This window comes from Amborella trichopoda, chromosome 1 (genome assembly GCF_054954075.1).
Source record: "Amborella trichopoda isolate Santa Cruz 75 chromosome 1, AtrichopodaSantaCruz75HAP2 v2.0, whole genome shotgun sequence".
Taxonomy (NCBI): Eukaryota; Viridiplantae; Streptophyta; class Magnoliopsida; order Amborellales; family Amborellaceae; genus Amborella; species Amborella trichopoda.
In genome coordinates, this window is record NC_142336.1 from 30,689,413 (window position 1) to 30,761,501 (window position 72,089).

The 72,089-nt window shown below is 38.6% G+C and overlaps 1 protein-coding gene across 15 annotated transcripts; it reads left to right on the forward strand.

Annotated features, from left to right (window-relative positions):
• The first annotated feature begins 277 nt into the window (after positions 1–277).
• On the forward strand, positions 278–22,815 carry LOC18437087 (protein MOR1). Of its 15 annotated transcripts, none has more exons than XR_016052229.1 (7): positions 278–296; positions 19,620–19,703; positions 19,806–20,332; positions 20,406–20,493; positions 20,647–20,980; positions 21,102–21,561; positions 21,727–21,793. XR_016052229.1 is itself a non-coding variant. In XM_088862169.1 (7 exons), exons 2-6 carry the CDS (start codon positions 19,893–19,895, stop codon positions 20,667–20,669), a joined length of 363 nt encoding a protein of 120 aa, XP_088718295.1. In that variant the 5' UTR covers positions 307–19,703; positions 19,806–19,892; the 3' UTR covers positions 20,670–20,980; positions 21,102–21,528. The 15 variants fall into 15 exon arrangements, 10 of the variants coding, with proteins under 10 accessions (XP_088718295.1, XP_020524620.1, XP_088718318.1 ...); XR_002281423.2 differs by lacking the exon at positions 278–296 and adding an exon at positions 22,438–22,815 and having other exon boundaries at positions 307–19,703; positions 21,727–21,794; XR_002281429.2 differs by lacking the exon at positions 278–296 and adding an exon at positions 22,438–22,815 and having other exon boundaries at positions 307–19,703; positions 21,102–21,217; positions 21,727–21,794.
• Positions 22,816–72,089: the final 49,274 nt, after the last annotated feature.

A 72,089-nucleotide genomic window follows, 5' to 3' on the forward strand; every position in this document is an offset into this window, starting at 1 on the left:
TATATATATATATATAGAGAGAGAGAGAAAGAGAGAAAGAAAGAGGCTAGAAGGTTGTTCGACCAGTTGTATGCGTTGTTTCTATTTCATTATAGCATTTGTGTAATATTGTGTAACATAATGGTAACCTATGGTAAATAACTAAATATGTTGTACTACTGTATTTAAAGATGTAATGCAGAAACAACCCTAATTTTGGGTCATCCTTTACTCGTTCCCTCACCATCCACAAAATTTCTTTCTCTAAGTTCTAACATGGTATTAAAGAGATCGATCAAGATTGCTCGCCTCGAGAGGTATCATCTATTCATGGCATTATTTCTTTTTCCCTTGAGGTATCATTTGTTTCAAATATCTTGGCACTCCCTAAAACCCTATTTACTGTCATTGCTCGTTTCTTTAATTATTACTTCTCTTAAATGAAAAACGTCTCTCAAAAAGCAAAGATCTTCATGTTTCTTCTTTCGTATCTTGAACCAAAGATCGTTCGCTCTCTCCATCTAAAACCTAACCAACAATCTCTTTTTTCCTTAAAACCCGAACCAAGGGCTCTCCCAAAATCATGAAGTGCTCTCCCAAAAAACTGAAGCCAAAGCCAAATCTCTCTCTCTCTGTCAAGACCTGCCCCAATTATTGATCAGTCTTTCACCTCGAAACCCTAATACCATTTTCTTTTGAAAAACAATTCGGCCAAAGTCCTTTACTCTGAAAAATGATTCTTAAAATAGAACCTCATTTCCCTTTTTATTTTCTTCTAAATCCCTTCTCATCTCTAATGGAGTTTCATCTTCCTCACATCAAACTCCACCCTTTAATGCACATTTCTCTCCTTCAATGCAGCCACATATGGTAAGCATTATTAGATCCTTTAAATTTTCTTCTCTGGAAGGATCAATTTACTGCTATCATAAATTGCTAACAAATGGTGGGACATCTAAATGGGTATGAACTTGCATCTCCATGATTTCTTGAGCAAATGATTGATAATAAGGAGGGAACAAAAGAGATAATGCAAGTCACTAACCCAATACATCATGAGTGTTTCACCACCGATCAGTAACTTATTAGACGGCTAAGTGCTACCCTTGTTCCTGAAGCAATTACCTCAAGTTTTGGGCGCTAAAAATACAAAGGAGCATTGGGACACTCTTCAAAGCCTACAATCAGATGTCCAGAAATCGAAACCCACACACCTTGGGCAAGAACATGCGAAATACAAAAGAGGGAACTCTAATATCCGAGAGGAAACCATGGAAGAGGAGAGATTTTGAACGCCGCGGCAACTCCCAAGGGCAGAAATATGGACATTTTCAGAGGCAGCAACAAATAAGTTCATTTGGAATATTAGGTGGCTCACCAAATCAAATACATGAGAATCAGTACCGATTCACTCTTTTGACAACATGAACATATCCAAGCCACCTGCCCTTAATCATTCAATCGGAAATTTAGAAGGATCGCAATATGTCTTGGGACCTTCAAATTTATCGTGGATATCTTAGGAAAATTGTGTTTCCCAATATTTACAAAATCAGAGCCCAAAAAATTTTGATTTATTTATTTTTTTTACTACCCCACTTAAAACATTTTTTTAGATAAGTTAGTATTTTGTGTAGAGAGAGAAAGAAAGACTTATGTGAAGAGAGGGACAAGTGTCCATTAAGAGGCAGCACTTGTCATTTCTCTCTCTACATGTGTCTATCAATTTCTCTATTTTGTAGCTATATTTATAGAAAGGGTTTTGGGAGGCTGAGGCACCATACACGAGCTCTCCTTCCCTCCCTAAAATCTCTCTCTCTCTTTTGCGTCCCGGTGAGCTGAGTGCAGGGACGTGCGTCCCATCTCTGTGAGAACCCTTTAGAATTACAAGATCAATCCAAGCACCATGTTGCATCTCGAAGGAGCTCTCTCTCTCTATATATATATATATTGTTGCTAACAACTGTTTGCAGAAAAGTTGTGTTTTATCTTGGGTTATATCTTGCAAGAAAACTCATTTTCAGCCACTTTCTCTCTCTAAAAGGCTATCAAATTGTACCTGCAAATTCATAGGAATTGGTGAGTTTGTTCCAACTTTCTTTTTTATCTTATGCATCTAAAAATACTACAAGAAGGTTGGGAAGTATTCTATGAGTAAGGAAAATAGTTATTGGGTATTTTCTTATATCGTTGGAATGATTTTTAATGTGTGCATGCTTGCTGGAAATTTCTTTTGGATTGCTTAGAAGAGTTTATCAATAGCTGCAATTGATTTTTGGTTGAAGATTCTTTAGTGGATTACAAGCTTATGGATATTTGTACAATTTACAGCAACTTCTTGTGGGTATTTTGATAAGAATAGCATGCCATATGTTTGTGGATATTTCTGATTGAGTTCAAAACCCATCTTGCATGTTGATATAGCTCTATTTACTTCTAAAAATCTTAAAGATCCATTGTATTTGGGCCAGCAATTGGTATCAAAGCGGGTTTTCAATTTGTATCGAAATTGGCTAATCCTAGAGCTGTATTGACTGATAAGTTTGATGGCTATAATTTCTCACTTTGAAAAAGTAAAGTGTCTTATTTGTTGCATACTATGGGTTTGTTGTATGTACTTGACGAAGAAATCATAACTGAACCTGATGATGACTCCACACTTAGAGAGAGACAAAGATACTTGAAATGGAAAAATGATAATTTTACATGTAAAGGTGCCATTTTGAATTGCCTTAGTGATAGATTGCATAATGTCTTTGAACCCTACACTAATGCTAAAGACTTATGGGAGGCTATTGAGAAAAGGCACACTGAGGACAATTATATGGCAAAACACGAACTTTATGAAAGATATAACCAACATAAAATGAGAGAGAACCAATTGGTGCTGGAATTTTTTGATGACAAGATTGTTATGGTTAACTAACTTGCTGGATATGGAGAACCCATATCTGAGTGTCATCAAATCATGAAGATAATTGAAAATCTCTCTTTTTCATGGAAAGACCTTAAGAAAAACTTGCGTCACAATGGTACCATCCATACCCTTGATGATTTAAGAAGACATCTTAGGATGGAAGAGAATGATAGAGCTAAAGAGAAAAACGAAAGAGCCCATCAACAGGCTTATTTGGCTACTCAAAAAAGGTATGCTAGACCCAATCTCTCTCTCTTCATACCTGGTCCCTTGATCCCAATACTTACCCCGATAAAATAAATTTAAGCAAACCCTTCCTCTCACTTGTTGGCCTCTAAAAATCTCACCCAAGAGGCTCAAAAACATGATCAATCAACAACAAAATGTGGACTTAGCCTTACAATTTTTCGACTATGCTGGGAACTATCACCCCAATTTCTCGTATAATTCTGACACTTATCACACAATCATTGAAAAATTAGCCATGGTTAGGGATTTCAATTCCATGGAAATTATCTTAAATGGTTTGAAGGATTTGAGAATTCAATGCAGGGAGAAAACATTCATAGTTTTCCTTCGAAGCTATGGCTTTGCAAACAAGCCTAAAATGGCCTTCGATCCATTTTCTGGATGAATAAGTTTGGGATAAACAAGTCATATAGGTCTTTTAATACTTTTTTCAATGCAATGATTTAGACCAAAAGATTTGATTTGGTTGACAAATTGTATGAGTTGCTGGAAATTTGGGATATTTCCTAATGGTTTTACCTGCAATATTTTAATCAAGGCTTTGTTTCTAATGAATGATTTGGAATCGGCTTTTAGTGTTTTGGAGGAGATACCAAGCCAGAGTTTTGTTCAAAACCCTATAATTTACCCTACAATCTTGAGTGGGTTTTGTGCTCGTGGTAATTTGATCAGAGCAAAATGATTTTTGATGAGATTATAAGCAAAGTTTGGGTCCCTGACCCTGTTACTAGCACAATTATGATTGATGAGTTCTGTAAAAAAAGAGATTGATGGAGGCTGTTAAACTCATGGATGATGTGGACGAAAATGAGGTTCTTCCAAATGATGTCATGTATGGTGTAGTCATTGAATCTTATTGTAAAGAGGGGCGATCAGGTGAGGCTTTAAGCATTTTGAATGAAATTCTCAGGAAGAAGTTTATACCATGCCCAACCCTTTGTTGCTCAAATATTGACCCTCTATGTCAAGAAGGCAAGGTTGATGAGGCTTGTGTGCTATGGAAGAAGGTCTTGAAGAGGAATTGGACCCCGGATAATGTTATATATAGTATGCTATAAGGGTGGAAAACTTAAAGAGGTGAGGAAAGCTTTTGATGAGTGTGAATAAGGGTTTTTGTTAAGTATTTTCATGGCAAGTGAAATAGGGCCTATAGGAATCCTATGTAGCATGCAGTTGGGCTTAGTACATGCTTCTCTTACCTCTCACCCCCCCCCTCCAGGGTCCTTTTGCATTCTTTAAGGTTTTCTCTCTCTCTCTCTCTCTCTCTCTCTCTCTCTCTCTCTCTTTCTCTCTCTGATTTTGAATAATGATAAGCGGGTTGGATTGTTACCTCTCCATCTCTTTGCAGTAGAGCCACGTCTCTGAAAAGTTTTCCAATACTCATTAAAGTTACAAATTTTATTGTATTAGTTCAAAAAAATTTTAAAGTTACAAATTTTAATTGAAAAGTACTAGGAAAAATTCTTTGATTTGTAACTTTTAATATTCATGGATTTTTAGTTTGTATTGTCTTGTATTACAAATCGAAGAACTTCAACAAAAAAAATTTCTGGCTAAAATTTTTTTTTGATTCAATCGTTCCAATAAAAGCAATGGATGTGGCTGAAAAATGTTGTTTGGGTGGTTTAGTACCTCGCCAAACCCTTTCCCCCCATTTTCAAAAGACAAAATGACCTTCTTGCCCCTGTGTAAGGGTTACAATTTTTTAAAAAATGGTGGAGAAATTATGTGGCCTGATGTTGCGAGAGGCGGATCTGATGTGGGCGTATCTCAAAACTGTATATGCAGGAAAGTGTGATGCACTGGGTGGCACATAGAGCTTGATGCAGCCGGATTTTAAAACACTGTACCAGACATGGGTTGCAGTTATGTTTTACAGTGAAGTGTTAATACATGCATAAAAGGAATCCCATATTGCATGTAGTTTCCTTCTAGGAATTTTTTTTATAGAAATTAATACCATTGAGCAAATACCCATCTCCGAGCACATCCACAAAATCAGTGGGGTGTTGACAATGATCCAAGAGTCCATGTGAAGAAACACTGATACTACAAGGTTTAATATTCAAACAGGAAAGAACATATTTCATGACTAAATATACAAAAGCACCATAAATCTATTCTTTGAGTATCAGATAATAAAATCTATTACATGAATAATACAAATTGAACTAAAAGACGTTCTATTGCTCAAGACAATGCATAAAGTTATCTCTGGAAAGAATACTCATTCAAAATAAAAATGATAACAGAATTGACCAAAAAATTTGATACACAATATTGCTTGAGAACTTGAAAAAAATCTATTATTTCCATTGACTGAGATCTCACTAATCACCTTCAATGATCAGCCGAATCAGAAGAACCAACAGGCTTTAGAGATTTAGTATGTATGCGACATCCACTTTCACCTCATTGATGTAGCTTCAAGATTCAAACCTGTGATAGTTATAAGTGCATTTGTGTCAATGGAGAATTACAGCCTCTTATGGGTAAAGAAGTGTAAGAGCATCTCAATTGTAGGCCAAACAACTAATCAGCACACTCCAAAATTCTTCCAAGTGAATATTTCCCCCTTTCTCTATCACTGATAACTTTGTCCACAAAGTAACCCTATGAATCCAAATCAAGAAGAAAACCACGACTAGTCATTGCTACAAGTAACTTCATAATTTGATCTCTTGACCCATGAAACTTATCCATTAAAATGGCATAATCCATCACTTCTTTGGAGGAGAATGGCTATTAAAACTCTTTTGACTTGTGCGGTTTAGATGGAAAAAAATGAAAAGGTGGTTCATGTTTTTGGGGAAGGAAATAAAGTGTGCTTTTGGTTTATATATTATATTGTACCTTTTGAAATGTCATTGTATAATATTTTCCATTAAATAAAAATTTTGGGTAGGAGACTCCTCACCTACTGATTTTAGTAAAAAGTAAAACATAAATCTTATGCGGTAGACTCTCTAACAACTTATACTTACCTCAACTCTAGATGAGGTGGTAGGCATTTCTTCTTATTGCTGGTTCCTAACAATTAATGGCTTTTCCTTAGGGTGTTCCACAATTGGGGTTATCTAATAACACTCATATTGTATCCTCCTGTTTTACATATCCAGGACAAATAGTCACCTAGGTGGAGCAACACTTGCTATTTTACATATAGCAACTGTTTCACCCTCCTCACATTGCTAAATTGTTTTTTCCCAAAAATCTAGATTTGTGTGTTTGATATGCATGCATATATTTTTTTGGGTAGGTGTGCCTAAAACCTATGTGTGACCATATATCTTTGGAATTAAACAAATGCATGCATATATACATACTTATCTATCTATAAAGGAAGAAACTAATCTCCTTTTCTTCTTTCATGCAAAGTAACGTTTTAAAAAAAATGTCCCATCATGGGATACATTCCATTGTACCAATCACAGAAAAGGGACTAGAAAGAATACTTGAAAGATTTGCTTCCACATGATGGGCATTGGCTAGATATACAGTAGATATTTTAGTCCAAAGATTTCAATAAAATTTTCTAGCATGGATAAACATAAAAATAGAAAAAAAAATTCCAAAACACAATCTATATAGGAACTACAAGGTTTAATAGTCAAACTGGAAATATCATAGTTCATGAGTCAATATACAAAAGCACCATAAGTCCATTCTTTGAAGTTAGATAAGAAAAACTATTACATAAAAACAATACAAATTGAACTAAACTATGTTCTATTGCTTGAAACAGTGCATAAAGTTACTTATAGAAAAAATACTAAAACAAACAAAGCATGATAACAGAATTGAAAGTAGAAGATCGCGAACAAGTAGAAGGAGAAGCAAGGTACGAAGCTACAACTACTTCTAGACCTTAGCTTTTTAAGCTATGATAGAAAGTTTATAATCTTGCTTGGTATACTTAGGAGTTCTTTTTTGCTTTGGCTTTGCTTGGTACGCTTACGAGTGCTTTTACTCGCTAGAGGGCTTTGACGCTCGTTACGTTGTTGCTTAGCTTCAACGGTTTCCAGCTTTGCCCTTCGCTCACTTACGTTAGGGCAAGACACATTCTTTGCTTTGTTTACGCCTTTCACTGACTAGTGGAGCTGCTGGTTTATAGTAAAATAGGAGGTTAAGACAGAGTGGAGAAGAAGAGGTTACTAGGTAGCTTATGCCTTTAGGCTAAGGAGCGAAGTGGCTTAGCTGACTAAGCTCGAAAAGACAAGAACATGTGTAGAAACAAAAGGCAAAGACAAGAAAAGTGTAGAAGTGGCTTAGCTGACTAAGCTATGGAAAGACAAGAACAGGTGTAGAGCTCAAGAGGCAAAGACAAGAAAGCTGTAAGTATTGGCTTACACTGACCAAGCTAAGCCAAAGAAAAGTTGATCTAAGGTGTAGAAGTCTCTTAGCTCGATAGAGCTAAGGGAAAGATTGACTGCTTCCACTATAGCTTCACTTCGCTCACTTAATGTTAGTTTAGGGCATCAACACCCTAACTCCTCCCTTCCTACGCTTTGTGCCTTCTATGTCGCTTTGTTCCTTCTACCTGAGCGAAGAAAGACGCTTGCGCTTCGCTCACTTACATTAGGGCAACCTCTATACCTTCACTACGTTTTGCTTATGCCTCTCACTCTTTTACTAGCACAGCTTTTTCGTATAATATTTGCAAGGTACGAAGGAGAGGAGAAGCAAGGACAAGCAAAAAAGCAAGGTTCACATAAGTAAGGGAAGGAGTGGTTGGTTACCTGGTCAGTGGTAGCATGAAGACCAAGTCGAATGAGCCCTAAGCAGCCTTAATAAGCAATGGAATCCCGCGTTACTACAAAGAATTCGCAGCTTGTGGAGGCGGAGGAAATAGCACCAGCGGTAGAGTTAGAGTAGAAGCCTAAGTTGCTCATGTGGCTGACCCTACTTAGTCTTCACCATCAGTGATGGAGGCTCTTGTGTTTTACCTCGACCCAGTACCCGAGGTTTAATAGTCAAATAGGAAATATCATATTTCAAGACTCAATATACAAAAGCACCATAAGTCCATTCTTTATAAACTATGTTCTATTGCTTGAGGCAATGCATAAAGTTACTTCTTGAAAGAATACTAAAACAAACTAAGCATGACAACACAATTGACCAAAACATTGTTTGAAAGCTTGACAAAAAAATTTATTTTCATCAACTGAGACCTCACTAGTCCCCTTTAATGATCAACTAAATCGGAAGAACCAGCAGGCTTCAGAGATCTAGTACATATGATAGTTAGAAGAGCAGTTGTGTTAATGGAGAATTGAAGCCTCATATGGGCAAAGAAGTGTAAGAGCATCTCTATTGTAGGCCAAACACCTAAGCAGCACACTCAAAAATTCTTCAAAGTGAACATTTCCACCCTTCCTTGCCACAGATAACTTCGTCCACAAACACCCCATAAATCCAAATCAAGAAGAAAACCCCGACTAGTCGTTGTCACAAGTAATTTCATAATATCATCCTTTGACCCATGAAATCCATCCATTAAAATGGCATAAGTGGACTTACTTGCTCCACACCTTTTTTCTAGCATTTCCTCCAAAACCCTAAAACCTTCACTTATGGTTCCAGTGATAGAAAACCCTTTGATCAACATACTATAAGTGAAAATACTATCAACACACCCTCTCTCAGGCATATCGTCCCATAATCGCTTTGCCTCTTGCAACTCCCCATTCTTCACGCATTGTTGATATAAGTGTATTATTTGTCAAAAAACTAAGCAAAAACCCTTTCTCAAACTCATCGAAAAGCTTCCTCGCCTCTTTAAATTTCCCGCCCTTACAAAGCCAAGATATGAGCATACTATATATAGCATTATCCGGGGTGAAATTCCTCTTCAAGAGCTTCTTCCATAGCACACAAGCTACATCGACCTTGCCTTCTTGACATAGAAGTTCAACAATTTTGCAACATAGGTGACATCGCCCCTCTTTATAGCAAGATTCAATGTCCACACCATAAGTGACATAATTTGGAAGAACCCCATTTTCCTCCATATCCTTCATGAGTTTAATAGCCTCATCAATCTCCCTTTTTTATAGAACCGATCAATCATAACTGTGTAAGTAACTCGGTCAGGGACCCAACCTTGGATTATGATCTCATCAAAAATCCTTTTTGATCTGATCAAATGACCACGAGCACAAATCCACTTAAAATTAGAGTGTAAGTTACAAGATTTGGAACAAAACCCTGGCTTGGCATCTCCTCCAAAACCCTAAAAGTTGATTCCACATCATTCGTTTGACTGATAGTCCTGATTAAAATATTGTAGGTAAAAACATTAGGAAATATCTCAAATTTCTGGCAATTCTTATACAATGTGTGAACCAAATCAAACCTGTTGGTGTGAATCATTGCATTCAAAAGAGTATTAAAAGATTTAACTGACTTGTTTATCCCAATCTCACTCATCATGAAAAAGAATTGAAGGGCCATTTTGGGCTTGTTTGCAAAGCCGTAGTTTCGAATAACAACGATGATTTTTTTTTTCACTGCACTGATTTCTCGAATCGTTCAACCCGTTTAGTATAATTTCCGTGGAATTGAAATCCCTACCCCTGGCTAATTTCTCAATGATTGTGTGATAAGTGTCAGAATTATGCGAGAAATTGGGGTGTTATTTCCCAGCATAGTAGAAGAATTGTAAGGCTTGGTCCACATTTTTTTGTTGATTGATCATGTTTATGAGTCTCTTGAGTGAGAGTTGTAGAGGCTAGCGAGTGAGTGGAGGGGTCACCCTGTGTTTGTTTAGGTCTATTTTATCAGGATAAGCATTGGGATCAAGGGACTAGGTATGAAGAGAGAGACTGTTGAATGTTTATGAAGAGTGAACATCGAGAGAGAAAGGGGTTTAAACAGAAGCATTTCTTTGATGGGCGTCGAAGCCCGTGCATCATCATTGATGTCATAGTAGTTTTGGGTTTCAATGGAGGATTTTGAGAGGGAAGATAGAATGGAAGAATTTTTTGGGTTGGTTTGCATTGCATAAATGGGAAGAGTGCGTAGGTAGGATAAGAATTTGACGAGTGCTTATGAAAAGTGGTTGTGGAGAGAGAGGGAGTTACCTCGAAAGATTTCCTCTCATCCGTCACCCTTCTTTTCTGGTACTGGTATGTTTGTTTTTTAGGACGGTCATGGGAAATCCCGTCAATGCTGTGGGCTGTTTTTCTTATAAGAAATATTGGCTCAAAGCTCGTTGTAGAAAGAAAGAATATAAGAGATTGAAGTGCTTGTGTGAGAGAGAGAGAGATATTGTGAGGTAGAAATTGGGGATTTTGAGCAAAAATCCTAGCTACAATTGAGCCCTATTTTGTGCGATTATACTGGTAATTTCTTTTGTTGGCAGATCCATGGAATTTTAAAAATATCGTTTGCTTGCCGGTTGCATGTGAATGGAGCATGATTTTGGGTGAACCACATATATTTGTGTTGATAGTACTTGGATTGTACTTTGTAGTATGTTGTTCTGATTCTAGGTTGGAACAATATCTATAAGATTGAGGCCTTACATAATCAAACTAACGCACTCATTAAAACTTCACTAGAAGTGGTGTTTCGATGCCAAAAAAACCCTCAAATCCAATAATCTTGACCTTGAGATACATCGACTCAAAGAAAGAATCTAGTAAGTCTTGGAAGTAGTGCATCTTGTAATGCATTGTCTAGACCATCAATTTTTAATATTTTCAAATGTTCATAGTGTTGACTATATGGCCTTTTGAAAGAGTAAACCTCTATGGGGTATTAGTCTAATTGAGTTGATTTTATGAAATTTGTCACATGCGTATATCTCTCACATGTGACCCCCTTTGGCATGTGTGATGCGAAGGATTTTTGAGAAATAATTTGAATTAAAAACCTTATCCATATAGGATATTTTTGCATGTGGATTTCTCGTGTGGCTTTGTCCCATATATTTATGCCATGTGAATGATGTTGGTTGTTGAAATTCCATTGCCATGTGAAGAATATTGGTGGTTGGAATTCCATTGGAATCTCTACAATGGACTGAAGTGAAATTTTTTTATGGGACAAGGGTGATAATGATGTCAAATCTCATCCATTGATCTAGGTGGTCTAATGGGGATATGTGACTAGGATCATGGCCTCTCATGTGCAATAGATGAGGAGCACCAATGGCTAAGATCGCTTCACAACTTACCACTTAATGAGTCTAGATTTCAAAAAATGAAATCTTAATGTACTTAAACAACTGAAATCTTAATATACTTAATGAGTCTAGCTTTCAAAAAAACCAAGTCTCATGATAAAATTTTCTATATTTTGAAAGTTATGGTTATTTTGTTAGAGGTATGTCAACCTATATTTTATGCTACATAATCTAGAAATTGCCCTCTGAATGACAGGATACTTATGACCCATTTGATTAAATGTTTTTGTGCTTTGCCCTAATGTTTCTTGATTCATTTTAAATCTACTCTAAGTATGAAAATCCATCATAAGCAAATGATATGTATTTTTGAAGTTATGACCCAAGAATCAAATGATGTTCAACTTGAAAAACCAGAAAACTGTGTATATGACATCCTAGAGTAGGCTAGATAAAGGTATATTACACTTTAGTGCGATTCCATTGAGGCACATGGATTGATATGTCTTTTCAGACATCATGGAATGCATTAGGTCAGTGGGAATAATGGGTAAAGCTCCTCTAAACCTTGATCACTTAGCTTGATACCCGAGATCCTATATTTGATCAAGTTCTGGGATACACTAGAAAAATGTTCGGAGGTATTCCCAAACAAGACTAAAGGTTCATTAGGATAGATTGGGCCATGAGTATGTTCATAATTAGAGACAAAATGGAGAAAGGACAACATGGATCGATGATGAAAGGGTATGACTGTGAGTCGGTCACTAAAAGACTGCAAGGTATGACTTTTTCCTACCTTTGTGCATGATTTAAGTATATTAAGATTTCATTTGTTTAAGAGCAATCATCTTAACTTCATGTTGTCTTAGGATTAATGATTAATAGAATAACTTTTGGCATGTTAAATTTTTATTATGATTAAAAAGCAAGGACTACTCACATAATCTATAAACTTCAAATATGTCAATACTACCATTTTGTCATTCTAGGTTATGCTATCCATAGGATTTAGGGGAAATGTGTATTTAAAGATTGGAGCTTGCCTTAGAGTAGCTGTTATTTTTACCAAAATTGTTGACCTTCTATGTCATGAAGGCAAGGTTGATGAGGCTTGTGTGTTATGGAAGAAGCTCTTGAAGAGGAATTGCACCGTAGATAATGCTATATATAGTACACTCATATATTGGCTTTGTAAGGGTGAGAAATATAGAGAGGCGAGGAAGCTTTTCAATGAGTTTGAGAAAGGGTTTTTGCCAAGTATTTTGACATATAATACACTTATATCAGCAATGTGTGAGAAAGGGGAGTTGCAAGAGGTAGGGAGATTATGGGATAATAAGCTTGAGAAAGGGTGCGCTCCTAATGTTTTCACTTACAATATATTGATCAAAGGGTTTTCTATCACTGGAAGGGGAAGTGAAGGTTTTAGGGTTTTGGGGGAAATGCTAGAAAAAAGGTGTGAAGCAAATAAGTCCACTTCTCCATTTTAATGGATGGATTTCATAGGTCAAGGGATGATGTTATGAAATTACTTGTGGCAACGACTAGTCGGGGTTTGTTTCGGGACAAAGTTATCTGTGACAAGGAAGGGTGGAAATGTTTACTTGGAAGAATTTTGGAGTGTGCTGCTTAGGTGTTTGGCCTACAATAGAGATGCTCTTACACTTCTTTGCCCATATGAGGCTGCAATTCTCCATTGATACAAATGCACTTATAGCTCTTATGGGTTTGAATTTTGAAGGTATATCTAGAGGTTAAACTGGATGTCGCATACGTTCTAAATCTTTGAAGCCTGCTGGTTCTTCAAGGTGACTAGTGAGCTCTTAGTTGATGAAAATAAATTTTTTTGTCAAGTTCTCAAGTAATGTTATGTATCAAATGTTTTGGTCAATTCTGTTATCATGTTTAGATTGTTTTCGTATTCTTTCTAGAATCAACTTTACGCACTGTCTCAAGTAATAGAACATAGTTTAGTTCAAATTGTATTCTTTTTATGTAATAGTTTTTCTTATCTAACTTCAAAGAATGGACTTAATGGTGCTTTTGTATATTGAGTCATGAAATATGATATTTCTTGTTTTAATATTAAACCTTGTATTTCCTAAATAGATTGTATTCTTGAATTGTTTTTTTCTCTTTTTATTTTTTTCCATGCTAGATAATTTTATTGAAATCATTGAACTGAAATATCTATTGTATGTATAGCCAAGGACCATTATGTGGATTGCAAATTTTTCAAGTGTTCTTTTTTGTTCCTTTTTTGTGATTGGTATAATGGGATGTAACCCATGATGGGGCTTTTTTTTAAAATGTTACTTTGTATAAAAGAGAAAAAGTAGATATTAGTTTCTTCCTGTATAGATAGATAAGTATGTATGTATGCATGCATTCGTTTAACTTCAAAGATATATGGTCACACGCAGGTTTTAGGCACATCTGCCCAAAAAACTGTATGCATTTATATCAAACACACAAATTTAGATTTATGAGGAAAAACAATTTAGCGATGTGAGGACGATGAAACACTTGCTATAGTGTTTCTCCTCGTAGGTGACCATTTATCGTAGATATGTAAACTCAGAGGATACACTATGAGTATTATTAGATAACTCCAATTGGAGACAACCCTAGGGAAAAGTCATTATTAGGAATCATCAGTATAAAGGAATGTCTACCACACTCATCTAGAGTTGACGTGAGTATAAGCTGTTAGAGAGTCTACCACATAACATTTATGTTTTGTTTTTTACTAAAATCAGTGGGTAAGGAGTACCCTACCTAAAATTTTTATTTAATGGAAAATCTTACACAATTGCACTTCGAAGGGTACAACTTAATATATAAAGCAAAAGCATACTTTATTTCCTTCACAAAAAACATGAACCACCTTTACATTTTTTCCAGCTGAGCCAAACAAGTCAAAAGAGTTTTAATGGCTATCTTCCTCCAAAGAAGGATGGGTTATGCCATTTTAATGGATGAGTTTCATTGGTCAAGGGATCGGATTATGAAGTTACTTGTGGCAATGACTAGTCGTGGTTTTCTTCTTGATTTGGATTCATGGGGTTAGTTTGTGGACAAAGTTATCAGTGAAAGAGAAAGGTGGAAATGTTCACTTGGAAGAATTTTGGAGTGTGCTTCTTAATTGTTTGCCTACAATTGAGATGCTCTTACACTTATTTGCCCATATAAGGCTGCAATTCTCCATTGACACAAATGCACTTATAACTATCACGGGTTTGAATTTTGATGCTATATCAATGAGGTGAAACTGGATGTCGCATATATACTAAATCTCTAAAGCCTATTGGTTCTTCTGATTCAGCTGATCATTGAAGGTGATTAGTGAGCTCTCAGTCAATGGAAATAATTGATTTTTGTCAAGTTCTTAAGCAATGTTGTGTATCAAATTTTTTGGTTTCTGTTATAATGTTTATTTTGTATATATTCTTTCCAAAAGTAATTTTATACATTGTCTTGAGCAATAGAGTGTCTTTTAGTTCAGTTTGTATTATTTTCATGTGATATTTTTTCCTTATCTGACTTCAAAGAATGGATTTATGGTGCTTTTGTATATGGAGTCATGAAATATGTTCTTTCCTGTTTAAATATTAAACCTTGTGTAGTATCAGTGTTTCTTCACATGGACTTCTGGAAGCCATGTGGAAGGTTCTTATTTTCAGCACCCCACTGATGTTTTGGATGTGCTCAGAGATGGGTGTTTGCTCATTGGTATTAATTTCTATAAAAGATTTTCCTATAAGGAAATTAGATGCAATATGGGATTCCTTTTATTCAGGTATTAACACTTCACTGTAAAACATAATTGCATCGTTTTAAATTTGCATGTTTGTTATTTTAAAATGCGGTCGCATCAGGAGCTATGACCCACGTAGTGCATCACATTTTCTCGCCGTATCAAAGCCGCATCCCGCATCAACTACATCATGCCGCATAATCTGTTCACCATTTTTTCAAAACTGTACCCCTTAGGCAGGGACAATAAGGTCATTTTGACCTTTGAAAATGGGGGAAAGGGTTTGGGGGTATTAAACCACCCAAACAACATTTTTCAGTCACATCCGTAGTTTTTATTGAATGGATTTAATAAAAAAAATCCTTTGGGCAAAAATTTTAGTTGTTGAAGTTCTTAGATTTGTAATACAAGATTCTACAAACTAAAATTACATGAAGATTAAAAGTTACAAATTAAAGAACTTTTCCTAGTACTTTCAAATAACATTTGTAACTTTAAAGAGTTTCATGGACTAATACAATAAAATTTGTAACTTCAATGAGTTTTGGAAAACTTTTCAGAGACTTGACTGCATTGCGAAGAGATGGAGAGATAACAATCCAACGTGCTTATCATTATTCAAAATCAAAGAGAGAGAGAGAAACCTTAAAGAATGCAAGGGGGGGGAGAGGAGAGAGATAATGGAAGCATGTACTAAGCCAAACTGCATGCTACACAAGATTCCTATAGGCCCTATTTCAGTTGCCATGAAAATACTTGGCAAAAACCCTTTCTCAAACTTATCAAAAAGGTTCCTCACCTCTTTAAGTTTCCCACCCTTACAAAGTCTATATATGAGTGTACTATATATAGCATTATCTGGGGTGTAATTCCTCTTCAAGAGCTTCTTCTATACCGCACAAGCCTCATCAACGTTGCCTTCTTGACATAGAAGGTCAACAATTTTGCAACACAAGGTTGGGCATGGTATAAATTTCTTCTCGAGCATTTCATTACAAAGGCTTAAAGCCTCGCCTGATCGCCCCTCTTTACAATAAGATTCAATGACCTCACCATAAGTGATATCATTTGGAAGAACCCCAATTTTCTCTATATCATCCATGAGTTTAACATCCTCCATCAATCTCCCTTTCCTACAGAACCCATCAATCATAACTATGTAAGTAACAGGGTCAGGGACCCAACCATTGCTTATAATCTCATCAAAAATCATTTTTGCTTGGATCAAATTACCACGAGCACTAAAGCCACTCAATATTGTAGTGTAAGTTACAGGATTTGGAACAAAATCCTGGCTTGGCATCTCCTTCAAAACCTTAAAAGCCAATTCCAAGTCACTCAGTTGACACAAAGCCTTGATTAAGATCTTGTGGATAAAAACATTAGGAAATATCCCAAATTTCCTGCAGTTCTTATACACTGTGTGATCTAAATCAAACCTTTTGATCTGAATCATTGCATTCAAAAGAGAGTTAAAAGACCTAACTGACTTGTATATCCCAAACTCATTCATCCTGAAAAAGGATCGAAGGGCCATTTTGGGCTTGTTTGCAAAGCCATAGTTCGAAATGATAACTATGAATGTTTTTTCACTGCATTGAATCTCAAATCCTTCAACCCTTTTAGAATAATTTCCATGGAATTGAGATCCCTAGGCTTGGCTAATTTCTCAATGATTGTGTGATAAGAGTCAGCATTATGCGAGAAATTGGGGTAATATTTCCCAGCATAGTCGAAGAATTGTAAGGCTAGGTCCACATTTTGTTGTTGACTCATCATGTTTATGAGCCTCTTGGATGAGAGTTTTAGAGGCCAGCGAGTGAGAGGAGGGGTCATCTTGTATTAATTTAGGTCTATTTTATCGGTGTGAACATTGGGATTAAGGGACCAGGTATGAAGAGAGAGAGACTGTTGAATGTCTGTGAAAAGTGAACGTCGAGAGAGAAAGGGGTTTAAACAAAAGCATTTCTTTGCTGGGGGTCGAAGCCCATGCATCATCATTGGTGTCATAGTAGTTTTGAGTTTCAATGGAGGATTTAGAGAGGGAAGATAGAATGGAAGAATTCCTTGGGTTGGGTTGTATTGCAAAAATGGGAAGAGGGCATAGGTAGGATAAGAATTTGGCGAGTGCTGATGAAAAGTGGTTGTGGAGAGAGAGAGAGAGAGAGAGAGAGAGAGAGAGAGAGGGAATTACCTCGAAAAATTTCCTCTCAGCCGTCTCCCTTCTTTTTTGATACTGGTACGTTTGTTTTTTGGGACGGTCATGGAAAATCCCCTCATTACCGAGGGCTGTTTTCATTACAAAAATATTACTTATACATCGGCTCAAAGCTCATTGTAGAAAGAAATAATAGCAAAAATTGAAGAGCCTGTTAGAGAGAGATCTTGTGAGGTAGAGATTAGGGTTTTTTGGAAAATCTTAGCTACAATTGAGCCCTATTTTGCACGTTTGTACTCGTAATTTCTAGTTTTGGCAGATCGATGGAATTTTAATTATATAGTTTCCTTGCCGGTTGCATGTGAATGGAGCCAGATTTTGGGTAAACCACGTATATTTGTGTTGATAGTGCTTGGATTGTAGTTTGTAGTATGTTGTTTTGATTCTAGTTTGGAAAGCATTTATATAAGATTGAGGCCTTAAATAATCAAACTAATGCACACCTTAAAACTTCACTAGAAGTAGTATTTCGATGCAAAAAAAACCCTCAAATTCAATCATCTCAACCTTGAGATACATGGACCTAAGAAAAAAAAAAAAAAATCTATTTTAAGTCTTGGAAATAATGCATCTTGTAATGCATTATCTAGACCAACAATTTTTAAGATTTTCAAATGTTCATAGTGTTCGCTCTATGGCCTTTCAACGCGTTAAAGCCAATAATCGTTCTCTTCGTGGGAGTAATAGAGAGAGAGATTGAATCTGGGTGCTAGGCGCACTAGGCCCCAGATTCATATATCACGAGTACATGAGGTAATGAGTGATTACATTTTGATAGAGTAAACCTTTATGGGGTATTACGATAATTGAGTTGATTTTGTAAAGTATTTAATTAAAATTTTCACATGCTTATATCTCTCACATGTGACCCGCTTTAGCATGTGTGATGCCAAGGATATTTTTTGAAATAATTTGAATTAAAAACGTTATCCATATGGGATATTTTGGCATGTGTGGATTCTTATGTGGCTTTGTCCCATAAGTTTATGCCATGTGAATTGGTTGTTGAAATTCCATTGCCATGTGAAGAATATTGGTTGTTTAAATTCCATTGGATGTGTCGTGTGATATTGTGTTTTCACACATGGGTTTTTCTAATTATTACAAATGACATGCCCTTGTACATATAGTACTCTAGTGATTTTATTAAAACCTAAAGTTTTTTATGGAATCTCTACAATGGACTTAAGTGAAATTTTTTAACGGGACAAGAGTGATAATGGTGTCAAATCTTATCCATTGATCTAGGTAGTTGAATGGGGATGAGTGGCTAGGATCATGGCCCCTCATGTGCAATAGATGAGCACCAATGTCTAAGATCACTTCACCTCTTACCACTTAATGAGTCTAGCTTTCAAAAAATAAAATCATAATATACTTAAACAAATGAAATCTTAATATATTTAATGAGTTTAGCTTTCAAAAAACCAGGTCTCATGATAAAATTCCATATATTTTGAAAGTTATAGTTATTTTATCAGAGATATGTCAACCTGTAGTTTCTGCTACATAATCTAGGAATTGCCCTCAACTTGAGAAACCGGAAAACTGTATATGACATCCTAGAGTAAGCTAGATCAATGTATCTTACACTTTGGTGCAATTCCATTGAGGCACATTGATTGATAAGTCTTTTGAGACATCATGAAATGTAATAGGTCAGTGAGAATAATGGGTAAAGCCCCACTGAATCTTGATCACAAGATATCCTATATTTGATCAAGTTCTGGGGTACACTTGAAAAGTGTTTGGGGGTATTCCCAAACAAGACTAAAGGTACATTAGGATGAATTGGGCCATGAGTACATTCATAATTAGAGACAAATGGGTGAAAGGACAACATGGATCGATGATGAAAGGGTTGACACATTGCAAGGTATGACTTCTTCATACGTTTATGCATGATTTAAATATATTAAGATTTCATTTTGTTTAAGGGCAACCATCTTGACTTTATGCTATCTTATGATTAATGATTAATAGAATAACTTGGCATATTATATGATTATTATGATTGGAAAGCAATGAGTACTCACATAATCTACAAACTTGAAAAATGCCGATACTTCCATTTTGTCATTCTAGGTTATTCATAGGATTTAGGGGAAGGTATCTTATATTTTGGAAACATTAAGACTGTAGCTTGTTTTAGAGTAGCTATTATTTTTAACAAAATATATCTTATTATTGGAATTTTGCCATTTCTAACTTCTCAATGCAATTATTTAATGAGGATTACTTCAAAACACATAGCAGGCCTAATTCATTGTTCAATATGTTGAAGCGACGGATGATGTATATATTTTGTTTGCCTTTATGGTTGGTCAAATGTACTACTCCTGAGGAAGGTGCACTTCCTGTGCAGGGCTAATGGGTGCTAAATGAAAATTATAGGTGTTCCCTTTCCACAAAAGGAGTGTGTCTCAAAAGAAATCCATGAACATTGAATGTGAGCATTGCCAAGTTGGAGTTACATCTGGCCATAGTTTTTCCTCTTGTTTTTGCACTTTTCTGGACTTTCTGGACTACATAGTTATATGCTTTGTTGCAGGTAGTTGAAGGTGTAAAGTCATCTGTCATGAGCTTACACAAGCCACAAACGAGTCAGAAAGTATCATGATGAAGGATCTAGTCAAGGATGTGGATAGACTTGTTTCATGCCTCGCAACAAAGGTTTATCGTCATATTCCAGGATATGTTCAGTTGGAGTTAGTTTTCCTTGTAAGCTTATTTGACTACTTTTGATAGGTACCCAAGACTTTTTACTTCAGTCTTGCTAGCGCATCTTCAAGGTCATGTAAATATGTCCTAAACACCCTTATGCTGGCATGTTTATTTGTACCACTTTTATGTGATTATGCTGGCCTGATATTGTGTTGCTTTGGGAAGAAAATTCAGTAAACCATATGATTTGTGCAGACATTTCAAATTAAAAGGCTAGCTCACGCTGTAATGGAAAGTATCCTCAACATCCTTATTACTGAGCTTCTTGTATGGCTTTTGGATGAAAGAGTTCCTTTAATGGATGATGGAAGCCAACTTTTGAAGGCTTTAAATGTTTTGATGCTAAAGATTCTGGTAAGTTTTTCTTGAAGTCGATTGCTTGCGTTTTCATTGTCCTTATCCTGATTAGTTTCTTACATTATTTCAGGATAATGCTGAACGCACTTTATCCTTAGTCATGCTGATCAATCTCTTGCGGCCTTTAGATCCCTCAAAATGGCCATTGCTTGTATCTGGTGAGACATTTTCAACCCGGAGTCCAAAGTTCTGTGATCTTCTTGTCAAATGTCTCATAAAATTGACAAACGTAATCGGATGCCAACATAATTATTACACTTTGTCCCTTGGTATGTTTGTGCACACTGCTAACGTAATATTAGTTTCTTCAGGTTCTCCACAGTACAATATTTGAGGTGGATCTTGATCGTATTCTTCAAATTATACATCAATATTTACAAGAACTAGGAATGGAGGAAATACGAAAAAGGCTTATTATCAGGCCAATAGTTTTCCACTTCTTACATTATTAATTAGGACATTGAACCTGACCAATTGATAATTGTCAGAGCTGGGGCTGATGACAAGCCACTGCGTATGGTTAAAACTGTTCGACATGAGCTTGTTAAGCTTCGGGAAACTGCAATAAAGGGTCACCTCTCCATGGTTCCTATAGACTTGGAGCGTCAGCCAATTATACTGGCATATATCGACCTTAATCTCCAGGTAAAGATTTTGCATATATTAATGAACTTTATTGCCGCCACCATCCATATCTTGCCTCTTCGGCTATAATATTATGATGTGAATTCAGGATCTTTCTGCCGATTTTCTTTTCTTTGTACAGACTCTTACAGCTGCTAGAATGCTGACACCATCAGAGCCTATTGGCCAAACACACTAGGGTGACTCTGTTTACAATGGACCATCACCCCTACACATTCGGCATATGCACAATTGAAGGTGCCATTTCAACTTTGGAACTTATACTGGAAATAAAAGTCATTTGTTTCCTACATTCTTTATCCAGCATCTTTTTGTTCTTTTCATGAGTACAAGAAGAGCTTGCTGCGGTCTTCAAGAAAATCAGTGACAAGCAAAATGCACCATTGGTTTGTATGAGCTTTAACGGATCACACAGTTATACCCCAAGGTATATCATTTTGTACTTGCATCATGGCCTTAGTGACTGATTCAAGAGGAACAAAAAGAAGAATAAATGTATTTATCAGATGAGGGCTTTTGTCTTCTGTAATGGAACTTTGTTTCTTCTCTATGCATACGGGGGTGGGGGAAGGTGGCTTAAGGTTAGTTTAAATTGCACAGGACAAACCTTTAAGAATTGGTACCCCCTTGCTCTCTGCCGTGCAAACAAGGTATTGGTCCAGTAGAACAAAGGTTTGGGGACAATTTCAGTGGGCAGGGAGGCAGGGATATTATTGAGTATTGACATTTAACATTGGGTCTTTCAGGTTCATATATTTTCGCAACTACAGAATGAGTGAGGCATTTCGGACATATAATAGATGGATTAGCATAGGTTGGTTGGTACCCATCTAAATAATTTGTTTTGGGCAAGCTTTCTATACTTCTCCTACATCATAGAAGTTCTATCCTCCCCCTTATCCAACCGTCTATTTTGAATGGAGGGTTAGGATTGCCTCAATCACAATGTTACGTCTCTACACTATTTTATTTTTAATTTTTTTCTATAAACTATTTTGACACCAAATTTTAGACGTCAATTCTTCTATTAAACTCGCACTAGCGAAATTTATAAAAAAAAATATTTTCAATAAAATAAAATGACCAAAATACCTTTGAAAGTTTCAAGGGGTATTTTGGTCATTATATTTTATCGAAAAATTATTTTTAATATTTTTTATAGGTGCGTCCCAATGAGAAGATAGCACATACCAAATTACATATTCATATAATTTGTATAAAAAAAACTAAAAATAAAATACTTTGAGACATCAGATCTAAGATCTAATGGTGAGTGGTTTTCTTGATCACAATTGGACTGCTGGATGGTAAGGGGAGGATAGAACTTCTACGCTGTAGAGGAGACATAGAAACCTTTCCCATTTGTTTTTGTGTAATGCCTATTATAATAAACAAAGTGTTGGCTTATGAACTACTTGTATTGTTATGATTGCAATGGAATGCCATGCAAATGGAAGAGAAATACAGCAGTTGGAAGGACACCTTAGAGCGTGCCAATGTCGACTCATCCTGTTGCCATAAATCTCTCCTCACCAATTCTTGCACCTATGTCCCCTGTAGCAGCAGGACAATGTGATGAAGCCTCCTGAACTTACAACCAACTCTTTGGTTGTTGAAGTTGATGATGCCGCTACCATGTTCAGTCGTGATGTCTCATAAAAAAGGCCGATGAACAGATTATCTGAATTGAGTAAGCAGCGTCCTGTTCCGAAAGTGGACCATGATGAGAAATATGCATTTGCAGGTAAAGGGATCATGACACGTCCCTCCCCTTCCGGGAGATTGAAAACTATGTAATTTGTTGTGCTTTTAGATTGGGCTTCCCTCTCGCTTTTGAATTGGTGGACAACTGCATGCACTAGTGGGACATTGGATGCTATCCGAGAGAGAATGAAGAGCATGCAGGCAACTGCATCTTCTAGGAATATAGACGGGGGTGGGGGTGGCAATGTGGAAGTTGTGATGATGCCAACAAATGTTCTTCCTCTGGATGAGAAGGCATTGTGGGGTCTCCAGGCTCGCATGGAAAGGCTCAAAAGCAGTGCAAGTGGAGCCCATGTGGATCGGAGTGAGCTTCTTCCTTGTTTCAATATTGAGAGTTGGAGAGAGAGAGAGAGAGAGAGAGAGAGAGAGAGAGCATTTAGGCAAGTACAACTGCTGGGAATATAGATGGGGTGGGGGTGGCAATGTGGAAGTTATGATGATGCCAACAAATGTTCTTCCTCTGGATGAGAAGGCATTGTCGGGTCTCCAGGCTCGCATGGAAAGGCTAAAAGGCAGTGCAGGTGGTGCCCATGTGGATGGGAGTGAGCTTCTTCCTTGTTTCAAATTTGAGTGTTGGAGAGAGAGAGAGAGAAGAAAAAAATGATTGAGTTTGTAAAAGTTAAAATCTTGAAATTCACCAAATGAATAGTCTAGATTCATTGTTAGAGGGGACTCATTTTGACTATATCTAAAGTTCAAATTGAACTTTTTTCTTTTTTGGGAATGATTATTGAGATGAAGAGAGTGTGAGTGCAAAATTTTGAGCCATACAAATACCACAAGCATGGTGGTTTCATTATATTATGATACAACTGTTGCATTAGATCATTGATATATATATATATATATATATATATATATATATATATATATATATATTACAATTCAAGGGTATTTTAGTGTCAAAAAATATTGAGCACTTTAAGGGTTTACACCTCCAAGTAATGTAGGTTAACAAAACCCATATATATAGAATGGTTGTTGAACTTGGTTTTGATATATAGGTATCCTAATTCAAAAGATTCTGGAGTGTCTACTCTGTAGACTGGTTGTTGAATTTGGTTTTGATATATGTGTGGTACAGAAGGAAGAAGAATTCAAAATTGATAAAGAATGGATCAAAAAGGATTTCTTCTCTGAAGAAAATAGAAAAATAAGCGAATGGTTCTTCAAAGAGTTTAAAGAACCTCTTTGGGATGCCTTCCATTTAAAATTTAACAGGTTAATGATAAAATATAAGGCAAATTTCAAATTCTTTAAATGGTTAAAATACATACCTTAAGACTATGGAATAAAAATTCCAAAATTTGAAATAAATACGGTTGAAAAATCTTTTCAGACTTTTTAAACCACGAAAGGAGAGACAATTGAGTTTATTCATCCCCTTGAGACTAGCTTACAAGTTCGGGGAGAAAATTGAAGTTAAAGCCTCACCCTTTAAAATAGGACCTAAAGAAGCTGACCATAATATGGCCAAGCTTGAAGGAATACCACATATTATTGAACAAAATAGTTATACAAATGTTTTCCTCCAAACAATAGGAAAGCAAGCTACAAGAATAGAAAATGCAGTTAATAATTTAGAACCAACTGCAGAAGATAAAAAAATTGGTAAACAAAAAGAGGTTGTTCTGTTTAAACCTCCTCCAACTATTGAGACAGGAAAGTTTAGCTTATAAGGAATAAAGAAAAAAGAAGACAATAGGGAATTAGTTGATGAATTGGTTAAAAGATTGGAAAAATTGAAACTCAATGAAAGAGAGAAATGTCAGTCTTCTAAAGCCAAGGAAGAAGATATTCAAGTATTACAAAAGGAACCTGAACAAGAAATTTTTGATATAGAAAAATCTTTTAAAATAGAAAGCTTAGAAGTTAATAGAATTGATTATGGGAGAAAAATTAGACCAGTATCCCAAACCATAATGTACTATCTTAGACCAACCGCAGTAGATCTTCAAATAGAAGAAGATCTAATTTCTACCTCGGTCTCCTATTCAGGGAAATCCATAGTAAATCGGAATATAGACGGCATGGTTGAAAATCAAATATTTGATCTTATGAAACACATGACTATGTATGCCACTGCTTGCAAGGCGAGTGAAAATCAAGACCACGAGATAGCCAAGGCCATAATATGTGGATTTACAGGATGGTTAAGAGGTTGGTGGGAGTTTCATATGGATGAAAAATCTAAAAATCAAATAGTGAATGCCTCAAAACAATGACTAGTCAAGAATGAAACTGGCCAAGACAATATAATCCAAGAAGAAGATGTAATCAATACACTAATATATACAATCACCCTCCATTTCGTAGGAAGCACTGCTTTGTTGGTAGCAAGATCAGAAAATTTGTTATCAAATCTAAGATGTCCTATACTCTCTCATTATAAATGGCATAAAGATGTATTTTTCTCAAGATTACTATCAAGAGAGTATAGTTAATCAAACCATTGGAAATAAAAATTTATAGTTGGACTTACCACACCTTTTTGCAGAAAAGGTAAAAACAAGGCTTAAAAATAAGCATAGTGGAATTATTCCTTATTCTCTGTATATCCTAGAAGAACTATCAACTGAAATCTGTGCTGAAAGTCTAGCATTATGTACAGATCTAAAGCTTTGTAGACAATTGGAAAAACAAAGAATAACGGGGAGAAAAGAGTTAGGAGATTTTTGTGAACAGTTTGGTTATAATACCCTACCCCCTTCAAAACCCTTTCGTAAAGAAAAGCATGAAAATTTCAGAAAGAAAAATTTTAAACAATCTTCAAAGAAAAGAGAAAAATTTTCTAGGAAATTTTTACAAGACAAACCATCCTTTAAAAATAAGGGAAAAAGAAAAATTCATGTTTGTTATAATTGTGGCAAAGCAGGACATTACAAAAATAAATGTAGAGTTAAAAAGAAAATTAACTCTCTAGAAATAGATAATAGTCTTAAAACCCAATTATTTGAGATACTCCAAATAAAAGAAGAAACTTCTGATTCAGAAAATGAAATGTTAATTGGAGAAATCAGTGATGATGAAGATATTATCATTAATAGTTCTGATTCATACTCTGATGATGAAAATAATCCAAAAGAAGAAAATTGTCAATGTAATTTTTACAAGGCAGCCATTGATATGAATGGGTTAAGTAACAACACTCTTACAAAAGAAGAAGATCTGATTATAGATCTTATTGACAAAATAACGGATCTAGAGGCTAAAAGGGAAGCCTTAGTTCAATATATCAACATGTCCAAAACTCCATCTGAAAAGGCAAGATCTTCTCTTGTTCTGACAAAAGAAGATTATAGTTTTCATGATATCCTTAGAAGAGTGCAAAACAAAACCCAGGTTGATAGGGAACCCTCAATCTCTGACTTAAAACATGAAATAAATAAGGTAAGAAACGAGTTAATAACTCTAAAAACAAGGGCTCAAATCCTAGAATTGACCTCCTAAAGAAGAACTTGAAGATGAAAACATAGAATAAGAATTTGATAATCTAGTAATTGAATATAATATTCCCTTACCACCTAAAGTGGAGGATACCCTTCCTAAAACAAAGGAAGAATCTAAGACCTCTAAAGCTAATATGAATATGTTAGAAAAGGTCCAGAATTGCAAGTTTGTAAACCTGGTTGATAAAATAATAACCCAAAAAAGGTTTACTAACATCAAATTGTAGTACAAAAGGAATACAGTTTTCAAACTACTGTCCTGATAGACTCAGGAGCTGACTTGGATTGCATAAATGAAGGGTTAGTACCGACAAAATACTTTAGCAAAACTACCCAAGTACTAAATACTGTTGATGGTAGTAGAATGCTTATTAATTACAAGCTATTAGATGCTGCAGTATGCAATAATGGTGCTTGTTTCAGATTCCCTTTCATAATGGTAAAAGGTTTAAGTCAACCTGTTATTCTAGGAACCCCATTTTTAAACATGCTCTATCCAATTAAAATTGATGGCACATGGATAGAAGATAATATTGAAGGACATAAGGTTAAATTCACTTTTATTAACAAGCCTAGAATCCATGGATTAATAATATTAGGGATAAAATTTCTTCTAAAGAAAATGTTTTTTACCATCTAAAAGAAGAAATAAAATATAAAAATATAGAAGAAAAATTACTACTTCCCAAGATACAAAATAAAATTAAATCTCTAAAAATAAATATTGAAAAGAACATATGCGCCGATATCCCTAATGCTTTTTGGGATAGAAAACAACATATTGTTGAACTTTCTTATGAACCGGATTTTCAAGAGGAAAAAATTCCTACTAAAGCAACGCCTATTCAAATGAACAATAAGCTACTTGAGATCTGTAAAAAGGAAATAAAAGAATTAATAGATAAAAAGCTTATAAGAAAAAGTGCATCACCCTGGAGTTGCTCAGCCTTTTATGTTGAAAATACCTCTGAAATAGAAAGAAGAGCTCCTAGGTTGGTCATAAATTATAAACCACTCAACAAAGTTTTTAGATGGATCAGATATCTGATCCTAAATAAAAGAAACCTTTTGGATAGACTGGCTAACGCCTGTATCTTCTTAAAATTTGATTTCAAATCAGGTTACTGGCAAATTCAGATTGCTGAAAAGGACAAATACAAAACTATCTTTAATGTCCCATTTGGACAATTTGAATGGAATGTCATGCCCTTTGGATTAAAAAATGTACCATTAGAATTTCAAAATATCATGAATGAAATTTTTAATCCATACACTAAATTTATGATTGTTTATATTGATGATGTACTTATTTTCTCAGAATCTATTGATCAACATTGGAAACATTTAAGTACAGTTATAAAAGCAATAAAGAATGTTGGCTTAGTAGTTTCAGCAAAAAAGATAAATCTATGCCAAATAAAAATAAGATTTCTAGGACACAATATTTTTCAAGGAAGAATCATTCCCATTGATAGAGCAATAAAATTCGCATCTAAATTTCTAGATGTAATAAAAGGAAAAGTTGAATTACAAAGATTCCTTGGATGTTTAAATTATATTTCTGATTTCTATAAAGACCTGGCCTTGGATGCAAAACCTTTATTTCAAAGACTGAAAAAGAATATTCCAGAATGGACTAATGAGCATACTAAGGCGGTCAAAAAGATTAAAATAAAAGCTAAAGAAATATCATGTTTAGCCCTATCTAGTACTACAACGTTTAAAATGGTAGAAATAGACGCCTCAAAACAAGGACTTGGTACTGTATTAAAACAGAAAATCAATAAGTAAGAGCAATTGGTCCGGTTTACTTCTAAAACCTGAAACCCGCCCCAACAAAATTATTCAACAATGAAAAAAGAGATACTTGCTATTGTCCATGCTATCACAAATTTCCAGAGTGATCAGCTTAACCAATTATTCCTTATATGAACTGACTGTTAAGCAGCTAAGGATATCCTTCAGAAAGATGTAAAAAACCTTGTTTCAAAACAAATCTTTGCAAGATGGCAATGTATTCTCTCTGCTTTTGAATTTACTATAGAGCATATTAATGGTAATACTAATTATTTTCCTGACTTTTTAACACGAGAATTTTTACAGGGAGGGTAGAAGGAATCAACAAAAACGATCGATGGAAATAATCCCTAGCTCGGGGAAAACTCTGACATCACCATCAACATCAAACTCTTTAATAAGAAGGCAAATACAAGATATTGATGTATTTCCCCTTCAAACACCAATAAGTACTCAAACTCTTAGTACTAAAACCACATATTTAGAAACATCATATTTTCCTTTGCTAATTATAGAAAATAACCACCAGTCGAAAAACCCGGCTGAAATAGCTGTAACATATGCATCCCAATATGAATGAAAGATGCATGGAATGATACGAAAATATCCTTATAGAAACAGGTTGGATATTTATAGTCCACCATTACCGAAACAATGATACAGAAATAACATACTCTAAATTCCAAATCAAAAAGGTTATTTCTTACCATGAATGGGGACTAGATCCTTTAAAACCAAGGATCACCAATACGAAAGGATTTAAAATCAAATCCTATCACTACTTCGAATATATAAAAGCTTGGGATGAAGTTTTTTCATACCAGAATACAAAAAATTCATATAGCTGGTATATTCAGTTTAAATTAACTGAGCCAAATGAGTTTTTCAATTGGTTTAAAAATTGGTTTTCTATATGGGGATCATCAAGCCAAATTCTACCTATAAACCTATAAATTTTACAGAGAAAATTCTCTGATTACAATAGTCAAAGTCTTAAAGGAGACTATCATATATATTTTATGAGCTTATATCAAGTCCCATGGATTTTAAAATGGGATTATCAAATCTCCGAAGATCCTATGGATAGATGGGATTATATTCTCGAGTTAAGGAGACAAATATACATCAAATGGTGGGACAATTATAAAAATGAATTCCTCAGTCCAAACAAAATAAAAATGAAACATATACCTTCAGTTTCATCTCAAAAAGAAAAACGAAAATAGCAGAATATGTTGCAATATTACAACAACAAACCCTAAACTATCTAAAGAAGAGCTTAAATGGAAGCTCTGGAGTGCTATAGAAGACAATGAAAAAATGTCCACCTCTACTCAGAGTGATGAACAAGAAGACTACAGTCCAATGAACGGTGATGATTGTACAGGCATTGAATTTTCTTCAAAGTAACGAAAATTCACAGAGGGACCTAAACGACTCCACCCATATCCAGGACACGTGCCCCTTCACCAACAGAACCGACTTTCTACTGTAGCCACTACCAACAGAATCTACTTTCTACTGTAGCCACCACCGACAGAATCTACTTTTACTGTAGCCACTACAAAAAGATGACTAAAGCAGATAAGCATCTTGGAAAAAATTATTGATGTGGATTTCAAAAAGATTTCAAATCCGTTTAACTCCTCTGGCTATAAGAAGAGGAAACCCTCTTCCATTTTGGCATCAAAAGTTTGAGCCTTGAAGAGCTAAGTTGCTTAGTTCCAACTTGTAATATTCTTTTGCATCTCTCTCTTTCTTCTCTCTCTCTCTCTTTTTTAATTGATATATCTGGTGGTGTATCCAACCATCCAGCTTCCCTTTTCTGAGTCTGTGAATGTGTGAGAAGTTGATGATTGCTTAAGTATATGTGTGATTCCTCTTGGAGGTCAAGCAGTTAAGATTAACAGTTAAAGTCTTGTTGTTACATATTCTCGTCGAGCTTCTTTATCTGGGAAATGTAAGTTTTTATAGTTATTCCTTTTGCTTATATATTTAAAGCTTGTTCATGCTATAATAATTAGTTATAGTTACATGTTATATTTGTTAGTTATGATATATAGTTATGATAAATATTTGTTTGATATGATATGATATATATATATATATATATATATATATATATATATATATATATATATATATATATATATATATATATATATATATATATGGAAAAAGCTAACAATAGCTGGCCAGCTATAATGAATAATGCTATAGGTGGAATGAGAACCGTCAGATCTTCATCATACGGTTCAAAATACATACCAATATTTTAATTTTAATTATTTTTCTATAAATTGGATCATAATGAAAATTTGGATATGTGTACTAAAACGTAGGGTGTACAAGTAAAAAATATATACAAAATATTTCTCAAAATATAAGATGATCGGAATACCCCTGACAAATGATTGGGGTATTTTGGTCATTTTAAATGATTGAAAATAACTTTTTTTATATTTTTATATGGTGCGCAATAATGTTATGTATATACACTCAAAATTTCATATTAATCAGGTTTATATAAAAAAAACATAAAATTAAAATAGTGATGTGCATTTTGAATCGCAGGATGAAGATTTGATGGCTCTCATTCCACCTACATGCTATTCATTATAGCTGGCCAGCTGTTGTAAGGTTTACCCTATATATATATATATATATATATATATATATATATATATATATATGAAAATTGTTTGGTGCATTCAAGCCCTCACCTATTATTATGCGGGCTTGGGATCAACACCATGCAAATAATTGAATGCTGTAGATTGTTTGACAACCAAAAATTGACACGGGTAAGCTTGGTCTCTTCTCTCTTCGAGTTCCAAAAACATGCCATCACTCTCATCTTTACCTTCTCTTCCATGAGCCACAACCCCAAATGAAGCGCGAGAGATAGTAGAAGAGAGGAGCAAATTAACCCAAGTCAGAGAGATATGAGAGAGAAAGCAATGGCACGTGGAGGTATGAGAGTACATTGAACTTGTAATGCCTAGTTATGCTTGCATGCTTAGCCATTGCCAACTATGAAAGTGACCCCCATTGCAGAAAGAGCGCAAATCACAACACTTAATAAGAGTTAACCTAAGAGGGAGGACCCATTGTAGAAACAAAGGCATTGTTTCCCTCTAATATTCTTCTAGCATCTCTTGGCAGCAACTCTATGCCCTCTCTCCCATCCTCCAAACTTGTAACTTTGCTCTCTCTCTAATTTTGCCTCTATGAAATCTGTCCTTATGATCCTCTCAAGTTTTTGAAGGGTGATATAGACCTTTCTCTCTATATCTCTCTCTAAGGATATAGTTATATTGTTATTCCCCAACATGCTAATTGTGGTTTTATCTCTCTTTCTCTCTCTCCTTCACTCAGTCGAACCATTGCTTAAGTAGGCAATCCCTCTCTTTCCCTCCTCTCGCTCTCTCTATCTCCCTCACTCAGTTGGACCCACGGCTAAGCCGTCGGTCCTCCTTTCTCTGTCCTTCTCTCTCTCTCCCTCCTCTCTTTCTCTCTCAATCAGTTGGATCAGCAGCTTAGCCTATCCTGCAATGGAATAAGTAATATAGGCGGGGCAGCACCCCCTCTGATTATATAGCCAGTATCCCTACTAGTATGGGCACATGCGCCTATCCACATCTCAACAAACTACATGGGAAATACGAAGTTAAGCCGCTACATGTTCTCTTCTTGGTCTTGAATGATAGAAGAACTACTTCTCTTCTCTTACGATCTCTCTCTCTCTCTCTCTCTCACACACACACACTCTCAGCTTGAGTCGGTGGTTAAGTTGTCGATCTCCTCTTCTCTCGCTCTATCTATATCTCTTTCCTCTTTCTAGCTCGAATCGGTGGCTAAGTCGCTGGTCTCATCTCTTCCCTCTCTTTCTCTCCCTCCCCCTCTCCTCTCTCCATCTCTTCCTCTTTATCGGCTCCATCCGACGGCTAAGCTGTTGTTCCCTCTCTTTCTTTCTCTTACTCTTCCTCTCTCTCCTCTCTCTCTCTCTCTCCCTTGGCTCGGACCGGCCATTAAGCTGCTGGTCCCCCTCTCTTTCTCTCCCATTCTCTTTCTCTCTCTCTCTCTCTGTCTCCCTCGGCTAGGACTGGTGACTTAGCCGTTGGTCCTCCCCTCTCTATCTCTCTCTTTCCCTCTCTTTTCTCCCTCTCTCTCTCCACTCAATCGAACCGATGTCTCAGTTGTCGGTCCCCTCCCTCTTCTCTATTTTTCTTTTCCCCTCTCCTTTCCCTCCCTCGGCTCGAACCGACAGCTAAGCTGCTAATCCTCACTCTTCGCACCCTTTATCTCTCTCTCTCCCTCTCATCTCTCTCTCTTCCCCTCAACTGGCTTGGACCGACGGCTAAGCCGCCGGTCCCCTCTCTTTTTATCTCTTTATCTCCCTCTCTCTCTTTGCTGTCGATCCCCCTCTTTCTCTCTCGCCCTCTCTCTCTCTCTCTCTCTCTCTCTCTCTCTCTCCCTTGGCTCGGATTGGCGGCTGCTCTCTTTTTCTTTTTGTCTCTATCTCCTCCTCCCTCTCTCTCTCTCCCCCTTTGGCTAGTCGTCGGTCCCCTCTTCTCTCTCTTACCTTCCTCTCTCTCGCACTCTCTCTTACCTTCCTCTCTCTCGCACTCTCTCTTCCCCTCTTTCTCGGGCTTCTCTCATTCGTTCTCTCTCTCCCTCCCTTCCTTTCTCTTTGTCTCTCTCTCTTTATCACCCCCTCTCTCTTGCTCTCTCTTTTCTCCCTCTTTCTTGCCCTTCTCTCTCTGCTCCCTCTTTTTCTTCTCCCTCTCTCTCTCTCTCTCTTTCTTGGCCCCTGTCTCTCTTCGTCCTCTCTTGCTCACCCCTCTGTCTCTCGCTCTCTGTATTCTCTCTCTCTCCCTCTTTCTTACTCTTACTCATTCTCTCTCTTTCTCGCCCCTCTCTCTTCTCCCTCTCTTTCTGCTCTCTTTCTTGCTCCCTCACGCTCGCTCTCTCTCTTCGCCCTCTCTTTTTCTCTCTCTTCTCTCTCTTTGTCTCTCTTTTTCTCTCGTTCATCTTCTCGTTCTCTCTCTCTTTCTTACCTTCCCTCTCTACTCCTCTCCCGCTCTCTCTTGCTCTTTCACTCTCTGTCTCTCTCTCTTGCCCTCTCTTGCCCTTTCACTTTCGTCTCTCTCCTTCTCTTGTTCTCTCTCTTCTTCTTTTATGTTTTTTCCCCCTCATTCTTTCTCTCGGTTTCTCTCTTCTTCTCGCCCCCTCTTTCGCTCTCCCTCTCTCTCGATCTCTCTCTTCTTCTTTCTCTCCCCCTCTCGCTCTCTCACTCTTCCTAGACTCCTTTCTCTTTCTCTCTTGACCTTTCTCTCCCTCTCGACATCTATCTTATTCTTTTTACTACTGCATCATCCTTCTTTCGTCCACTTGTACCCTCATCCTTTTTCCATATTTATTTTATAATAAATTTTATTTTACTTATGCGATGTTGTTTATTAAGATGGCGTCGAAAGGTTGCCAAGTTAACAATGGTCTTTTGCTATCCTCTCTTCCCCCCCTTTTTATTACTCTTCCAATAAGTTACTTATCTAACGAAAAGCTAGGGTCTTCTGATCCACTTGTTTGACCATCTTATGTATGTGTTTTCATAAGGCGAAGAGTGCAGCAAGGGAGCTAGAGTTGAACTAGCCTCAGGCTAGGGGGCTTTCCATCATATATGAGAGGGCATCAGCGTATGCCCGGGCATGTCACGAACCCACCGTGAGGTAGGTACCACCTCACACCTTATAATTCTCTCTTGATAGTTGGTACCTACCTACACGCGCATCTCACGAGCCGCAGTTTTTGAGAGAGAGATCTCGGGCTGGACCCCACATCCGGGTCCCCACACACGGTCTTGAGACCCAACAAGATTGAGGTCTAAGTAGCTTGACGATTCCACTGGGGACATCGTTACCCCATGGTCGGCCTAGTTTTCTTACTAAGAATTCTACCCATTACACACACATGTCTTCGAGATTGTTCAATCTTTATGTTCGAATTGAGGACTTCATCATCCCCACACTAGTGAATTTGTTCCCTAAGGACAGGGTTTCGTGAACGTCGCTCCCTACCTTTCTCTTGAGTGTGGACCAGGCTTCACACTCTCGGATTCTAACCCGACTGGTGGTGAGGAGGGACTTCTAGGTCCCTCACTCCGCATCTACTGACATCAACGGACAAGCCATTAACATCACTTGTATGATGACCACCGCTCACAGAACCCACATAGTTACCGAAAGTCACTTGCCAGTCTTATTACTCGGGGCAGTCGGAAGGCCAACTCCCTCTCTTTCGCAATTGGCAACTTACCTGTCATTGCCGCTGTAAGTCACCATACAGCCACTCCCCACATTCGATCACTCCGGACCGTAAGTCCCCCTGGTAGTTCGACACAAAAAGGAGGCTTCAAAGCCACTCCCCCAAATTCACTTGCTAAGTCTAGCGGTCCATTCACTAAGTCCACATCTTGGGCCAGCCCTAAGACTACCTTGGTCTACCACCACAAGCTGAGTCTTTTAGGACCTAGCCCCACACATAAAGGCAACCCAAAGGTCGCCCCATTAAGCACGATGCAGATCAATAACTCACCTCAGAATGGAACTGGTTGGGTCCCTCAATCTCGTCAAGTCGTACGACCCGAATTTGGGTCCTGCTCGAGATCGCTCTCTCGAGACTGCGGCGAGCGTGGCACGCGTGCAGGCAGGATACCAACTTGTGAGAGAGGATTGTGTGGTGTGAGACAGGACTTACCTCATGGTGGGTCCATGACATGCTTGAGCGTTTCGCTTGGGCGCTCTCTAAGATCACCACAGAAACTCCCCTAACCTGAGGTTGGTTCAGCTTTAGCTTCCTTGCTTGTACTCTACGACTTGTAGACTCACACACATAAGGTTACCAGACAAGTGGGTCGAAAGACCCTAACTAGTCTCTATAGAATTAAAAAAACCAAAAAAGGAGGAAGTGAGACTATTTATGAATAAAAAATTATTTGAGTCAAAGGTATGATATGTAGGTGAATCGGATAAAGAGAAAGGTGAGGAAGGAAAAGGAGAGAGAAAAGAAAGAGTGAAAGAGAAGGAGAGAGGAGAGAGAGAACGAGAACGAGAAAGAGAGGAGAGAGAGAGATGGGTGAAGAAAGAGAGAAAAAGAGAAAAGAAGCAAAGAGAGAGAAGGTGAAATGAGAAAGGAGACAGAGAGAAGAGAAGAGAAACTAGAAGAGAAGGAAGAGGTGGGGAGAAGAAGAAAGAGAGTGACGGAGAGAGGAGAGGAAGAAGACGAAAGGAGAAGGAGGGAGAGAGAGGGAAGAAGAAGAAGAAGAAGAAAAGAGAGAGAGGTTGGGTTAGCGGCGGAGGTGCCGGTCCAGCTGATCGTGAGAGAGAGAGAAAGAGAGAAGATGGAGAAGGATAGAGAAAGTGAGAGGTTGAGCAGGCTCTAGTCCGATTAATCATGAGAGTGAGAGTGAGAGAGAGAGGAGGAGAATAGAGTCTAGAAGAAGAAGAAGAGAGAGAGGGACGAAGAAGAAAAGAAGAGAGAAAGAAAGAGAAGAAGAAGAGGGAGAGAGAAGAAGAAGACGAGAGAGGTTGGGTCAACAACTTAGTCGTCGATCCGGCTAGTCACAAGAGAGAGAGTAGAAGAAAAAGAAGAGAGAGAATGAGGGAAGAAGAATAAGAAGAAGAAGAGAGAAATAGAGAGAGGTTGGGCCACTGGCTTAACCGCTGCTTCAACGGATTATGAGAGAGAGAGAAATAGAGAAGAAAGTGAAGGAGAGAGAGCAGAGGAAGAAGAAGCGAGAGAAAAAGAAGAAAGAGAGAGTAGAAGAAGAAGAGCGAGAGAGAGAAGAAGAAGAAAAGAGAGAGAGGAGAAGAAGAAGAAGATGGGGAGAAAGAGAAGAAGGAGAAGAAGAAGAAGATGGGGAGAAAGAGAAGAAGGAGAAGAAGAGAGAGTAAAAACCGAAGAAAAAGAGAGGTTGAGTCGGCGGCTTAACTACCGTCCGACTAGTCATAAGAGAGAGAGAGAGAAGGAGGAGAAGAGAGAGAGTAGAAAAAGACGAGAGAGGGAGAAGGAAAAAGAGAAAGAGAGAATGATCATACGAGAGAGAGAAAGAGTGAAGGAGAAGGAGAGCGATAAAATAGAGAAAGAAGAGAGAAAAGAAAAAGAAGAAGAGGGAGAGAAAGAGGAGGAAAGAGAGAGAGAGTAGGAGAAGAAGTAGAAGAGAAAGAAGAAATAGAAGTAAGAGAGAACATAAAAAGAAGAAGAGAGAGAGGTTGGACCAACAGCTTAACCATCGGGTTGGCTAGTCATAAGAGAGCTAGAGAAAGGAGCATAAGAGAGAGTAGTAGAAGAAGAGAGAGAGAGAGGGAAGAAGAAGAGAGATTGATAGGGTAAAAGAAGAATAAGAGTGAGAGAGAAGAAAAAGAAGGAGAGAGAGAGGTTGGGTCGATCCGACTAGTCATAGGAGAAAGAGAGAACGAGGAAGGGGAAGAGAAGAAGAAGAAGAAGAGAAAGAGGGAAGAAGAAGAAGAGAGAAAGAGAGAGAAGAAGAAGAAGAGAGGGAAAGAGAGAGAAGAAGAAGAAGAGAGAGAGAGAGAGAAAAAAAGAGAAGAGAGTAGAAAAGAAGAAAGAGAGAGAAGAAGAGAGTAAAAACAAGAAGAAAAGAGAGAGAAGAAGAAGAGTAGTAAGAGAGAGTAGAAGAAGAGAGAAGGACAAAGAAAAAGAAGACAGAAAAGGAGAGAGAAGACGAAGAGAGAAAAGAAGGAGAGCGAGATAGAGAAGAAGAAGAGGAAAAAGAGAGAGTAGAAAAAGAAGAGAGGGAGGGAGAGAGAGAAGAAGAAGAAGAAGAGAGAGAGAACAAAGAAGAAGGGAGAAAGAGGAGAGGTTGCACCGACAACTAGTCATGAGAAAGACAGAGAGAGAAGAAGGAGGAGAAAAGAGAGAAAGTAGAAGAAGAAAAGGGAAAGAGAGAAGAAGACAGAAAGAGAGAGAGTTCGAGCTGGCTGGTCGTGAGAGAGAGAAAGTGAGGAGAATAAGAGAGAGGGAGAGAGAGCAGAAGAAGAAGAGAGGGGGAGAGAGAGAAGGAGGATAAGACAGAGAGTAAAGGAAGAAGAAGATAGAGAGGGAAGAAGAAGAAGAGAGAAAGAGAGAAAGGTTAGACCTATGACTAAGCTGGTTGTGAGAGAGAGAGAGAGGGGGAGAAGAAAGAGAGGGAGAGAGAAAGAGAGAGAAGGAAGAGCGAGAAAGAGAGACGGAGAAGTCGGGCTGACGGTTGGCCATGGGAGAGAGTAAGAGAGAAAAAGAGAGGAGAGAGAAAAATAGATTACATAGTTGGATCCTTGGATTGGACTGGTAGCTAGGTGGGGAGTGGAGAGTTCTAAGTGAGAAATGAGAGATTTCAGGTGAGGAGTGAGAAGTTCCAAAGGTAATGGTTTATGGGGAAATTTTTCTCTATCCTCTCTTTGAATAGAAATGGTTAGATAAAAGTATTGCAAATCAAGGGAAAACTCATATTGAAATCCTTAAGCTCAATGGGCAAATCTCATTAATTTCTCTTTTTTTTTTTAACTTAGGGATACAAATGCCTACTAGAGCTCCCCTCGAAACAAGGGCGGATGCTCAAAACTAACTTAAATTGTTAAAAAATACAATTTTTATGAATTAAAAGTGAATCCCGTTTTTGGGGCAAAATGACCATTTTGCCCCTACAGACATTCTTCCAAATGACAAGATGGTCCCCAAAAGATGGCCATGAACCATGGTGATCTTTCAAGGTTGGTTTTGGGTCCTCTTGGCGACCTTCCGTTGAAAAGAATGCCGCAAAAAGTGACAAACTCGGTGAGGCGATCATTTTGGTATACCTTTTGATCCTCAAGTCAAAGTATCGAGCTCTCGGCAAGATTCACCAAAAGATGAGAAATGTGCAATCTTAGATCTCTGATCTTAGCCATTCTTTGCTTTTTTTTATCGATATTTTTATCGTGGAACGTCGAGGAAGTCGTCACGATCGTTTGGTGACAAGAATGGCTTGATTTGGCCCGAATCACCACTTGCAGAATTGGGGAAGAATTTGGATTTCGATCAAAGAAAATGCCTCTTTTTTTATCTTAAAATACAACCCCTCTGGTCATTCATCATGCAAGATGCTTAGCTTAAATCGAAGCCCTTAACCTCGTGGTCGCAATGGACTTGGTTTCATGCTGATCTGATATCGGTTCTTCATGATGTCTCCATTTGATAGAAGGGATCTTCTTCTTCAAAAAATATGCAACACATGAGTTTTTTTAAGCGACTTCTCTCTAAGATTTCTCCCATCTTGGGTCACGTCATAGGTTGTGCCACATATCAAAACGTGCACGTCGATGAGACAAAGATCCTCATGAAATTTGAGCTTGATCAGGCTTAAGATGAAGAAGTTATGACCTTCTAAATGTGATCCCAAAATCACATCACACAATTGCCATTTACGAAAACTGGTTCGTCAAGAGTGTACCAGAGCAGTGCGTAACCCACCCTTTTCGGGTAAGTTTGTCACGGAATGGCCCAAAAGTGTCCGAATGAGCTAAAATTTTATATATGTAGGTTTTCAGATCTTCTGAATCAAATGGAAGTGATCTGGTGCTCATCTGAAGCTTCGATGACAGGCCTGTAGTTATAAGGTGCATTTTTAGCATGTCAAAGGTCGAATCTAAAAACTGATTTTGTCTCTGATCCACCTTAATGTCGTCAGACTGCAATAAAACTTGGTGGGTGTTCTTAGGAAGTCGTCGGCTATCTCCACATGCTTTTTGGGACCAATCTGTTGCTTTTCAAAAATGCGCTCCAGATCAGGGTTTATTCAAATAGTGCTTCTGTGGTTCGCAAGAATTTTGGTACCCGTGGGTCTAGGTCGTGATTGCTTCCTTCTTATTCGCCTTGGGGATACAAGTGTTGAAAATTCCTTAAAAAAAATTTCCCCGCCGATTGTTGTGCTTCAAGAGAAACAAGGATAATCAGAATCAAAATTGGTCCTTTGACTTTCATTTTTTTCTCAACCACCAACATTGGCACGACTGGCAAAGGGGAAATCATGCCAAGATTCTTCTTTAGAGGATGAACGAGGTGCTTAGACGACTTGGGGCCTTGGTAAAGTGCTTGTAGACCTAGTGGCATCAAGACTTTTGAGGGAGAAGAGACGCGAACTATTGGTGGGGGCCTTGCTTTAGGGATTTCTTCCCACTTCAGGAGTTCTTTTTTTTTAGTTCCAATAACTGGGGGCCTTGCTTAAGGGTTCGTAGACTTAGTCAGAATTGAAGTTTGTCTGGCAGTCGGGGGCCTTACTTAAGGGCTTCCTTCGCAATCAGTCAGGTTTTTAGTCTTCTGGTGGGGGGCTTGCATAAGGGCTTCCTTCCCACTTCAGGAGATGGTTTCTTTTTCACTCTTCTGGCGGGGACCTTGCTTAAAGGCTTCCTTCCCACTTCAGGAGATGGTTTCTTTGGATAGACAGTCGAGGGCCTTTAGTGGGGCGTATGAATTGCTACGCCAAGGGTTGGAGTTTGTTTGACAGGTAGGATGCCTCTTCGAGCCTTGGCCTACTATATCCAATCAGGGGCTTTTGTTGGCCATCTTGAAAATTCTAGACCATCAATAGGGGGGACTTTGGCGAGGTAGTCTCTTTGGGGCTTAAAGCCCCAGTCTTATTGTGTATAGTCAGGGGCTTTTTGTTGGACATCCCAAAAAGTCTAGATCATCAGCAACTAGGAACCTTATGAAGACTGCTACCTTGAATGTCGGTGCAGGTATTGGTCTGGCTTGACAGTCAATTTCCTTTTGGGAGCATCCTCGACTTGTCAGCATGACTTTCTTGTTTTTGGTGACTTCTTGAAAATGAACTCTTTAAGCATGGAATTCCAACTTGCTATCTTGTTGATTTTTCTGACTTGGGTTCTTCTCATGGAGATGGTTCTAGACTATTGGGATTTTTTAAAGCTCTTTTGGTTCCAGTAGCGGGGTAGCCTTTGGGGGGTATTGATTTCCAAACTACCAGGCTTTCTTGTCTAGATTGCTGGCTGAAGCCGCATGTGACGGCGAGCATTACATCAACCTGCTTATTGTTTCAGATGCCCTTTCGGGTTTTCATTTGAACAGACGGGGAAGCGGTGTCGTAGAACAGTTTTCACCGACATCCTTATGTTATTGGGCTCTGTTACCCGTGACTTCATGGTCAGTCCGCCTTTCATTCAAATTTTACACACGGTGCCCTTTTTCTGGTTTTCATGAAGCCCATTTTTTTTCACAGAACACTCTTACTCATGGTTTCGTGACCATGCCCGTCTGTCATTTTTACTCATGGTGCCCTTTTGGGTTTTCACCATGCCTATTTTTTCTTAGAATTTCTACTCATGGTTTCATGACTATTTTATGTATTTTTTATATACATAAATAAATAAAACTGGGGCTGTAGATGGATGATAATGGAAGTGGATGGCGGCCTTTCGGTGGCCTTGGAGCGAGCATGGGACGGCTCGACTCACTGGGGAAAATGGCATAAGTCCTTTGTGAAGGATGAATGGAGTTTGTACAGAAGGTGCGGCTCACTGGGGCTGGAGTGAGTTTCTGGGTGATGAAGGTGGTTTGTTGGTGAATGGCGAATTTCATGCATGATGAAGGGGATGGTGAGGTGAAGATGGTTTGAATCTATGGGGATGGTGAGCATGGTGGTGGTGCGACTCACTGGTGAATGGGGTGAATTTCTATGAGAGATGAATGGGATGGTGATGGAGGGTACGACTCACTGGGGAATGGAGTGAGTCTTCATGCATGATGAAGGGTTGATGGTGGATGGTACGACTCACTGGGGAATGGTGTGAGTTTTTATTAGGGATGAATGGGGCGAGCATGGGATGGGGGCATGACTTATATGGGGAATGGTGGTTTGTTTGTCGGAGTGGATGGTAAGAAGGCTCGCCGGGGTAGTGAGGGTGAGATGGGGGTGCTCAAAACTCTCATGGTTAGTGGGTTTTGGTAGCGAGATGGTTGTTTATGGTGGTGGTGAGTGCATATGTGAGGGATGGCTTTGTTGTGTGAGTGATGACTCATTGGGAAATTGGTGGATGCTTGAAAAGGGCTGGGGTAATTCTTCATGGCATTAAGAATGTGACATGAGGTAGTCTTATGAAAGTGCATGAACTTGCAATGTGGGAGATGAGTGGTTGAGAGTCTAAGAGCTTGAGGGTTTAAACTGTTGATGGAACATGACCTATACTGGGCTGATAGAGGAAAAGTTTAAGGTCATCACCCACTTTAGATCGAATGAGGGTGCTCTTAAACTCCTCTCTTTTGTTGGACATAAAGGAGCTTTTAACTTCTTCTCTGTCAATGGACGTGATTGATGATCTTTTAACGTCATAACTCTTGTTGGATGAGTGTAAGGGATCTTTAAGGTCTTTAACCCAAATGGACCATTGACGGATGCTTTTAAAGTCCGCACCCTTGTTGGACATGTTGAGGAAAATTTTAAGGTCATCATCGACTTTAGACCGAATATGGGTGCTTTTACAGTCCTCACCCATGTTGGACATAAAGAGGTAGGGGCAGCATGACAAGAAGTGGGGTCATGGGATGCTAAGGTTCATGGTCTAGGGGACAACTACAGGTTTGTTGAATATGTGGCCCTTTAAGGGCATTTGTGATTTGGTCGCTTGTGACAAGACTCCATAGGAGAACCATGCAGTTTTGGGAATCCCTTGGGGGGTTGTTTGACAGTTGGGGAATCGAGTCATGTGTGCCACTTGAGGCGCCACACGGTTCGGGAGTAAGGTGATAGTCCTGTGGTTTGCCCGACACCATGAGTGCTTGAGGGAGATAAGTAGACAAATGGAATGATTTAGGTTTCCCAATAAGGTGAAGAATGATGGAAAAGGGCACCACGTGTGGCATTGAGGCGCCACACGGTTTGGGACTGAGGTAACGGTCCCATGATTTGCCATGAGACATGTATGATGGAGGCTTAAGAGAGCCATGAGTGGTGTGACTCAACTGAGGAAATGGAAAACATAAGAGTCTTGGGAGATGATGTGTTTGGTGTGGAGCAAATGCTCATGGATACAGTGATGCGTGAAATGGATAAGATGGGTGGTGGAAGCGCTCTATCAGCTGTGGTGGTATAAAGTCACATAGTTGAGACTATGGTACGCCTTGATTGGGGATATTACATTGTTTCTTATGCAGAGGCAGTAGCATGATTCAAAGTCACACAATCGAGGCTATGGCATGCCTCAGTTAGGGATATTGTATTGTTTCTTATGCAGAGGTGGTGGCATGGCTCAAAGTCACATAGTCAAGACATTGGTATACCTCAATATGGGAGAGCACTTTACAATGTTGAGTTTGGAGTGATGATATGGCTTTATGAAGAGGCGATTGCATGTTTTGAAGTCACACAATCGGAACTGTGGTATGCCTCAATTGGGGAGAGCACCATGTGATGTTGAATTTGGAGTGATGGTGCTCTTCCACTGAGGATGTTGGAGTGAGGATACTCCTTCAGCAGAGGTGTTATGAAGAGGCCAGATGATAGGGGATATATATGGCAAGGTGTCATGCGGCATCCCCATGGGGGAATTTGGGAATAAGAAGCAGTTTATAGTCATGCAAATAGACTGTGTGTCGCGCAGTTTTAACGTCATGCTATAGGGACGTAAGATTATGACATTTTTACTTGTAATGACCTATAAGATAGGATCAATTTGGGCGTCATCTGAGAGTGAGTGCCCCAAAGGGTTTTCACTAAACTCTTTTTATTTTGACACTTTTGTTCGAAGTGTCTTTCTGACATATTTTGCTCATGGTGGCTTTTGGGTGCACACTCAGTCCATCATTTCTCCTTTTTTTTTGTTTTTTTTTTTCTACCCATGATGCCCTTGTGGGTTTTCACGATGTCCAGCTTTTATTTTGAGGTATGTTTAAGGTCATGATACCCGGACCTGTGCTATAATTTTAAGGTCATATAGCTTGGACTTGTGCCATGCATTTTAAGGTCTTGCGGTTTGGACTGGGATGCGGGCTCGTACTTCATTACGCATGGAAATGGGCCCCAAGTTCAATTGCCCATTGTCTATGAAGTTTTGGATGATGTCTTTAGTTGCATGGCAATCCCCGGTCATGTGACTAAGCATTTTGTGATATTGGCAATAATTGGGCTCATCATCTCTTCCGATTTCATCTGGTCTTTTTGGCATGGGTAGCTCGATCGTCCCCTCTAATAAGAGAATTTCCAGCAATTTGGGGACTCCGCACTTGTCAAAGGAATAACTCTTATGCCAGTTTTGTCTTAAGGAGTGCATGTTATTTGGCATGGTGGCTGCTGACTAATCATCATCTTCAGCCAATGTGAAGGGCCCAGATATATTTCCATGATGCTTGAGTAAGCTTTTGATTTGTACTGCCTTGTTGACCATTTTGGTGAATGTGGAGGGCCATGCTGAGGTGACATAACATGCCAATTCTCGATGCATGCCATTTATGCAGTACTCCATTTTTTGAAGCTCGACCACTAGAGTGGCCAGATTACACCACCTTTCAATGTACTTGCTCATCGACGCTTATGACTTTTGTTTTACCTTAGGAAGTTCACAAAGCTGCACTTTCCTTTCTATGTCATAGAACCGCTTGAGAAACTCTCCTTTCATTTGCACCCATGATGAGATAGAACCTGATGGTAACCAAGAGTACCATTTGAATGCAGCTCCTGTAAGGGTTTCCACAAATTGTCGAAGCAATAGATGCTCATCATTCGCTGTATTACCACTAGCAGCAACAAAATTGGCTACATGCTGTTACGACAAGCCGGTGCCATCATACTTGGGTAAGTCGGGTCTTTGGTAGCCCTACGGGATATTGTATCTCTTCAATGCTTCAGCTACCATGCCTTTCACTAATTCTTCATTCACAACCCGATTCAATGGAGAAGAGACCAGCAATGAGGGAGGTATGGGTGAGACCAGCTCTTTTTTGTATAATATTATTTCGGTGACTTGACGCAGTGGTTGAGAGGCGGTAAAGAGGGTTTGGTGTGCTGAGGGGGTATGCTCCACCTCACGGGACACCAACATCTCTTGACGCATGGGTTTCATCATTTCATCTTTTGACCTCATCTAGGCTTGCAATCGCCTTAATGTGGCCATAAGCTGCACAATCTCGTCTCTATAGGATTCTGATACTTCATCGATAACCATAGTATTGACAACAACCATGCTTGGAGGTTCTTTTTCTATTGGAGGATCAAGTTGCTCGCCATTGGGGAGCAAAGGGATAATGGAGGGTTTGGGGCTGATTACCTCGAAAACTTCTTCTTCATTTGAGGTGATACACTCCAATGGATTTTGCCCGCCACATGCCTCTTGTTGATGGAGTTTTCGATCATGGGTTCGACTATTGCCACTTCAACAACATCATTGATGAAGGTGGTTGGGCTTTTCTTCAGGCCCACTTCATTTTTCAAGGCCTGGGTATCCTTGTCATCGAATGAGAATGTGAAACTCTCAAAGGACGGCTATGTCACATCATCATCATTTAGAGAACATTTTTTGAGACACATGGAGAACAAACGATTGACCTCAGAAGGAGCCACGACACCTTTGGGGCATGAGGAGCATATGCAATCGGCCTCATAAAGAATCATAACGTCTTTGGGAGCTAGAGGTGCCATTTCACTGAGGTGGTCAGTAGAGGGAATGCTGCTCATCCCAGCCTCTACTAGGGAGTGATTTTCCTCCAATGAGAGTAACGAGCTCTCATCAAAGGTAAGAGTAATTGGGTGGATGAGGATGAGCGAAGTTACATCATCAAACGAGAATGTGAAACTCTTATAAGACGATAAGGCCACATTGGCATCATCAGGAGCACACAAGGGCCTTTCATGGCATGGGGGAAGCATGCAGCTGGTTTCGTAGTAAATCATGGGACCTTCAGGGCATGGAGAAGCCATTTCAGTGAGGTTGTCAGCAGAGGGAGTGCAGTTCATCCCATCCAATACTAAGAAGTGGTTGTCCTCAAATGAGAGTGACGAGCTCTCATCAGAGGTAGGAATATTTGGGCGGATGAGGGTGAGGGAGGCTGCATCATTAGAACCAGTCAAAGAAGACGATGGTTAGTCAAATTTTCGAGATTCTAGGACAAATCCAGGTAAAGGTTGAGAGAGGATGGACATCGACAGAGTCCCTTGTTTATAACGTTTATCTCAACAATGAGGTCCTCAACCCTTTGAAGAAATTCAACAGTATCAATTTCCTTTTTCTCTTCATCATGGGGATCTAGGATGTTGAGGCAAACTTAGGTGGAGATGATGGGTCATTCTCTTGATTATGGGAATAAGAACAATCTCTTCATAGTTTAAAACTTGCACCACCAGGGGATTACTTTGCTTAAGAGAGAATATGATAGCTTCTTTGGAGGGGGCACTATTGCTCTTTTCTTCATGCTCCATGACTTTCTTTACTCAATTTCTGCCTCTTCAAAAGCTCGAGAAGCGTCCTCACATAATTGACCCCTCACAAATTTGGGAAGGGCAAATTTGGGCTTTTTAACAATGAGTGGCTTGTAACTAACCAATTTAGTCAGGTCTTTGTTCTGGATTCGAGCCTTTGCCCCATTTGTGGGTTTGTCTTTCATCTCACCTGAACATCTGAGACTGCCCCGAGTTGGTGTTTTCTTACTCAACAAGAGTCTAGGGGAGACTTGTTCAGGCTCATGAGCTGCCCCTAGTTCGGACTGAATTAGTTTAGGCTCTGGTTTCATGATATGATCAGAACTAGTCGGCCCGAAAAAGTCATTGGTTTGGGTTCCTCGACTTGAAATGGGCACATGGGCTTGAACGGATGATGGCTCGACTGGCTTAGGATTGATGGGATTGTCGGGGTCAGATTGGCTCTTGTCCCCATTAGTAGGCTCATCTTTGTCCTGAGCTAAGCTTCAAACCTTATAGATAGCTGGCCTTACCATGGCTCGAGCAACCTCTTTGATGTTCACTACATGACATGCCTCTCCAACATCATCCGCATAAAGGGGTGTAAGAGGGGAGAAGGGGTTCACATCTTTGGAAGGGAAGTCTTTAATTCTCTTCTTTTCTTTGCCCTTGAGTTGGGCTTTTAACGTCTTGGTCTCTCGGCCCCGTATTCGGGCTTGACTATTATTTCCCTTCTGAATGACCAGGTAGAACTGCCCCCAAGCAAAGGCGAGCTATTCTTCCAACCTCTTTCCATGTTTTGCCTCAGAACTAAGGGAGGTTTTTGATTTGTGCGTGTGTGCACAGTGCAAAGGTGTGTTCAGGGCGGTTTTGAGGCTGGCTTGAAAAGGGACAGAGGTTTGACTCTAGCGATGCCGACCTTGTCGTGAAGTGTGCTTGATAAGGCAACTTGGTGGCTACCCTTCGTGTGGTGAACATGCATGTGCTCATGTGGACCACGGCTAGGCCGTTGGTAGTGTGCTCGTTGGGGCGTGGCTTTTAAGCCGTCTAGAGCAGAGTGATAAAGACGCATCATGCTTGGTGCAGCGACCTTTGGGTTGCCCTTGTGTGTGGGGTCAGGTCCTAGGAGACTGGCGTGTGATGGTGAACAAGGATAGCTTTGGGGTTGCCCTAGATGTGAACCCAACAGATAAACCGCTAGTCTCAGTTAGTGGGTGAGAGGGAGTGGCTTTAAAGCCCCCTCTTTGTGTCAAACTGCCAAGAAGACTGGCAATTCGGAGTGATTGAGAGTGGGCGGTGGCTATATGGCGACTCGTAGACATAATGACAGATAATTTGCCAATTGCAGAAGGTAGAGAGGTGGCCTTTCGACTGCCTCGAGTAGTAAGACAAGAAAGGGACTTGCCGATAACTGGGTGAATGCTATGAGGGGTGGTTGCAGTACCACTGATATAAGTGACGCCAATAGCTGAGGGAGTCCCTTCTCGCCTCAAATCCGGCCGAAACTCGAGAGCGTGAAGTAAGGTATATGCTCAAGAGGAAAATCGTAAGCAAGGTTCATGAAACCTCATCCCTGGAGGACAAGCTCATGAGTGTGGGGCTTACGAAATCCCCAACTCGATCATAAGGGTTCGACAACTCTGAAGACATGTGTGTGTTGGAAGAGCAGAATGCTTGCCAAGCAGACTAAACCGATGATGGGGTAGCGATGTCCCCAGTGAAGGTGCCAAGCTAGTTGGGTACCTCGATCTCGTCGGGTCGTATGACTGTGCGGGGAACTGAATTTAGGTCAGGCTCGAGATCGCTCTCTAGGGACCACAGCATGCGTGGCACGCGTGCAGGCAGGATACCAACTAGTGAGAGAGAATTGTGTGGTGTGAGGCGGGACTTACCTTACGGTAGTTCCCTTGACATGCTTGGGCGTTTTGCTTGGGCACCCTCTAAATCACAACAGAAAGCCCCTAGCCTGAGGTTGGTTTGGCTTTAGCCTCCTTGCTTGCACTCTGCAACTTGTAGACTCACAAACATAAGGTTACCAGACAAGTGGGTCGAAAGACCCTGACTTGTCTCTATAGAAGAAAAAAAAAAGGAGGAAGTTAGACTAGTTATGAATAGAGTATTTGGGTGAAAGGTATGGCGTGGGGGTGTCAGATAGAGAGAGAAAGGTGAGGAAGGAAGAGAAGAAGAGAGAAAAGAAAGAGTGAAAGAGAATGAGAGAAAAGAGAGGAGAGAGGGAGAGAGAAAGAGAGGAGAGAGAGAGAAAGGGGAAGAAGGAGACAAAAAGGGAAAAGAAGCAAAGAGAGAAGGGGAGATGAGAAAGGAGACAAAGAGAAGAGAAGGGAAAAGAGAAGAGAAGGAAGAGGAGGGGAGAAGAAGAAAGAGAGAGGAGGAGAGAGGAGAGGAAGAAGAGGATAGGTTGAGGGAGAGAGAGAGAAGAAGAAGAAGAAGAAGAAGAGAGAAAGAGAGAGAGGTTGTGCCGGCGGCTTAGCCACCGGTCTGGTTGATCATGAGAGAGAGAGAAAGAGAGAAGAAGGAGAAGGATAAAGAAAGAGAGGCTGGGCAAGTGACTTAGCCGCTGATCCGGCTAGTCATGAGAGAGAGAGAGGAGGAGAAGAGAGAGATTAAAAGAAGAAAAAGAGAGAGAGGGAAGAAGAAGAAGAAGAGAGAAAGCGAGAAGAATAAGAAGAAGAGAGAGAGAGAAGAAGAAGAGAGAAGGAAGAGAAGAGAGAGAGTGAAAGAAGTAGAAGCGAGAGAGGGAGGGAAGAATAAGAAGAAGAAGAAGAAGAGAGAAAGAGAGAGCAGTCGGGCCGACAGCTTGGCTACCTGTCTGGCTGATCGTGAGAGAGAAAAAGAGAGAAGGAGGTGGAGAGAGAAAGTAAAGGAAGAAGAAGTGAGAGAGAGAGTAGAAGAAGAAGGAAAGAGAGAGAGGAGAAGAACAAGAAGAGAGGAAGAGAGAGAGAAGAAGGAGAAGAAGAGAGAGAGTAGGAAAAGAAGAAGAAAGAGAGTAGAAAAAGAAAAAGAGAGAGGTTGGGCCGACAACTTAGTCGTCGGTCTGGCTAATCATAAGAGAGAGAGAAGAAGGATGAGAAGAGAGAGAGTAGAAGAAGAAGAGAGAGAGAGTAGGAAGAAGAAAGAAAGAGAGAGGTTGGGCTGACGGTTATGCTAATCGTGAAGAGAAAGAAAGAGAGAAGAAAGAGAAGGAGAGAAAGTAGAAGAAGAGAGAGAAGAAGAAGAAGAAGAGGGAGACAGAGAGAGTAAAAGAAGAAGAAGAAGAAAGAGAAGAAGGAAAGAGAGAGAGGAGAAGAAGAAGAAGAAGAGAGGGAGAGAGAGAGAAGAAAGAGAAGAAAGAGAAGATAGAGTAGAAAAGAAGAAGAGAGAGAAGAAGGAAGAAGATAGAGTGAGAAGAAGAAGAGAGAGAAGAAGAAGAATGAGCGAGGTTGTACTGATGACTTAACCGTTAGTTTGACTAGTCATAAGAGAGAGAGAGAGAGGAAGGGGGCAAATAGAGAGAGAGTAGAAGAAGAAGAAGAGAGAGGCAAGAAGAAAAGGAGAGGAAGAGAGAGGAAGAATAAGAAGAGAGAGATACAAGAACAAGTAGGAGAGAGAGAGTAGAAAAAAGGAGAAGAGAGACAGAAGAAGAGGAGAAAGAGAGAGAGTAGAAGAAGAAGAAAAAGAAAAAGAAGAGATAAAGAGAGAGAGAAGAAGAAGAATAAGAAGAGAGAGAGAAGAAGAAGGGAGAGAGAAAAAGGAGAAAAAGAGAGAGTAGAAAAAGAAAAAGAGAGAGAGAAAAGAAGAGGAAAAAGAGAGAGAGAGACTAGAAGAAGAAGAGAGGAAGGGAGAGAGAATAAGAAGAATAAGAAGGGAGAAAGAGAGAGGTTGGGCCGGCGGCTTAGCTACTAGTTTAGCTAGTCATGAGAGAGAGAAAGAAGAGAAGAGAGAGAGAGTAGAAGAAGGAGAGAGAGAGAAGAAGAAAATGAGAGACAAAGACAGAGGTTGGGCCAGCGTCTTAGTCGCCAATCCTGGCTGGTCATGAGAGAGAGAGAATGAGAGAATGAGAACAAGAGAGAAAGGGAAGAAGAATGAGAAAGGGAAAGGGAAGAAGAATGAGAAAGAGAGAAAAACACGATAAATGAGAAAGAAAGAAAAACAAGACAAATGAGAAAGAGAATGAGAAATGAGAAAGAGAGAAAAACAAGAGAAATGAGAAAGAGAGAAAAACAAGAGAACGAGAGAAAAACAAGAGAAAAAGAAGAAGAATGAGAAAGAGAGAAAACAAGAAGAATGAAAAAGAGAAAGGGAAGAAGAATGACAATGAGAAAGGGAAGAAGAAAGGGAAGAAGAAAGAGAGAAAGGGAACAAGAGAGAGAGAGAGAGAATGAGAACAAGAGAGGGGGAGAGAGAGTAGAAGTAGAAGAAGAGATTGAGAGAGTGAAGAAGAAGAAGAGAGAAAGAGAGTGAGAGGTCGGGTCGACGCCTTTGCCGCCGATCCGGCTGGTTGTGAGAGAGAGAGAGGGGGAGAAGAAGAAGAAGAAGCGAGAGAGAGAGAGGGAAGAAGAAGAAGAAGAGAGAAAGAGATAGAGAAGTTGGGCCGGAGGCTTAGCAGTCGGTCTAGCTGGTTGTGAGAGAGGGAGAAGGGGAGAAGAAGGAGGGGGAGAGAGAGAAAGAAAAGAAGAAGAAAGTGGGAAAGAGAAAGAGAGAGAGAGAAGAAGAAGAAGAAGAGATATAGAGAAGGAAGAGAGAGAAAGACAGAGAAGTCTGGTTAAGCCGTCGACCCGATTGGCCATGGGAGAGAGTGAGAGAGAAAGAGAGAGAGAGATTACCTAATCGGATCCTTGGACTAGACAGATGGCTAGGTTGGGAGTGGAGAGTTCTAAGTGAGAAATGAGATATTTCAAGTGAGGAGTGGGAAGTTCCAAGTGTAGAGGCTTATGGGGAAAGTTTTTTGTCTCCTCTCTTCGAATGGAAAGGGGTACAAAAAAATATTGCAAACCAAGGGAAAACTCAAATTAAAATCCTTAAGCTAAAGGGGAAACTCTCATTAATTTCTTTTTTTCTTTTTTTTTAACTTAGGGTTACAAATGCTTATATACAGCTCCCCTTGAAACAGGGGTGGATGCTCAAAACTAACTAAAATTGCTAGAAAATATAATTTTTATGAATTAAAAGTGAATCACATTTTGGGATAAAATGACCATTTTGCCCCTACCCACAATCTTCCAAATGACAAGATGGTCTCCAAAAAGTGGCCATGAACCATGGTGATCTTTCTTGGTTGGTTTTTGGTCCTTCTAGTGACCTTCTGGTGATAGGAATGTCGCAAATGTGATGGACTTGGTGAGAATTATTTTGGCATATCTTTTGATCCTCTAGTCGAAGTATCGAGCTCTCGGCAAGATTCACTAAAAGATGAGAAATGTGAAATCTTAGATCTCGGATCTTGCCCATTTTTTGTTGTTTTTTATTGATCTTTCTATCATGGAACAACAAGGAAGTCGTCACAATCGATTTGGTGTTCGAATCGCCACTTGTCGAATTGGGGAACTTGTCAGAATTTGGACTCCGGTCAACGGAAAATGCCACTTTTACTACCTTAAAATATAACCCCTCTGGCCATTCATCATGTGTGATGCTTAGCTTGAATCGAAGCCCTTGACCTCATGGTCGCAATGGACCTAGTTTCAAGCCGATTCGTTGTCAAGTCTTCATAATGTGGCCATTTGATCGAAGGGATCTTTTTCTTCTAAAAATCTACAACACATGAGTTTTCTTAGGTGACTTCTCTCTAAGATTTATGTCATTTTGGGTTGTGACATGGGTCATGCCACATATGAAAACGTGCATGTCGACAAGACGAAGGTCCTCATGAAATTTGAGCTTGATTTGGCTTAAGATGAAGTTATGAACTTCCAAAGGTGATCCCGAAATCACATTACATAGTTTCTATTTACGGAAACTGGTTCATTGAGGGTGTACCAAAGAAGTGCGTAACCCACCCTTTTTTGGTAAGTTTGTCACATAATGGTCTAGAAGTGTCCGAACTAGCTGAAATTTGATATCTTGAGGTTTTTGGACCTTTTGAATCAAATGGAATTGGTCTGGTATTCATCTGAAGCTCTGGAGATAGGGTTGTAGTTATAAGGTTCATTTTTAGCATGTTATTGGCAGAATCTGATTTTGTTTCTGATCTACCTTAACGTCGCCAGACTGTGACAAAACTTGGTAGCTATTCTTAGGGAGTCGTGGGCTACCTACACATGCTTTTTGAGACCAATAAGTTGCCTTTCAAAAATGCGCACCAGATCAGGGTTTATTTCAATAGTGCTTTTGTGGCCTGCAGGCATTTTGGTATTCGCAGGCCTAGGTCACGATTTACTTCCTCCTTATTTGCCTCGGGGATACAAGTATTGAAAAATACCTTAAAATAGGCACAAAAGCCACACACCGGCTAGCACACAAGCAAAGACCCTCTCGTCGACCCGATTCGCACATGCATGCACACCCCATGAGTGGTGGTCACAAGGTCACTTTGTCACGCCCTCTAGCTTGTGGGCCAGCATCTATGAAGCTGGGCTTTTTGTTCTAGCCAAGCTCGACCCTCAAGTCACCCGAGAGCCCTTCGTGAGTTGTGCACACGGCCCCCGGAATGCCTAGAGCTCCAAGGGCAAAGGACAGTGGCACACACCTTCTTCCCCTTTCGCCTCGCTTATTCCACGAAAACCACTGACCATGTGGTACTCAAAGACGTTCCCGTCACGTACCCTTCTCCTGTCCCCTCAACAATCCCATGTGCCTACTGGCTCCTAAAGGCGAGCTCAAGACAGAGCTCTAATGATCAATAAAGTTCTACATCTCCCATCTCTCCAAGGCAACCAAGGACTAACCAAGAAAGTTGTTGAACCGACTCCTTCGACTCCTTATTCCCTACCTTGGCTGATGGAAGTAGCTTTGGCTTGCTTAAGAAAGGCCATCCACCTACAATCCTGGTCCCAATTCCAGTTTTGGAAGAAGGTGTATTGGGATCAAGCACAAGAAGGGTGTGTAAATCACTCAGAAGAAGAAGCCCGAGGTACTGGTGGTACTTGAGCTCTACGACCTCTTAAAGGGGGGTCCCTTCTACCCATTGCAGATGGCAACGGAATCTGAGACAAGGAGGGAAGAGTAGTGTATGGTCATTGAGGTTGATGGAGATGACCCGAGTTATCAAAATCCATGGTCTCAAGACTGTTGTGAACCATTGACAACTCTGTCCATCAGATGATGGAGAGGCTTAACTAGCTGGAAAATGCCAAGCCTCCAGCAAACTCGCCTCAGCATGGGGCCAGTTTATCATAGCTAGCTCATTCCACAGAGGAGGTACTTAGGAAACCACCCCCTCCAATGGTATATGGTCATTCTCTCCCCACAGCATCTCAAGGTACCCCTCACCTGATCACACAAGTGGATATTGATGCCATAGTTAGCCATAGCCTACGAAGCAGACAGATCCGTGAGGTGCGAGAGACGGCCCTTTATCGCAAGCCCTACCCTGCATTCATTGACTTGTTGTTGTTCTTGGCTAATTGCCAAAAGGGGAGACTCTTGGTATTTAATGGCATAGGCTCGCCTCATCAGCATATTGCACACTTTGTGCTTGCATGCCAAGAAACGGCCTCGGATGGTAGACTCCTCCTTCAGTAGTTTGTGGAAACACTCGACGAACTGACATTCAAGTGGTACGCTCGTCTCCCGTCAAACTCTGTTCAATCCTAGGAGGAGATGGAGCACTTATTTTACAAGCGCTTATCTGACGTTGAGAGAGAAGTATATGCCATAGAACTTCTTACCATGACTCAGAGTCCAGAGGAACCCGTTGACCAGTTCATTGCCAGATGGAAAGACTTGGCCATGTACCAAAGAAATCCCATGCCAGAAATCGAAGTAGTACAGACTTGTGTCTGTAATATGAAACCCGAGCTCTTCTGCATGTCAAAGCTTCGAACCCCACCACCATTTAAGATTTGATTTATAAGGCGGTCCACATAAAAAGCTTGTTCAGGCACCATGGTGGGGCTTCATTGCAACCTTTGAGCAGAGGAATAAACTGGAATACTGGTAGCAGTCACGCCAACCCTCAGGGCAACCAGCAAAAGGGTACGATCGGTGCAGCTGTTACTATCTCAACAACTAAGTAACTTGTCAACCAGTCCCCTCTTCAAACCTTGGATACTTCCAGGGGCATATATTCCTTGAAAACCTAGGAAATGCCTCAACAAGGACATCAACAACCTTAGTCTTACAATAGTCAATGCCTTTATCGAAAAGAGTGTTGGGAGGAAAAGAGGAACAAAGTCTACAACTTTGACAAAGAGTGGGTCTCGATGCTCCTTCAGATGTTATTAGAGCAAAGAATGATTGTCCTTCTCAAGGCAAAGAGGCCAGATGAAGCTGAGCTTGTGCAATAGCGCATACCACCGGATACTGGACATCCAGTTCAGGATTGCTTCACTTTCAAAGACCATATGTGAGTTAGAAGGTTCAAATACATTTGGACAGCCTCAAGAAAGCATTTGAGACCGCCAAGGCCTTACACATGGTGATAGTCCAAGAGGAAGAACAAGTTCAAAGGTTGTATTTCGACGAATTGGGCTGACGGACCATATTTTCTCTCTCCTCCCTCTTCTCTTCCCAAATGGGCGGGGCTGGGCCTTCAGCCTGAACTCTCTTTCTCTCTCCCTCACGCTTGCGCTCACCCCTGCGCGTGTGTCTCTCCCACTCTCCGTCGCATGCGAGCTGAGTCAGGGCCTAGGCTCGAGCCTGCACTCCTCCCTCTCATGCGTGTGTTTCTCCCCACCTTCTCTCTCGCATGTGCCACCCACGTGTGCCATTTTCTCTCTCCTCATGCCTCTCTCTATCTCTCTCCCCCCACACATGCATTTCTCTCACGTCTCTCTCTCTTTGTCTCGCCCCCTTTCACGTGCATGCTCCCCTCATGTGTGTAATTCTCTCTCTCTCCATGCTCTTCCCTTTTGTGCGCACGCACTACTCCCTGTGCACATACATTTCTCTCTCTCCTCACAACCTTCAACTCTCTCTTTTATTCACATATATACCCATCCTTCTCTCACATGCACCATGAGGTAGGTCCCACCTCACACCCGGTAATTCTCTCTCGCTAGTTGGTACTTACCCACACACGCACCACACGCGCCACGATTTTTGAGAGGGCTATCTCGGGCTGGATCCCACATCCGGGTCCCTGCACACAGTCTTCGGACTCGACGAGATCAAGGCCTAGCCAAGTGGTTCTCAGTTGCTGCTACTAATTGCAACTTCTTTTATTCAATGAATAAAACCAACACAAATCTTTATAAGAATAAGAAAACATAAGAAATAAAATGTTGCAAACCAAAATACAAGATGTCATAAGATTACCTTAACCAGACTTAGTACACCCCATATCGGGTCTCCTCCTCCAATAGCGCACAAGATGAATGGTCTATCTCAAATCTATCAAATCTAGGAAAGCTCTGGCTAAACCCGTTAACAAAATATGAGAACATTGAACAATGGATCAAAACCTCAATGCCTTAAGACACATGAGTGGGTCTTTCCCTTACTATGGGGGTGTGCCCATATCTCCCTCAAAGAGGTGAGATCTTGTATGTGAGAAAAAGAGAGAGATCTTAGGGGGTAGCGTGCCACCCTAGGAGAGATCAAAGAGGGAAGAGAGAGATCTAGTGTGTAGAATGAGAGTTGAAAGAGCCCCTATTTATAGACTTTTCAGGGAATATGATTTCCTTAAGGATAGCCATTCTTGTAGATTGATCCAAACCTATTGATTTTTGGAGACCTGTGGGGTGAGAGATCTGAGTCATTCATTTAATAGATTAGCCATCATGATTCAAAAAAAGGTGCTAGAACCTTATCCTATAGCATCCTACAGCTTCCTAAACCTTTATCCCATCAAACCTAAAGATATCAAAAATATCATGTTGTAGCTGTCTGGTTAGACAATATTTGTTTATGTATGTATCTCTTTTCTTATTTATATTTCTTTTAAAAGTCCAAACTCCTTAGGACTCTATTAAGCATATCTTATTCTTAATTGACTTGGTTAACATGATCACCATGATCAACAAGACATGATCTGAAATAATATCCAAAATAAGTGGGGTGTGGCCTTCAAGAGGTCCCTTAGTGGGTCCCACACACATCCCATTGGGGTCCCTAATGGACCCTCCATGGGCTCCAATATTTCATATGAATTTTAAAATAATAAAATTGATTTTAGGAAATAAAATTTATTTTTATCTGATTATTTAAATGCTAAATTCTTTTTAATTATATAAATTCATTTTGGGTAAAAATAAAATAATCTAGAGACTCACAAAAAATTAAGTAATCATTCTAAAATTCAATTAACATCAAAATACATAAACCAAAAAAATTTGATGGGAATAAGATGGTTCTAAGTTTAGGAATTAATAATTTTGAAGCAGTACATCTTTTACAGTTGACTATAATTTACACTTGCTTTCTCAAACTGACCCAGCAGTTTCAATGACCCACAAACCAAACGGGGGTTTATGATTGAAGTATCAAAGGTAGTCAATAGGCAAAGGGACATAATTACAGGCTCTCCCCTATAGACGAGTTCTTAGATTACACAGACCAGATGCTACCACTAATCTATGGTGCATAGGGGTAATCTCTCGCATATGTGCATGCTTCATCCTTAATGGTGACTTGTTTTCCTGATGTAGCTATCATATGCACATACCGTATGATGGATCAGTGAGGAGATTTTGGCCTTTGTCTCTAAAGACTAACCATCTAACATAAGGGTCACAGTCCCTTGGCTCACTCTTCTGAGTAACTTTGACCTCATCAAGGGATATCCCATAAATTCTCATTGATTTTGTTCCATGCCCAGGTAATAAGGTTTTCCAGCTCGACTAGGCTAGCACGTCAAGTCAAGTCTGAGTATTGGCAAATAGCATTTTCTTATCATGGTCCAGCATGACCATATTCTCGTGGTCCATGATAATACTCCCACTAGAGTTCTTTGTTCCACTTATAAGACCTTTAATAGCCACATAAATCCAATAGAGAGAAACAAAGGGCTTTAGAGAGATTGACTGCTTGAGTGCCAAGAAAAGAGTTTAAAATTTGGACTTATCTGAAAGAAATTTTATTTTTTATGATATCTAAAAGAAAATTATTTCATGCGGCAGGGGCCGCATTTCTATAAAGCATCTATCTTTTAGAGATGGATGCAAATAGGTAGTCCATCTAAAAATAATTGAAACTAACGTTTCAAATGTTTTCTTAATAGAATTATTATATTTAATTTTTCAAATCTATTTAATTTTTTATATTTACGATCTCCATGTTAGAGATTACATGCCCTTAAAAATTAGGTCAAAAAATCCATCTCAAAAATAGATTTTTAATATGCGATTCATTTCTACATGGACTCATAGAAACAAGGTCCATATCTAAATAGTTTTCTATATTTTTATTCATGATTTTTCTCATATCAAATAGGAAAAATTACGTAAATATCCATTATATTTCTCATTATTATGAAAATACCTGAAAGTTTCCGTGCAGTGAGAGAGAAGCAGGGGAAATATAGTTAAATCGACAGAACTACTATTTAGCTTTCCAAAAACCGAAATCATACCCATTTCGGTTTTTGAAAAACAAAATATGGGAACTTCGATCTTTTTTGTAAAACAAAAGTTATGATGGTGAAAAAACGGACATAAAGTGTAATAACGGAAACTTTCAGGTATTTTCATTATAATGAGAAATATAATAGATATTTATATAATTTTTCCTATTAAATATTTAAAAATTTCTAAGTTTTACCGAATTTTTAGAATTTATTTTTATTTTTGGGCTTTTTATAGGTATTGGGCTCGCTATAGTGTAAGTCGGCTTGGTTAGTTTGGGCTAAATGTAGGGCTTAGCTTTAACTCACGTCGGCTCAACGAATGATGGCGCATATCAGTTGGGAGAGGCAACTTTTGGCTAGATTCAGCACGGCTCAAACTTGGCACGGCTTGGCTATATTCAGCTTGGCTTAATTAAAGTTACCTTGTTATGGTTAAATGGAGCAGTGCTAGCCGAGCCGATTTGAGCCAAGTTGAGATGAGTTAAGCAGAACCGGCACAAACCTAGCTGATCCAATACAAGCCGAGCCGCATCGACCTAGCCAGCTACATCGTTCGACGACTCTGTTTTTATTAAAAAAAAAAAAAAAAATATTTACCTTTTTCAACTCCATCTCCACTGTCGGAAAACCCCACTCTTCTTAATTGAGACTCTCTTTATCTCTATGTAAAGTGGGAGATTAGTTTGAAGATTGAGATTTTGAGAAGGTTCTTCACTCTTTGTGGACGAAGAAATCGATATGACTGTCCCATGCGAAGGCATAGTAACAGACAGGTTCGCTTGAAGAATCATCAAATTTAATCACAAAAAAATAAGGGGTCTGTGAGAAATGGGGTAAATCCTCTATGCATGCCTTATATTGCAAGAACCCTAATAATCAGCCCTTGTTTGCTTAAAATAGGGTTGATAAAATAGATGCGAGAGAATGGCTCTAGAGGAAACAAATATGGGAAAGGAAGCCGATCATATAGTCAGCACGGGAAAAAAGAAAAATAAAAGTTGGAGATTATAGAAGAAGAGAAAGAAATACATATCCTGACTGTTCTTTCCTCCCAGTAGAAACCCAAATTTTTGTATAAAACATGCAATGGGAATTTATTTCCTTTACTCTATTAATTTATTCTTGAAGTGCTTTTCTCTGATCTGGTTTTTTATTTAGTTAATTTAAATGACTTCTCTTTACTTGTTGCTTTAATTTCCTTTGATCTCTTCCATCTGCATCTTGATTTGATTTGTTTCCGTTGGTGTTTTCATTTGGATTCATATATCACTTACTTCTATTCTAATTGTATTTCCTTGTTGCGATCTTGTTTGCTGAGAGAAAGTCTTTCGACGTAATTCCCTTTCTCTCTCCACAACCACTTTTTAAAGGCAGTCGTCAAATTCTTATCCAACCTACATCCTCTTTCCATTTCTGCAACCCAACCTACATTCTTCCCATTTCTGCAACCCAACCCAACGAATTCTTTCATTCTATCCTCCTTTTCTCAATCCTCCATTGAAACCTAGAATTTATGTGGCACTGATGATAATGCACCGGCTTCAACCCCCAGCAAAGAAATACTTATGTTTCAGCCCCTTTCTCTATCGACGTTCACTCTTCACAGACATCCCACGGTCTCACTCTCTTATACCTGGTCCCTTGATCCCAATGCTTATCCCCATAAAATAGACCTAAAGAAACACAGGGTGACCCCTCCTCTCACTCGTTGGCATCTAAAACTGTCACCCAAAACGCTCATAAATATAATCAATCACCAACAAAATGTTGACCTAGTCTTACAATTCTTCGACTATACTGAGAAATATCACTTGCATAATCCTGACACTTATCACACAATCATTGAGAAATTAGCCAATGTTACATATTTCAATTCTATGGAAATTATACTAAAAGGGTTGAAGGATTCGAGAATTTAATGCAGTAAAAAAGCATTCATAGTTGTCATTCCAAACTATTGCTTTGTAAACAAGCCAAAAATGGCCATTCGATCCTTTTTCAAGATGAATGAGTTTGGGATAAACAAGTCAATTATGTCTTGTAATACTCTTTTGAATGCAATAATTCAGACCAAAAGGTTTGATTTGGTTCATACATTGGATAAGAATTGCTGGAAATTTGGGATATTTCTTAATGTTTTTACCTGCAACATTTTAACCAAGGCTTTGTGTCAAATGAACGATTTAGAATCGGCTTTTAGGGTTTTGGAGGAGATGCCAAGCTAGGGTTTCGTTCCAAATCCTATAACTTACACTACAATATCGAGTGGGTTTTGTGCTCGTGGTAATTTGATCTGAGCAAAACTGATTTTCGATGAGATTATAAGTAAAGGTTGGGTCCCTGACCCTGTTACTTATATAGTTATGATAGATGGGTTTTGTAAAAAAAAGAGACTGATGGATGTTGTTAAACTCATAAACGACATGGAGGAAAATGGGGTTCTCCCAAATGATGTCACGTATGGTGTGGTCATTGGAAAATGGGGTTCTCCCAAATGATGTCACGTATGGTTGGTCATTGAATCTTATTGTAAAGAGGGTGATCAGGCAAGGCTTTAATCCTTTTGAATGAAATTCTCGAGAAGAAATTTATGCCATGCCCAACCCTGTATTCCAAAATTGTTGACCTTCTAGGTCAAGAAGGCAATGTTGATACGGCCTGTGTGCTATGGTAGAAGCTCTTGAAGAGGAATTGTACCGCGTATAATACTATATATAGTACACTCATATATTGGCTTTTTAAGGTGAGTAACTTAAAGAGGCAAGGAAGCTTTTCAATGAGTTTGAAAAAGGGTATTTGCCAAGTTTTTTGAATATAATACACTTATATTAGCAATATGTGAGAATGGGGAGTTGCAAGAAGCAAGGATATTATGAGACGATATGCTTGAGAAAGGGTGTATTCCTAATGTTTTCACTTGCAATATGTTGATCAAATGGTTTTCTATCACTGGAAGGGCAAGTGAAGGTTTATGGTTTTGGAGGAAATGCTAGAAAAAGGTGTGAAGCCAATTAGTCCACTTATGCCATTTTAATGGATGGTTTCATGGGTCAAAAGATGAGATTATGAAGTTACTTGTGGCAACGACTAGTCATGGTTTTCTTCTTGATTTGGATTTATGGGGTTGGTTTGTGGACAAAGTTATTATGACAGAGAAGGGTCGAAATGTTTACTTGGAAGAATTTTGGAGTGTGCTGCTTAGTTGTTTGGCCTACAATTAAGATGCTCTTACAATTCTTTGGCCATATGAAGCGGCAATTCTCCATTGACACAAATGCACTTATAACTCCCATGGGTTTACATTTTGAAGGTACATCTATGAGGTGAAATTGGATGTCGCATACATACTAAGTCTCTGAAGCCTATTGGTTCTTCTGATTCGACTGAACATTGAGGGTGACTAGTGAGCTCTCAGTCGATGAAAATAATTTTTTTTGTCAAGTTCTCAAGCAATTTGTGTATCAAATGTTTTGGTCAATTCTGTTATCATGTTTAGATTGTTTTAATATTCTTTCTAGAAGTAACTTTATGCATTGTCTCAAGGAATAGAAACATATTTTAGTTCAATTTGTATTCTTTTTGTGTAATAGTTTTTCTTATCTGACTTCAAAGAGTGGACTTATGGTGATTTTGTATATTGAGTCATAAAATATGTTATTTGTTTGACTATTAAACCTTGTATTCCCTATATAGATTGTGCTCTTGAATTATTTTTTTTCTCTTTTTCTTTTTTTTCCCATGCTAGATAATTTAATTGAAATCAGTGGATTGAAATATCTACTGTATGTCTAGCTAATAACCATCACGTGGAATGCAAATCTTTCAAGTCTTCCTTTTTGTCCTTTTTCTGTAATTGGTATGATGCAATGTATCCCATGATAGGACTTTTTTTTTTCAAATTTTACTCTGTATAAAATAAAAAAAAAACAAGATATTAGTTCTTCCTTTATGGATAATTAAGTATGTATGTTTGCATGCCTTTGTTTAACTCCAAAGATATATGGTCACATGCAGGTTTTAGGCACACTTGCCCAAAAAAATGTATGCATGTATATCAAACACACAAATTTAGATTTTGGAGGAAAAACAATTTAACAATGTGAGGGTGAAACACTTGACAAAAACCATCATTTGATCATGTTTTTTTTCTTTGGATTAAATCATAGATCGATTTTATGATTTATTTTGTGTCTGTATCATGACTTGATAAGTAATTAAATGTGAATACAGTAAAATAGTTTACAAACAATAAGTATGTTAAAATTAAATTGGACTATTTGTAAAAAATCTAGGTCTATGCATATGGTTTTGAGAAAATCTCTTAGTCATGCAGGTCTACTAAGTCTTTATGGAAAATCATTCTAAACCGCCATGTTGTTTTCTAACTATTTCTTATGAAAATATACTAAGTCAAGAATTTTGATAAAACAGAAAAACATTGAGTCGTGAAAGTATTTTATAAAGATGAGATAAAATGCCTTTTATCTATACAATGGTTTTAAACCAATATTTCTTGACTCATGTTTTATGGTATCAAATGCATCTTGACCCATGTTTTATGGTATCAATTGCGTGTCATGTTAGTATGTTCTTTGGAATCCTCAATGACCTAAGACCATGAACAGGAATGTCATAGGAAGGCCGTCTTGGTAGGCCTCCTTCACACATGTTATGTGGATAAGATAACTTTGTTTGTATGAGTTTATTACCAAGAGACTAGTGTGGTTGACACCTTTCTGGTCAAGGAAGCTTTTACAAATTGCGGAACGAATGGGCACTGGGTTGTTATTTTTTTGCAAAAGGCATGCTATATTATGAATGGTAAGAAAGTATATGTTATATGTGTTGGAAGATATTTTTCATCATCATGGGTCCCCAGTCAATAAAGCCTAACAAATAGTGAAAAATCTGACAGTTCCAGAATGGCCCCAAAATTGGTCAAGATATTCATAAGGACTCTCAAAATTTTCCTGTCAAGTTTCGTCGCATTTCGACATGTCTAAGGCAGTGCAGACCGAGAAACGATTTCGGCAGAATCAACCTCTAACACCCTGAGACATACCCTATAACTAGAACTATATTTTTCGGTGCGTCAAATTGCTGTAGGACCACCACCATTGCATTCGGCAAGGTTGAAAACCCTCAGGGATCAAATTTTAACTTAAACGAACATTCCAGGAAGAAGCTATAGGCAAAAGAGAAAAACAGGAGGTGTTGCACGCTATTCCTGTGCGGCCACCCTACAACTCAACACCATTAAAGGGACAGTCACAAACAATGACTTTCGACGCTCATATCTCACTCGTATCGAGTCAGATAGTGCCCAGTTTTAGTGAGCATGTTCGTCTCTTTAAGACGAGCGTTTCGATATGTGACACGCTTCACGACAACGCTCAAGTGTGAAGAACAACTAGAGAGAAATTGCTGATCCGTGAAGAAAGTTGCATGACAATCAGTAGCGTTGCACTCGCTCGAGCGGCCAAATCATGCTGCTCATGAGCCCGATCGACATGAAACCAATTCTCACGTGCGTAAGGTCTAGGGCTATCTCTAGTTCAATCCCTATACATGATGAACGGTCGGATTCCGCACACGAAGCCGATGAAGTGACTGTAAATTTCGGCGCCGAAATTCCAAATTCGGGCCAAAATTCCAAAGTTGCAATATCCTCGTCCGGACACGGAATCGAGCTGCGTTTGTTGCCACGCGACCATGACGACATGCTCAGTGTGACCCAATGAAGAAATCACATAAAAACATCAAGGAACGAGCACACTATCGATCCGAAGTTTCGAGATTCATCCAAATTTCAAGATGCATGATCGTGCCTTAAAAACATGATCCATGGCTCGAAATTAGTATCAAATTGATCGTCATGCCAAGCCTTACAAGAAAACAATAATCTTTCGATTAAACGGGCATCAGAACAAACCTGGATCATCTATGAAAAATCATACACGTTCGAGCATAGGAAGTGTCTTGTAATTCTACAAATTGTTAGGAATGAGCAAATCTGTCTTTTTGTATCTTATTTTTTCATTTCTTTTAATTCAGTTAAATCTTAATTTTCAGTTTTAATTTTGATCAATCGACCCATGTTTGAGCATAATTCTATATATACCATGTACTACACATACTATACGCAGACCTTTCACGTGCTTAATAAAATGTTTATCTTGCCTATTGTTAGGTCACATCTTGGAGAGAAAAACTTTTGGATCGATATCTTTAGGCTTATCTCTCTTTTTCTTTTACCTCTATTTTTTTTCTCTTCTCTTTCTTAATCTTTCTCTCTCCTCTTTCATAGAGGTGAAAAGCCTATCACGCTTTGTGCTCCACTCTTCTTCCTCTCTTTTTCTTTCTTCCGTCACATGTCCCACATGACCACTAACCGTTTTATTTTTTCCTTTTACCTCTGGACGACCACTTTCACCCTGTACACCCTCCGGCTCATTTGTCACACCTTTTTTTTCGATAGTCCGTATACGTCTTTCTCATATTCCCTCGTTCCCTCTCACAATCTGTGGTTCAGTGCGACCATCGTCTCCCAGATCTCCCTTCTTATGGTCGTCTTGTGCTACCCTCCAACCTATCACTGTGAGCCCCTTTCCTAACCCCATTGCCGTGGGCACTCCTCTTCCCTCATTGCCGTGTGCGATCTATCCTACCCAACGCCGTCTATGTAAACAAAAACCCATCCCCGTGTGCCTCTCTCCGCACAACATCCAGCCGAGCCCTTTTCCATCTGTGTTGCTGTGCTCCGTCTCACTGTTACCTCCTAATCTCTCTCTTCTATTCCTCTTCCTTTCTCTTCCATAGCTCGCACCCACCTCAATTAAACACAAGCTTCAATTGCCACTCTTCGTACCCCTATCTCTCCACCATATCACTCTCATCCCACCTCCTCTAACCATTGCCGTCCGCCCCAACCTTACGCGAGTTACCTCTCGCATCCCTTAACCTCATACTCTAACCTCTCTCTGTCAATCTCATTCCTCTCTCTCACCTCCAGTCCCTTCACCTCTCAGCCACCTGCTGCTCTCTACTCTTCACCGCTCACCACAGCTGCAACCAGCCAGCCTCTGCTCTTCCTCTAACTCCCTGCAACTAGCTGTGACCCGAGCTATTACCCCTATCACAGCAACCACCCTTTGGCCCATCAGTGGACTACCATCTAGGCCTCACCCATTTCCTCTGTTCTCCTAAACCGGGTGACAGCCTAGCTGCCACCACTGCTCCCTCCTTCTAGTTCCCTATTACCTATTACCACTCACCACTCACCCCTGCCGAGTCCTTGTCTTCCCATCTCCACCTTTCTCTGCTGCCCCCAACCATCTCGTCCCAGCCCCCTCTCCTTGCTGCTCAATCTCTCTGCAAACGGCTGCCACCATCATCTCTCCATTCCGATCATCACCAGCTACACTCCCATCATCTCTGCAGCTCCCACCTGCTGCAATCCCCAATCATCACCAGCTACACTCCCATCATCTCTGCAACTCCCACCTGCTGCAATCCACCTTGTTGTTCTCTCTTTCAACCTGTCTCGCTCGTTTCTCCTTGCCCCTGATCTGCAACCAACTGTCTTTGCTTCCTTCTCCACCTCCGCTGCTTTCGTCTCAGGTGTTTCTCTTTCTCTGCCGCAGTCCATTACACGGCCATCTCCATCACCCATCTCCGCCCCTCTCAATCACATTCTCCTCCCTGCTCTCAGCCTCTCTTCCTCCCCATCATCTCCACTCGCTGCCCTCTACTCTCTCGAGATCCACTCTCCACCCCTTGTTGTGCACCGTTCGTCAACCCTTTGCCGCGCGCGCCATCTTCTCCTCCACCAAACGCAGCAGTCCAGCCCCATCTCAGCTGTCTCCCTGTCTCTCTGGCTCACCAGCCCCTCTCGTCCGCCTCTCCATCTCGTCCCAGTCCCCTTCCTGCAACTTCCCACTCTCTCTAAAAACCCACAAAACAAAATGCCCGTTTTTCTTTTTTCTTTGTGTTTTTTTTTTTTTTTGTTTTCGCCTCTTTCTTTTCGTTTCAAGGTTTGGTTGATTTCGTCCACCTTTCTTCATTCCATCCAACTTCAAATCCCCTTCTCTCTCTTAAGCAATCTCACCTTTTTTTTTTTTTTAAGTTAATTCTATACCCTGACGTTCAAACAAAGCAAACCAACAAAATTTCTCTCTCTCTCTCTCTCTCTCTCTCTCTCTCTAAGAAACAAAATTTATTCTTTTTTCTCTTATCCAATGTTATCCTCTTATATTCACATAATACCCAAACAATCCAATAACAAGCCTTCCCCTTTTTCTTTATTTATCATTTTACCCTAAGCTTATTTCATGCTATTTGTTTTTATTTCACTCCATCTTATGTTCCCTCACTTTATTTTATCTCATTCATATTAATTTATTTTCTCCTATTTCATTTGATTTTACTCATTTTATTTCATTTATTTTATTTACCTTACTCTATTTTAATTTATTTACCATTACTCCATTCATTTATTTTATTTTAATCATCTTATTTTATTTTTTTCCATCCTTTATATTTTATTTTACTTTACTCTATTTTAATTTATTTTACTTTATTTCATTTACCCCATTTTATCTTATTTTCTTTTATCCCTTTTTATTTATTTTCTTTTATTTCATTTTATTTTAATCCATTTTATTTTTGTTTCATCTTAATTCCATCTTCTAATCTTATTTTATTTTAATTCATCTTTCTCATTTTATTTCATCTCATTCACCATCAGCACAAGGTGGGGACTTATGCCCCACTTGTCTATATTTTTAATGCGTGAGTGTATGTTTACAGGAAAGGATAAAATAGGTCAAGGGAGGCGATTCCAAACCGGCCATAGGCCAGGGGAGCTTTCCAACGTGATTTAAGAGGGTGCCCACGTGGGCCAGCTCGAGTGTGTCACGGACCTACGTGAGGAAAGTCTGGCTTTACGACCCAAATCCCTCTCTCACTAGTTGGACACGTGCCTTTATTCTGTGAGCAAGGTTCTCGAGAAGCCATCTCAAGTCCGGGGTCTTTCGAACCCGAGATACGTATCACCCGATCACCTAGAGCCGGGGAGGCAAGATCAAGAAACTTAACCAATATGTGCTATAATTGAGTGGGAGAGAGTACAGTCTCACGATTTATTTCGATTACTAGGATATTCATATATACATGTATTCTGTTATAGAGATCCAGATAAATTCAACATTTTAATTGGAGTAACTGCTTATGTTTGGCGAGCCAGCTGGAGCAACATATTATGGTGTTGTTCACTCATAGAACCCGGATGTGTAGCGCTAGTTGTATAGCTACAAAAGGAAACAGCTTGACTGAAGAACTCCATTTGCATGTTTGGTACAACGTTTTAAAATGCGGCTGCATTCTGCATTAGGCGTTATGCGCCACCCAGTGCATCGCAATTTCCTGCATATGCGGTTTGGAGAGATCTGCCTGCATCTGCATCCCTCTGTATCAGAGCCGCATCCCACATCGACAGCATCATACTGCATAATCCGTCCGTCAATTTTTTCAAAATGGCAGGGGTAATAAGGTCATTTTGAGATTTAAAAATGGAGGAAAGGGTTTGGTGGGGTATTAAACCACCCAAACAACATTTTTCAGTCACGTCTGTAGCTTTTATTGGATTGATTGAATCAAACAAAATTTGGGCAGAAATTTTATTTGTTGAAGCTCTTTGATTTAGCATACGATATACTACAAACTAAAAGTCCATGAAGATTAAAAGATATAAATCAAAGAATGTTTCTTATTATTTTCTGAATAAAATTTGTAACTTTAAAGAGTTTCATGGACTAATACACTAAATTTACAAATTAATGAGTTTATACAAATTATTGATTTTCTCTAATATCGTAAAGTTACAACATTTTTATAAATTCATAAATTTTATAAAAAGTATACAAATCGAGTCAAAGGATATCATAGACTTCATGGACTCTTTTCAAGATTAAAGAGTTTATAAAATTTTTAACTTTAAAGTTTTTGTTGCAGATTTGTGCTTACGGTTATTGATTGTTGAATATTTTATGAACCTAGTTTCTAGTTTCTATCAAGGGATAGTGGATACAAAATCTTCGACAGCTAATACTTTAGGAGTTGATGAATAATCCAAAGGGTGTGATTTCTATATGGTTGCAACCTTAAACAATCCAATTAAGGAGCACCTCCAAATTTTATAATATGTAATTTTATTGTAAAAAATTATTAGGATTATCGTAAAATCTATTTTCATATATCCTTAGGAAATTTTAAACTCCAAAAATGGTTAATATCAACTAGATCCATAAACATATGAAAATCTTGAAAATGGACGATTTAGATATGGGTATGGTTTCTATAAGGTAGCAACCTTCAAATTTTATCATAACATATAATTTTGATGTAAAATATTCTTAAGATTATCTTAAAATCTATTTTCAAATCTAGTTATAAAATTTTAAATTCCAAAATTGATTAAAATCAAGTAGATCTGCAAACATATGAAACTCTTGAAAATGAAGGGTCTAGATAATGTGTTGTAAGATGCACCATTTTTAGAACTCAAAATCGTTTGTTTTTTCATGGTCATGCATCTCGATGTCGAGTTGATCAATTAGAGGTTTTTTTAACATTAAAATAACATTTACTGATGGATTTTTTAAGTGCATCTGTAGTTCTACATTTCAAGGTTGCAACCTTAAACTTTTCCCTTTAGATAATGCGCTGTAAGATGCTCTATTCTAGGACTCAATTTTTTTTTTTCATATTCATTTATCTTGGTGTCGAGATGATCAATTAGTCGGTTTTTCAACATTAAAATGACCTCCGATAAATTTTTAAGGTGCATCTGCAATTCTACATTTTAAGGTTCCAGCCTTATATAAACGTTTTTCTAATCTAAATACTTATTATGACATATATCACCTCCATATTTATTTCCATGCATTAATCTGTTTTTTAAAAAAATTTATATTTCTTGACCGCATCGGCCCTCGACGCTTTTGGCTGCATCATGCATTTTAAAACACTGATTTGGCAATATCTTGGTTTTGGGCCTTCCTTTGACAATTATTCATTGATCAGTGTATTGCTAAATCCATTGTCTTGGAGTGGAATCAGTTAACTTATCATGATGCAATTTTGGGTTGGGTTGGGTTTTTGTATTATGTCCTTGGAAGGAATTCTCTAAGTTGTCAACCAAAGTTTTCTCAGTGTGCCTGTATGGTGTGTCTGATATCTTTTAATTATTGGGTATCTTCAAATACCAATAATAATTGGAACATGGAAAGTGAAATAGGGGCTATATGAATCTTATGTAGCATGCAGTTTGGCTTAGTACATGCACTTTGGCTTATGTAGCATTCTAGGAAGGTTTCACTAATTGCGGAACGAATGGGCATTGGGTTGTTATTTTTTTGCATAAGACTTGTTATATTATCTCATGAAATATACATTAGAATACTGAGAAAGCATATATTATATGTGCTATAATTGAGTGGGAGTTGCAACAGTCTCACGATTGTTTCAGTTGCCTGGATATTCATATATACAGGTATTCTATTATAAAGATCCAGATAAATTCAACATTTTAATAGGAGTAACTGCTTATGTTTGGCGGGCCAACTGGAACAACATATTATGTTGTTGTTCACTCATGGAACTCGGATGTGTAGCACTAATTGTATGACTATAAAAGGAAGCAGCTTGATTGAAGAACTCCCTTTACATGTTTGGTACATTTTAAAATGCGGCTGCATCAAGCGCTATGCGCCCGTATCCGCATTCCTCCACATCAGACCTGCATCTTGCATCGACATCATCATGCTGCATAATCTGTCCGCCATTTTTTAAAAAATTGTACCCTCGGGCAGGGGTAATAAAGTCATTTTGAGCTTTGAAAATGGGAGGAAGGGGTTGGTGGGGTATTAAACGACCCAAACAACATTTTTTAACCACATATGTAGCTTTATTAGATCGATTAAATAAAAAAAAAAAATTTGGGCAGAAATTTTATATGTTGAAGTTCTTCAATTTATAATACAATATACTACAAATTAAAAGTCCATGAAGATTAAAAGTTACAAATCAATGAACTTTTCTTATTATTTTTCAAATAAAATTTGTAACTTTAAAGAGTTTCATGGACTAATACAGTAAAGTTACAAATTATTGTGTTTATAAAATTTAATCTTTACTAATATCGTAAAGTTACAACATTTTATAACAAGTACACAAATCGAGTCGAAGAATTTCATGGACTTCATGGACTCTTTTCAAGATTAAAGAGTTTATAAAATTTCTACAGATTTGTGCTTATGGTTTTTGATAGTTGAATATTTTATGAAGCTAGTTTCAAGTTTCTATCAAGGGATTGTAGATACAAAATCTCCGACAACTAATACTTTTGGAGTTGATAAATAATCTAAAGGGAATGATTTCTTTAAGGTTGCAACCTTAAACAATCAAACTAAGGTGCACCTCCAAATTGTATAATATGTAATTTTGTTGTAAACATTTATTAGGATTATCGTAAAATCTATTTTCATATCTACTTAGGAAATTTTAAACTCCAAAAATGGTTAAAATCAAGTAGATCCATAAACATATGAAAATCTTGAAAATGGATGGTTTAGATAATGCGTTGTACGATGCTCTATTTCTGGGACTCAATGTTTTTTATTTTCTTATTTTAGATTCATATATCTCGGTGTCGAGATGATCTATTAGAGGGTTTTTCAACATTAAAATAACCTCTGATAAATTTTTAAGGTGCATATGTAATTCTACATTTTAAGGTTGCAACCTTATGTAAATGTTTTCCTAATCTAAATACCTACTATCACATATATCACATCTATATTTTTTTTTATGCATTAACCTATTTTTTTAGATTATTTTAAAATTTTTTATATTTCTTGACCGCATCGGTCCCTCAACGTTTTTGGCTGCATCCCACATTTTAAAACACTGATTTGGTAGTATCTTAGTTTTAGGCCTTCCTTGGCAATTATTCATTGATCAGTGTATTGATGCATCCATTTTCTTGGAGTTGAATCAGTTAACTTATCATGATGTAGTTTGGGTTTCTGTATTATGTCTATTGAAGAAAATCTCTAAGTTGTCATCCAAAGTTTTCTTAGTGTGTCTGTATGGTGTATCTGATATCTTTTAGTTATTGGGTTTCTTCAAATACCAATAATAATTGGAACATGGAAAGTAAAATAGGGGCTATATGAATCTTATGTAGCATGCAATTTCGCTTAGTACATGCTTCCATTAACTATCCCCATCTCCCCCCCACCCTTTTGCATTCTTTAAGGCTTTTTCTCTCTCTCTCATTTTGAATAATAATAAGCAGGTTGGATTGTTATATCTTCATCTCTTCGCAGCGGAGTCACATCCCTGAAATGTTATCCATAACCAAGTACATGGTAGACCTCTCTCAATGTCTTACCATGGTTTATCTCTCTCTCTAAATTTGTATCCCTATGGAGGATTTCTTTGTGAATCTTCTCCAGCTCTCTCTCTCTCTAAACAATCAAATTAGAGTCTACTTTTAAATAGCATCAAGAAATGTGGTTTTAATACTGAAAATCTGCGAGTAGCATTAAAATATATTTTGATCTTTATTTATAAAGTTTAAAGCTTCAAAAATAGTGTAGATCAACAGATATATGAAAACTTGAAAATTGACGGTCAAAAAATGTGTTACAAAATATACATTATTTTCAAAACTTGAAATCTATTATTTTCTCAGATCCATGTATCTTGATGTCGAGTGATCAATTTGAGAATATTTGGCCATCAAAACAACTTCTTCTAGTGAAATGTTTTAGGTAAGCTCAAATGGCTCAAATTTGATTGTTTAGAGCCTCGACTTATAAACTTTTCCCATATATATATATATATATATATATATATATATATATATATATATATATATATATATATATATATATATATATATATATATATATATATATATATATATCTGTGTGTGTGTGTGTGTGTGTGTATGTGTGTGTGTGTATGTGTGTGGGCGAGGGGAGGGAGGGAAAGATGTTGTGCATGTTGTTACAGTAAACATCCAAGGTTTAGATTGAACCTGAGCCGATCTGACGATCACAGATAGTATTTGAATTTAATGTTTTTCTACAAATCTAAATCATTTAAAATTTTAGGTGTGTATTCTTCAAAAATATGTGAATCTACGAAAAATATTAAAAAAAAAAATTACATGAAATAAATTGATCAAAATACCCCCAAAAAGCTTCGAGGGGTATTTTGCTCAATTGTTTTTGTAAATTATTTTTTAATATTTTTATTCGGTGAGCCTTGATGAGAAGAACACACCTAAAATTTCATGTGATTTAGATTTGTGAAAAAAAAAATAAAATTCAAACACTATCGGACATCTGTGAGTGTCAGATCTCAACGCCTATAAGCGAAAATGAATAGTGGTTTCACCTACCTTCATCACTGTCTAAAGTTCATCGCACGGTTATGATTGTCCGGTAGTATTTTATTTTTTATTATTTATTTACAAATCGGAATGATCTGAAATTTGAAAAATATGTACATCTTAGTGAGACGCACCTTATAAAATAAAATAAAATAAAATAATTCGTGAAAATCAAATTGATTAAAATACCCCCGAAACTTTTTGGGGGTATTTTGGCAATTTTTTTTATGGAAAATATGTTTTGATACTTTTCGTGGATTCTTCTATTTTTTATGAACACACTCTTCAAATTTTAGATGATTCCAATTTGTAAAGAAAAAAATGAAATATGAAGCATTATGAGATAATCGCGATAGTGCGATGAACTTTGGACGGTGATGAGGGTAGGCAAAATCACTGTTCATATTCACCTATAGACGTTTTGTAGTCTCTTCCTATATATATATATATATATTCCCCTCATTCTCTATCATCTTCTTTTAATTTTTGGTGTTCAAATCTGAAGGATCTTCTTTTGAAGATCTCTCTGATTTTGC

What these genes read in the sequence shown, in the direction of transcription:
- LOC18437087 (XM_088862162.1), top strand. Translation starts at nt 19,871, where the DNA reads ATGATGAAGGATCTAGTCAAGGATGTGGATAGACTTGTTTCATGCCTC. An exon ending in TTTTGATGCTAAAGATTCTG is followed by an intron (nt 20,333 to 20,405) that starts GTAAGTTTTTCT and finishes ACATTATTTCAG; the next exon opens with GATAATGCTGAACGCACTTT. An exon ending in ATGGCCATTGCTTGTATCTG is followed by an intron (nt 20,494 to 20,637) that starts GTGAGACATTTT and finishes ACGTAATATTAG; the next exon opens with TTTCTTCAGGTTCTCCACAG.